Here is a 54,017-nt window from a genome sequence, read left to right on the forward strand (position 1 = left end):
ATTTCTTCTTACCTTCATTTCTGGAATGATGTACCTTCAATGCTTGATCATCATTCTTGATGGGTTTCTATCCAGCATTCTCATCTCATACGCTTCCAAGGAACTTTGAAGTTCCTCAATCTTCAGTTTTTCAAGATCTCTGGACTCCTCAATTGCCACGACAATGTAATTAAATCTTTGAGGTAGTGATCTCATAATCTTCTCAATTACCATGAGATCACTGATGGCTTCACCACACCCTTTAATTTGGTTAGTAATCGATAAAATCTTATTGAAATACTCGCTTACCTTATCATTGTCGTCCATCTGCATGAGTTTGTATTGCCTTCTCAGCGTTCGAAGTTTCACCTTCTTGATCCTTTCACCTCCAGCATGGCATCACACCAATATGTTCCAGGCTTCTCTCGCTGTTCCAACATTTTGAATTTTCTCAAAGTGCATGTCATTCACACACTGATGGATGATGAACAGTGCTTTATTATCCTTCTTTCTGAACGCTGCCTTCTGCTCCTCTGAGTCACCATCATCAGGCTCATATCCCTTTTCTTCAACAATGTCGTTGACATCTTGAAACTGAAACAAGACCCTCATCTGCGTACTCCACCTTCTCTAGTTCTTGTCTGTGAGAACATGTAAACTTGTTGTGGGAATATCAGCCATGACTCAACTCTTCTTTCTCGCTCAAGAACCGAACTCTTGACTGCCTTTCTTGTTGCTTCAATCACTCTGTCCAACCACCGCAATGTTGACGTGATTTCAGAAGCAAGCACCACTAGTCCTCCTTTGAACCTGATGCTCTGGATACCACTGTTAGAAAGTTAGAGAGAAAGATTTGCGAGAGCTGCGCGACCTAGACCAATCGGTGTGAGAGAGCGACCGAGTGGCGTGACCGATCGGTATCAGAGCTCAACCGGATGGTGTGAACAAAATGAAACCAAACAAAATGAGAAAAAACTAAAACAGAATATTATTGCGTTGTATCACCTTAAGTTTACACAAAAGATGTGATGTATTTACACACATCATGTGAAGGTAAAATACAAACAAAATTAACAGAATTTTAAAATCCTAACTAGTGGAGGTTTGAGTTATATTCTTCTAACAATTATGAGATTGTGACATCTCTTTTTGAATCTATTGAGTGTTTATTGGATTTTAAAATCTAGAATGTAAAATTGTATGTGTTTACTAGATTTTAAAATCTGGTTATATTTATGTGTAACAGATTTTAAAATTATTCAATAATGTGAAGTTGTGTACCAAATTTTAAAATTTAATTTTATTTATATATATTGAATTTTGAAATTTGATAATGTGAAGTTGTGTGTGGTCACCGTATTTTTAAATCCAATTTTATTTGTGTATATCAAATTTCAAAATTATATTTATTCAATTATTTAATGTATTATTTGTTGTGGGAACAAAATGAGAAGGCCAGTTGAGGGTACAGGAAGACAATGGGATGCAGAAGAAGAAACCCATTCTTTCATCTTTCCCAACCCCATCCTCTTCTTTTTCAGAGTTGCTGCACGTTCACCTACCTCGCTTCTAGCCGTGCATTTTCTATTACAATATTCACATGAAATATACAATCCAACTAAATTAAATTTTTTCTTCATACAGAATTTGGGTTTCATATGTTCAATTTTCCTCAAATAATGAACTTGTGCTTGTAATTTATAAGAAACTGCAATTAAATACATGCCTAGTAAAATGAAAAACAATATCTTTGAAGCAGTGTATCTGCACCATTTATTTAATCTAATAGTTACTGGAATGCAAAATTGAATACCGAATTACAGAATCTGTAACATAAGTTTTTTTCTTATATCAAAGATTGTATAATCTCAAAATATAAATTTTTTATTTCAAGTTAAACACTACATTTTTTAGTTGACATGGAATATTTTAAAATATTCATTTTATATTTTAAATTATACATTCCAAAATATAATTTTTATTTTGTATTTTAGATTGTATAATTTAAGATTATTTTTTATTTTGTATTCTGAAATATACAATTTAGAATATAACATTTTTCTTTCAAATTATACATTCTAAAATATCTTTAAATTATGTATTCTGAACTCAAAATTAAATAAAAGAAGGTAAAATTAGAATTTTAAGTATATGTAGGTTCGGGAAAAAATTATGGAGGTGTAAGAAGAAGTTGCCCCAACCCAATTACAATGTTAGATAGTGGGCCTGAGATCCGTTGAGATGCTACAACAGTCATGTGTACGGTTACCGCGCGAAAGTTTAAGTGTCCTTCTTCTCACAAACGTTTCTTTGTTCTTTATACTCGGTTTGTCTGATTCACACGTTAATGTTAGTCGAATGCTTCTAAATAGGGCAAAAGAATCCCCACAAACCCTAACTTTATTCATTTCACTAACACACTCACTCCCTAAAGTTCCCAGCTTTATCTCACCAAGCACGCTCTAACGTAAGTTCACTGCAGTTATTCCAATTTACTTTTTTTAATATATTTTTTTTTTCATTTTCCTTTTGGTAAAACGAAAATTGAACCCAGGATGGAAGTCACTGTTTCTTTGTTCAGGTAGCTTACTTTCATATAGTTTTACTATAATACGTGAAGAAAATAGAGGTATTTGCTTTGGTTCATGTCTGTGGTTCGTTTACTAGTATGACTCGATACTAGCATGAACATGAGATGTGTAAAACAAAAAAACAAAAAATGAACTACGAAAAAGTGAAATTGGATTGGAACCCGATTTTTTTTAAAGGAAAATTATGGTTTAACTAGAGAGAAAAGCATTTGATTTGTTTTTGTTCTTGTGTTTTTGGAAGCGCGCTTTGTAGGTTTTAGAAGTTGCATTTTCTCTCTCTTTCTGAGCATGCTATAAAAGGATTTTTCAATTTCTAATTATTATATTTTTTGGATTTTATCATGTTAAAAATTACGAACGCAGGGTTTCTGAGACAGGCATGTAGGTATTCTTTAACGAAAATATTGCAAAACCCTTTTGATGGAGGTTGTTAGAGAGAGACTGAAAGAAGATAAAGAAATGTCAAACCTCAATGTTGTCAGCAGTAACATGTCAGAAAGTTGTAGGTGTGATGAATTGGTAGAGAGAAGCAAGAAAGATGAAATGAGGTGTGCCGAGTTAGAATTTAAGCTTAAGAAGAAAGATGAGCATTGTGAAGCACTTGAGGCTAAACTCAGGGCACTTGAAGGTGAGGTGGAAGTTTTGAGGGTGTCTAGTGAAGGGCGTAAGGAGAAAAAAGTTGGCAATGTAAAAGATGGAGAAGTGAACACGGTTATTGATTTGACAGATGATAGTGAGATTGAACAACTATTGATTGAAAACAGTGTTTTGGAATGTGAGAAGAAAAAGTATAAGAGTGAGGCTGAGGTCTGGAAAGACAGGTACTGGAAACTGGAATCATGGGCCTCACAGTTGAAGCCGGAAAGTGGCTGTTATTACCATGAAGAAAATGGAAAGAAGGAGGAAAGTGGTGTGATTAGGACTGGTGGTAGTTCGCATCTAGAACCAATTATGGATTCTAGAGTGCTAAGTGTTGGGAGAGTTAAAAGGAAAATGACATTTGAGATTGAAGAGAGACCCAGCAAAATGATGGCTCTATCTGCACCCTTTGTTGCAAAATCTGCTTCTGTTTTTGCAACTGATATCCTTGACAGTGATGATGAACCCAATATTCCCCAACACCCTTTCCTAGATAGTGAGGGTAGCGGAGATATTTTTGTAACATCGTGTTTTCCTGGAGAAAATGAGAAGATTTCTAGCAGTTATGCCAAAAACAATGAGGAAGATAGGAATTCTGGTGAAGATTTACCTTTTGTGGTAACACCTAAGAGGAAACGAAATTGTAATGTTGTCTCAAGTGAGTCAGAAAATGACAATGATGATGTGCCGATTAGTAAATTAAAGAGGATGCATATTCAGGAAGTAAGACCTGATGAAGTCAGATGTGACACAAATAACTTTGTAGCTGCTTCTGCTTCAGCAGTCGACAAGGTTATCGGGACTGTAACACCTAGGCAGCGTATAATGCCACTCAGAAAATTGGCCAAAAAAAGTCAAGAAGGTAGAACAGCGTATACATCTAGTAGGGCCAAACATCAACAATGTAATCTGAAAAATGCTGCTGCTGATGATGATGAGTCACAAGAGGATTTGTCTGACTGTGAAGATGAATGCATGAGTGATTTTATTGTTGACGATTTTGATGAGTTGTCTTCTGGTGATGCATCAAGCAAATCACAAGATGCATCTGATGGGGATGTGAACTCTGATTCCTGTAACTCACAAGATGTACCAGATAATCACACGAGTGATACAAGAGATGTATCTGATGAGGACATAGACTTCAGTAAGATATTATCACAAATTCAGAGGAAGAAAGATCACATGGAGTGGGAATTTGAGGCTGATATGCTTGCAGATTTTGGCAAAGATTCTGAATTGTGTATGAAGGCTGTGTGTGCTCTCTATCAACAGCAAACTTCTGAGGAACAGATGAGCAGGGGAACATTGTATACTAACCAGCGAGGATTCAGCAAGTTTGATGCTAACAGGTAGAGGCACAAATAATAACTTTGGCTATGCTGCACTTATTTAACGTGGTATGGTTCCTAAAGGTTCATCCTTTTTCTACGCATGCTAGAGACATCTACAACATAAAAATATTATGTTTGTTTTAGAGTAGGAGTGGAACGGGGTGAATTGATGGAGGATCTTATGTCTCTTAGTTGGAACTCTGTTTTGGAGGGAATTGGCGGTTGAGAAGATAAGATTCTCTATAACAAGAGATTCACATAACCCGAATAACCGCCAACCAGTCCAAGTTTAAAATTCTCCTCAGGTCTTAAAGACTGGACAACACAATTTTAAATACTCTAGTCATAGATTACCATTAGATCTTCATTGGAGATTTTCTGAGTCCGGGAGCACAACTAAAAACTATTATTTTTTAAATAATAAAATGAAAAGAGGTTTAGAATTTAGTTAAAAATTAATTACGTTCTATTGGGACTTGTTTTGAAAATTGCATTGACACACCAAAAACTAAGAACTTGCCACAAAGAAGGCTATTTCAAGTGTGACAAAAACTCAGTTTTTTAGGGTGAGGTCGTTACTTCAGAGTGATTGTTGGTGACGTGGAGAGCTGCAAATAAAAAAAAATCTTAGAGGTTTGTTTACGTTAAAATGTAACGCATCTTAATTTGTATGAGAGTAATATTTCAAGAGAGAATATGTTTGGTGTAATTTAAGAAGCTTTCAATAGAGGAGATTGAAATTTAACCTTTTTATGAATTCAGCATCATAACAGGGTTAAGCCATTTCTTTGAATTGATCTGATAGTAACTGATATTAATGAGAGAAACAATATTGCTTAATGAACACAAAATATGTAGGAAAAGAGAGTGCATCAGAAGGCATACGCAGACTCTGCCCTCCCTCTGCTTTGCAATCTCATCTCAAAGTCAAATAATATATCTGTAGGGAGAAAAAACTAGCAATTTTAGTTAGTGAGCTCAAAGTCAATTTTATATCAGTATCTTTCTCGTGTTTTCTTGCTTTTACAGAGGGAGCACTTTGGCCGAGTACCTCACTCATGGAGATCCTCGTGGTGGTTTGAAGAAGTCTCTCAAGGAATTGCAAGAACATGACCCCAAAGCAGTTGAACTATGCAGAACCTTTGCCATTCGCTACTCAAAGCAGCTATACCATATCTACATAAACAAAGAGAACCCTTTCTTTCCTTAATTACGTTTCAGTCTTAGGTTGAAACAAACACCAACTAGATTATATAATTATGTTTCAATTTAAATATTATGGTGCCTATATGTGTATGCATATGCTGTCCACTGTTACTCTTTTAATTAGTTATAATCGTATTTTTAGTAATTATGGCATTTTTTATTTTCTCTCGATATGAAATCCTACTTTGTCTTCTCTGTTTATTTTAAGGAATTAAGGGCAATAATTTGGTACGCGTAGCAAATAAATGGAACTGCCAACTTTGTGACACCGCTATCTTATTTAAAGGAGAAAACGCAAAAACCAGCTAAACTACTTTGATTTGTTGTTTAAAATTATGAAAATATAGTCCATGCACTCAGAATATATTTTTTTGTCATTTATTAACAATTATAATAAATGATAAAATTATTAAATTTGATAGTAATTATTTTGAAATCCATATTCTAACTAGTTAATATGGCCAATCTTTTTACATTTTCCAATACTTACCAAATCAGTGAAAGGGATTGTTTTAAGGTAAACCAAAGTTATATTAAGTAAATGAGTTGGTTTGGCGAAAGGATGTTAGTAACAATATTGAACGAAAGAAAAGGAAAAGTGAAAATAGTAGGAGTTATCCTGAAAGTGCGGTGCACCCTTCATTGGAGATCTGAAAAGAGGTGGTGAGATTGAAGCATTGGCATTATAAAAGGGAGCTGATAGGGGTTTTGAATCTCACCACCCCAACATCTTTCTTACACAAGCTTAGCTACTTAGCCTTCTCTCTCCTTTCTTTCTCTCTTAAGTTTGAGAGATCAAGAGAAAGGAAGGAGAGAGAGAGAGAGAGAGAGAGAGAAAAAAGGAAATCAATAAGAAGAAAGACATATTAGCTGTAAAGAGAAACATGGCCGTTTCCAGTGCTTCATTCAGGGTGGTTACCTTCCTTATCCTCATCATTGCAGCTCTGATGACTGTGGCTTCTTCACAAGTCACTGCTCCAGCTCCTGCCCCAACAAGCGATGGTATTTCTCTCTATTCTTCTTTCATTGCTTTTTCTATCAACAAATTTCAATACTTAAATAGCTAATTTCTTCTGAAGATTTTTAAAGGGGCACATGCATATAGGTAATAAATTGTTCGTATTTTGCAGGCACCACAATTGACCAAGCAGTTGCATATGTTCTAATGCTTTTGGCCTTGGTGCTGACCTATATCATGCATTGAGCCATCAATGGGCTACTGCTTTATTTTTAAATTGATGGATGGTCATTTGGCAAAGAGAGACAGAGGCATTGGAGGACTGGGGAGGGTTAAATTTTATTCCAATTCGGATCTTATTGTAATATCTTAAGAATTCAATCAGTATCTCCTATTTCTTACTTCTTTCTATCTTAAGTAAAATGTGGATTGCGTAGGAGATCAAAATTGGTTTTAATCCAAAAAGATAATAACAGCATTACATACGCTTTAAGGTTACAGGATAATTTTTTTATATAATATTTTTTAAAATTATATATATATATATATATATATATATATATATATATATATATATATATATATATATATATATTTTATAATTTAAAATTATTTTTTTAATGTTTATTTTTATTTTTTTAATGCTTTCTTCTATTTTTGAAACTGGGAAAATTATATATATCAACTAAAAGATCAATCACATAATTAATAAAATTAATTTTATAATAAATGATAAAGAAAACGTAATAAATATTTCATGTTATTCTTACAAATTCTAAAAAAATTAAAATAACTTACTCATTATTTTTAATGATTTAACATATTTTAATTCTTTTTATCTTAAAACATATTGATTCTAATTATTATAATATATAAATCATTACGAATATTATTATTATCATAATTTTTATCGCCAAAATTCATTCACATTTAATCATTGAAAAAAATCACGGATTTGGAATGTAAAAATAATTTTATATTATTAATGCATCACCGTTAAACATTTTTTATACACAAAACAACTTTTCAAAAATATAATAAAACAATCTATCTTAAGTACAAAATTAAATAAATACTAAATTTATTATTTGTATAATATAAGAAGATATCTTATCTAAGAATAAGTTCTTTTATTTTTGTTATTTTTCTTCTTCTTCGTTGTTCCTTATGATCCTTATTATTCTTTGTAAATTGTTTTTACTCAAATTCTTTCTATTTTAAATTTTGACTCTACAAGTATTTCCAAGTTTTTATAGTTTTATTAGACAAAAACATGTTATTATTTTAACTAATTAGTTCTGGCATTTGTGTCAAGCTTTATTTTGGTAATGTTTTATTAGGTTTTGGTGTATTTTTAACTTTTTTTTAGTATTGTTTAAGATCAAACAATAAAATGAGAAACTATTTTGAATTAAAAATAAATTTAATTTTGATTCACTGAGACAAAAAAAGGGCTATAAAGTCATCAATGCAATGAAGTCAATGTAAAAGATGACACATGACATTTTTTATAAAATAAAATGACAACTTTTGACGTCGATCCCTCTACTAAAAAAACATTTATTGGTTATTTGACGTTAGCCCCTTTATCCAACATCCAAAAATATCGGTCCTTCACTTATCTAACGTCTAAATGGTTTTAAAACATTAAAAAATCTAGCATGAAGACCATTTCTCTACACTGTTTCTTCGCGCTTTATCTTCCTAAGCGAAATCAGCATTTGCTAGGACGCAAGACGATGCCCAAAGTTGAGTTTTGCTTCATTTTACTCAAATGCATATTCCTATGTTGACTCAATTGTGATTTTTAGTTCATTTTAACCAACTGTTTTCATGCATGGAGTGCGTTTTGAACATTTTTGAGTCGTGAGGAGTTATCCATTTCCCATCATCAGCGACTTCTCCTCCTCCACTGTCCAATGTCGGTTTTGAAAACATATCCTCCAATTTTGCGAACCAAAGCTTGGATACACAGTTAGTTTGACTTATAGCTTGCATTTCATTTTGGTTCCCATTATTTTATTTATCTTGATCAAATTGTTTTAGTAATTTGAGAAAAAAAAATTGAAGAAGTTTTTTTAAGTGTTTAGTATTAAATATTTAGTTTTTATCTTAGTTTTAATATGAATATTTAATTTTATTAGTTTTATATTAGTACGTGAGTTTTAATTAATATTATTATATATAGGGTGTTAATTATTAAATTTAATTGTTAGTTTTTATTGTTATCTAATTGATTTTAAATTTATTAGATGTGGAAGGTTTATATAATTTAGATTTATTAGATGTGTTCGAAACTTGATTTGATATTGTTTAAAGGTCATTGTGCATGGTAAGGGTCATTAACAATTAATAATCATCATTCTAAGACAATGCATAGTTGTATGATTTTGTTCCTTGTATAAGAAGATAAAAAATGATTTGAAATTCATGTTACAAACGTGAGTGTTATTTTTTTTCATATCATTTACTTAATTATATTAATACTAACCTATGTTTCGAATTTAACTAGAGTTGTGGATAAGCCCAGAGAACAACAAATTCAAGTATATATCCACAAGTTGGAACTCATTCATAAATTATTAATTTCTACATGTAATTTATGACATTGATTTGTGATTATTTTTTTTGTCATGTTTAATGTAAGAAGCTAAAAGACTCATGAGAATATGGCTATTATGTCATGTTGGATAAAAGTGGACATTGTGATATTTTTATAATAAATAAGAAAACTTGTTATACTCGATCTAATTATAACCACTATAGAAAGTGAACATAGTGGTATGTTTGTAATAAATAAGAAAATTTTTTATACAAGTTCTAATCATAACTGGTATAAGATATAATTTCTTATAGGGTGTTCCCGTGTTCTCATACTCATATAGAGAATAAGGTTTAGATGGTGAAAGTCGAAGGATGTTATCAAAATCTTGTGAGATCATGTGATACGAATATATTATGATTGTGAGAATTTTATTAATATGATCACTCGTAAATAGAAGTGTCATATTCAATAAGGTATGGTTACATTGAGTTTGAATCCAAAGAGTGAAGTTATCTTGATTCTACTAAACTCTCATATTCATATAGAGAATGTGGTTTAGGTGGTGAAAGTTGAAAGAGGTTCTCAGTTTGCAGAATCAATATTAAATAATACCGTGACTTAAAGGATGGAAAAGAATTAACCTTGTCATAGTGGTTTGGGATAAGAATGATGAGTTTTGTATAAGGATAATGTTGTTGTTGATGTTAAATTTAATGTGGAAAAAATTCATGACAAGTGCATGGCTAGAATCAGTATTTAACTAGATCATGTTAAAGTTTTAATAGATGATTACAATTGTATGAATGATATGATGTGATTTATTGACGGATAAAACTCAATTATCCTAAATAATAGTGTTTTGTTGCTCACATGCAATGATTGTATCTATATATGTTCAAATTGTATACGAAAATAGAGAATCAGACAAATGTCTTTGTAGAAGATACTATAGATGATGGTGATGAACATATGTAAAACTTCAAATATGATTATGAGAAATTAAAATATATGTATACTTTACAAAAATTATAATTTTTTTAAGGATTGAATATACATTATTTTTTTGTATTAATCAAAGAATCAAATTAGAAGTCGTTACAAAAAGTATTGTAGACTCTAACAACTTGAAATAATTTATTTTCTGTATATTTAGCTGTGATTTTGATTGAATTTAAAGGTGTTAGGCTTTCAAAATTTTGTTTGAAATTAATGTTATAATATTTGTGTTGCATGATCTAATTTATTAAAAACAATGTTAAATTTCCAAGAATGTGGTTTGTAAAATAATGTGCATTCCACTGCTTTTGCTGGATTTTACATAATTCTCTCAATAGATGATAGTTTTCCTAATGAATGTAAATTCAAGAATAATGAATTTACTTTTACTAAAAAAAAAGTGTTATTGGTTCGTAACTTCCACACTTTAGTATAAGAGAAGTTAAAAAATAAAAAATTGACTAATATATGTCTTTAAATAAAAAAATGGACTAACTTTAGCAAGTAAAAAATAACAAGTTACTAATGTAAACAAGTTAGGGAAACCGATATGTTACTAGAATTGTAAAGTGTGTTAAGACATGTTTGTGATATGATTATCATGGAGTTTGATGAAAGGATTTAACTTAAGTTTGAAATACAGAAAACTACAAAAATAAGTGTGGAGAAAATCACAAATTTATCGATTTAACAAGAGAAAAGATTAAAGACAAAATCACGCTTTTAACAAAAAAATAATTTTGATTTATATACTTGATTAAAGTTTGTAAATTAGGTTCGGGTTAACATTGTAATAAATCTAAGTTTGCATTAAAATTAAGTTTGCACACTTGTTTGTACAAAAACTAAGTTTTCAAGCAAAATTGTAATATTAAAGATATTTTTTTTAAAGACAATCACACACATCATAAAACTGAGTTTTCAAATTTAACACATGTTATTCTTAAACCACAAATATTCTTTTATACAAAGAAAATGTTTTCGAATAAAAACATGTAGAACATGTAAGACACTTTACAAAGGTCTATGCATTTTGAATTCGACATTTTTACTTAAACGAAATTATAAATGCAATATGTGAATCAATCACCACTTGATTTATCAATTACTTTACAAACTAAAATTGAGTGCTTTGGTAGTCATGGTTAAAATGTAAAGAGTTATCATATTGCATTTTATTTATAGAAGTAATTTTTTTCCTTATGCATGACGGGCCTATATGTTTCTCTGAAATAGTATTCCAGTCAATTCTTCAAGCACCCTATAAAAAGGATATTCCAAAGTGTATTTTTTACATTTTATTATAGTAAAGAAGAAAACTATGCTAAGATTTGATTTTTCACATTTGGAGATTTTTGAGAGGAACAAAAAAGTTTCAATCAGTTCATATTGAACTTAAATCAATTTTTTCTTCTAAGTAGAATCTCAACTGAAACAAAACTTCTGCTTGTCAAAATCAATTTACAAGGATAAAAAAAAAACTCAAAAAACCTAAGAGTTTGTCCTATGCCGATCATTTTCCTATTGAATTGTGTTCCAAAATGTTAATATTGCTGAATCTCCAAAACTTTGGATAAAAAAATGGTTTTGCAGCAAGAAAGTTGGGAAAATAAGAAGGATCCAATCATGATGATGTGTTGTAGTGATGAAGACCAAACTTGACAACTTCGTAAAACGAAATCACTAATCCAACAGAAGGCCCTAATCGACAAACTCGTGGACCAAAACCTGCAAACAATCCTTTCAAGCCTCCATCTCTGAAAATTTTGTTTAAATTAAACATATCAGTACGTTATAATTTATATCAAATTCAAACAATGTTCTCAACGCTTGGAATCCAAACTATGGCATACCTCCACACATCCATTAATGTTTGTCTCGTCGTCATTTTCAATGCCTTCATATGATCCTTCTACAATTTTATTTTGAAAATATTACATAAGAATAAAATCAACTTATCAAACATATATATGAAACGTTATCTCATTAATACAAATAGTTGTTTAAGAAAATAGAGCACAAACGAGGTAAACAAACCTCTATCTGTCTTCGAGTCTTTGCAACATCTAAAGGACATGTAACTCCAGCTGCTAAAGTTCCAGCAACAAAGCCAGCTCCGAAATTTGCTCCAAGAACACTAAACACATTAGCCTCATCGTGTCTAACAAAACTAAGAAGTTTCCTTCTAGTCTGCAATGCAAGAGTAATTGGCATTACAAAACAAAGCTAAAGAATAACAGATGATTCATGAAAGAAACTCACTGGTTCAAGTGTGGACCAACAAATGGCAGAGAAGGGTACATCACGAGCAAGTTGAGCTCCCATGCCAGTCCACAAAAGACGATAACCTCTCACTGTCATCATTATCTAATAATTCTCTTAGCATTTTACCTTATTAATTTTTATATTTTTATAGCCTTGTTATCTTTAAGAAAAAATATATTTTAACATAGATTTTTTTGATAATATTTTGATATGGTACATTACATGTGTTATTTTTCTACTAACATGTGTGATGTCTTAAAATCTTGTCAACATCATTGTGTAACTTTGATGAGAGTTTGCCGAGAAAACTTAAGGACTTACAATTACTTTGTGGATTATTTGTGCTTTTGACATGCGACATAACACCAAGCAGGGTCTGAAACACTCCAGGAGGCTTTTTATCAATTTCAGTCACTTTAAATGCCTACATCCAAAATCAATAAATGAAAACCCCATAATTCTCCAAACAAAAACAACGAGAACATATATAACTTGAAGTTCAACATAATAAGCATTATGCATAAGAAAAGATTCGAGAGTCTAAAATAAAACTTATAGAACACTATTAACTTTTTAAAAAATTAAAATATATAATAGAGCATACAAAATGAATTAAATGATGAAACATTTGTTACAATAGAATAATACACAATTTTAGTCCATGTTTGGATTTTTAAAAATATGAAACGTGACATGGTAGAAAGGACTGCAACACAATACAATGAAAGGGACAAGAACATAATAAAACAAAGACATGATTGTATTATTTAGATATTTTATAATAAATTGGAACCAAAATTCCTATTCCATCTTTTGAATGACAATGGAATGACATTAATCGTAAAGTTATTAAAAAGATTTGGCAGAACAAGACAGATTGGATAGTGAAAGCACGTACTGGCCTTCTCAATAGGCCAACCACAACTAAGAAAGTTGAAGGTTGAATGATCACGAAAAAAATTGACAAGCACAAAACAATTATTATTACTAAAACCATAATTTTTTATTAAATTGTAGAGATAATTAAATAACATGAAATCGGTTCCTTTAGGTTTTATATATCCTAATTTTTCAATCCAAACAACATTGAAATAAGTTGTCACTCTAGTCCACTAACTTTTCATCGATCCAAACATTGTAAGACTGTGCATTAGGCCTCCAAATAAACAAATAAATAAATAATTAGACACAATGAAAATTTAGGATAAATGTCATTAGAAATTGGAATTGGGCAATGATAAATCATGACAACATTGACTCAGCATAATGACATTGAAATACATAAAAAGTAAATTCTGCATTATTGACATGTATACCTTCTCACAGACAAATATAGCAGTAACTGTGACTCAAACAAACACTTGACGAATATAAAAACTCAAAAAAGCCACAACCATCCCACATTGGGTGCCAAAATATATGTTGTAAATACCTGCATACGAGTTCTAGCAAGTTCAATAGGATAGCAAGTTGCACAAGCTAGAGAGCGCGCCAATGAACCAGCCGCTAATGGTACATAAGGAACTGTAGTTGGAGCATTTTTTTCTGTGAAATCCTCCAACCAATTGCGTAATATATCATAGCAAGGAAGGTAAATTCCTACCTGATTTGAGCACACAAAAGTTGTCAGTCATTTTCTTTGTATTAACACATCAATAAATCTCCGTTGATTGAAAATGTAAACCTACGTACAGTTGGTACTGCAAGAGCCAGGCCAGCATTTGTGCCTCTCCACAGCTTAGCAACTCCCTCCTGCAATACCAAATTGGCATTGAATAATATGTATCTATATTTTTAAAAATAAATATGGAGTGAACATAACATAAATGAAAACTTCAAGCACACAAGTTCTCAATACACGCATATGATGATGACTTCAACCCATGAAATAAACCACCAACCTGATGTATAATTTTGTAGATGACATCCAATGTTCCTTTGTAGCGAAAGCACTCAGGAGGACAGATGGACACTGTTCCTTGGATTCCAGCCCGGTGGCATGATGGAGAACACCTTAAATCAGCAAACATCTAAGAATAACATTGATGATACCAAATTAATTCTACAAGTCTATTGAGGAAAATGTTATATACATTTTTTATTTTAGCGAGTAAACAACTGAGTTGGATTCAAAACCAAGAAAAATCATTCAACCAGACAACCTCTAAAGAAAATGAAGCATTGCAGTAGTTTGTTTTGTAGATAGACATAACAGCAAAAATTTATGTTCCTTGCGTACCATATTTGGGCCAAAACAAGCCATTCTACTGGTCATATTACTGAGTGGATGAGAATATGGAACCCCTGCTGCTTGTGCTTGCAACCTTGTCTGATACATGGGAAAAACAAATCATAGTACACCAATAATTGGAAGTAATGAAACTTAAACACTACTGTATATCATCAATCATCTGATAGCACCTACAATTTTTCTTTGCTCTCTTCCTATTATATTATATAATTTACCCTATTTTCCCGTTTCTTGGTGTCCATGAATGATTTCCGAATAATTAATCCGAACACACGAAAAGAAAGAAAAAGAAATCATAAAGCTATAAGACACCAGGAAAAACCACCTTACGAAATGACACGTACAAGGTATCGACACAAACCGAACATAACTAAACAATTTTGAAGACTATCAAAACTACAATTCATCAAGGGTTACGAAGAAGAAATGATAGAGAAAAAACTATGCAGGAGAGATTTCGTTTTGTAACAATAAAATTGAAAAGCACCTTGGCAACATCGAGAGGATTGGCAATGATGACTGAAAAGAAGGCGGCGCCTGCAGCAGAGAATGTTCGTTCTGTGATTCCCAAATTTTGAGTTTTGAATGCTTTTTGCGATGGAGGAAGAGAAGAACGTTCCCTCAAATTTGTATCCTCATTGTTCATTTCAATTGCAGTTCGCTCGATTTTCTCCGAAGCCATCCCGACAAATTTTGGATTCGCTTTGAATCCTTATTCTACTACTTTTTTTTTCTCTTTATGATTCAATGGTAAATGATGACTCAAATGGCTATGTATTTTTTTATTAATAGTAATTAGTGAAATTATGCACTCCAAAAATAAACATTGTTTTGTGTGCTATTTTAGTTGGAAGAAAATCAACGTAAAAATATTAAAAAGTTGTTGAATATAGAGCAGAAGAGTGAGAGGGGCTTACGTGAAGGGCCTATATACTTGTTGAAAAGCTTGGATACGTCCTTTTATAGACAGAATAAACCCTAGAAAATGGATGTGCTATGTAAATATTAAAACTGTCTCCACCTTTAGGTTTTGGAGTGTTGTGTTGCCGTGCAACTAACCACAACCAGTACAGTCTGCAATACATTCTTAAACTTCTCCACTGCATCAAGGTGTAACTTTAGGTCTGAATTGTTTTAGGTCTGTACATATTAGGAAGGAGGTGTTTATTTTGCATTTTGAAATTTGTGAATTTGGAAATATTTATTTCCATATTCATTATAAAATAATACAAAATGTTATACATTTAATTTTTGGAAATTATATATATATATATATATATATATATATATATTTATGTTTACACAAATTTTATTTCCATGTTAAGGAATAAAAATAATACATTTTCAAGAAAATGTAAAAACTTGTTTTTTTATCCATATGTAACTTTGATTTTATTTTACTTGTATTTTATAAATTTAAAAAGTAGTTCTGAAAATATAAAAATTAACCTAACTTATTTTTTGGTAAATTTTAGAATAACATTCATTATAATATTTTTAAAATATGTTTAAATATCCAATATAAGTTTCGAAGGCAAAAGTTTAATTCTTGTTCATCAATCTAGGGATTAAAGATATGTGTAACAAATTAGCTGATAAGATAGTTAGTAATAAGTGTTAAATTCCTTAACTTGTTTCAAAATAAGATAACTTTTATTACTTATTAAATTTATAAGTATTTGGTAAATTGGTTGATAAATATAAAATGATATAAAACTAAATTAAACTTTTATTTATTTTTTAAAATTTTAATGTCTTTCTTTATTAACTATTTATTTGTGTGTAAATTATCATATCAAATTGAGGCACGACTAAAATGGAAGTATTCAAAATACAGCATTAAAAGATCTTCTTAATATTTTTCAACTTGATTACAATTATTTTTTAAGCATTTAAGCCATTCATAACGACAATAATTAAATCAACAACCAATATTGCGAAATGAAGAATTTATTTACAACCAATAAAAGTATATATAAATGCAAGAAAAAGCTTCATACCTACTAACAAACCTTTGGATACTCCTTTCAAAGTCTATTGCGAAAATTCATAAAAGAGAATACAATAAACATGGGGTGTAAGGAAGATGTTGCTCCTTTTAACAAATATTCTACGACTGAAAATCAACTTGTATTGATGATTAGGTATCTTAAACTATCCTTCATTAAACACTTTTAACGTTGTACATTATCTAAATGTTTTTTTTCTCATAACTTATCCTTCCATTTCAACGACTTAGCTTCCTTAATAAGCATCTTTGTTTTATATCGCATTAAAGGTAATAACTATTATCAATTTCTTCAATTTAAATTACCAAAAAAAATCAAGAATAATTATTTTTTACATAAATATTGAATAAAAATAATTAAAACATGCCTAACAGCCATTCCAAAAATATCTTGATTCTCTAGTGACCAAATATTTGTTAGTCCTATAATTCATCTAATGACTAAACAAATTGAAATTATATAGTAACAACAATTAGAAGATAACATAAGAATATATCACTAGTATAAGGAAATGGCATCGGTTAATTTTGTTAATAGGATTCGGTTCTGCAACCGAGTCATATTCGGACGATGTAAAAGAGGGTGGCTTTATGCCTTAGTTATGAACCGGGTTAAAAAGAGACAGGATGATGCCTCGGTTCTTCCATAACTGAGGCAATTGCGTGTTTTTTTTCTTTTAAACCAATCTACTTCTCCCTCTTCGTTGCACAGTCCAAGCAAGCAAAGGGTTATTGAATTTTTTTCCCTTTCACAGAACCAAATCTCAGAAGATATCCAGAACCAAATATCAGAATAGCAAAGGGTTATTGAATTTTTTTCCTTTCACAGAACCAAATCTCAGTACATACAAAACCAAATATCAGAATAACACAGAAAAATCAACTACACCAACCTTAACAAAATCGCTCCCAAAATAACAGAGAAAAAAAGTATGGGTTTTGATACAATGAGCATTTAGGGAAGAAGAAAAGATTTGGAAAAGAAGGGAGGTTGCTCGCCACCGCTGCAGGACGCCCTCGCCACGACCTCGCCTGACCTCGCCGCGACCTCGCCTTACCTCGCCGTGACCTCGCCTGACCTCGCCGCAACCTCGCTGCAACCTCGCCACGACCTCGCCACCACCTCATCGCCACCTCGCCAAGGAACTTCGTTCAACTCTTAGATCGGTGAACCTCCCATCATCTCCAAGGCACCATCTTCTCTGCTCGCCAAACGCCTTAGATTGGCGAGCCTCCCATCATCGCCGCCGCGGTACTCGTCTCCACCATCGTGTCTCCCCTCCGCTTTCGACGCCGGCCACCATCGCGCCTCCCCTCCGCTTTCGACGCCGGCCACCATCGCGTCTCGTCCTCGCACCGTGGCTGTCAAGTGGGAGAGGAGAAGAGAGATCGCGCTCTCTCTGTTTCTGCCAGATGAAAATGAAAAAGGGGAGATGAGAGTGAAAGAACCGCTTCGTGTAAAATGAAGAAGCGAATATGAGATGAAAAAGCGAATATGAGAGTAGGTGAGGTGAGATGAAAAAGTGAATATGAGAGTAGGTGAGGTGTGATTGATTTGACCGGGGTAATAGGCCTCGGTTCTACCTTTAACCGAGTCAATACGCTAAAATATAATCTCGGTTCCACTTTTAACCGAGTTAATAGCCCAAAACACAGTTTATATGCTTCGGTCCTTACTAAACCGAGGCATATAAATTCATCAAAAGTACAAAATTGCCACCGCTCTCTCATAGACTTCGGTTTTCCTTAAACCGAAGTATATTGGACGAGTTAAAAAGCATAATTTTTACTAGTATATATATATATATATATATATATATATATATATATATATATATATATATATATATATATATATATATATTCTTTAAAACAAGGACTGAAAAAATGTAAAAAAATCATTTTAATACTTCCAACAAATAATGATCACGAGCAATTATAATTAAATAACATCACTTTATGGAATAAAAGTATTCCAAATATAAAAAAATCTAAAACCATATTTAAATCATTAGTATAATATAATATTAGTTTACAAATTAAAATAAATGTAAAGTGAGAGAAATATAATTTATTGCAACTTAAAACTAAAATGTGCCATACTAATGAAACCAATTATATAAAATACGAGTTGGTTTATTTCAGATTAATCAATTGCGCAAATGTAAAATAAGTTTTAGGAAAATACACAAATTTTATCTAAAAAAATCATATGCAATTATATAATTGAAAAATGTAAATTACATATTTTTTTATAACTAATTTACATCATCTAAATAACAGATAATTTCAAAAAAAATCATGATTTTATCATAATACTCCATGCAGAATAATTAATAAGAAAAAAGTACATCATTGAGTGGGTTTAGGAGTGTCTCTCAGACTAATCAACTTAATTAAGGCTAGGCTGAATTAGGTTAAGAGTCTTAAACGATAACTACTTGAACTTGAATTTTCGGATTCATTCAAATTAGTTAAGTAAATGAAGATGAAGTGAATTGAAAATAAATGACAACAAATTGCTGAAAATTAAGTGGACGTATTAAATGAAATATTTAATTGACAAAGAATTTAAATGTATAAAGTAAATTGTTGAAATGAAATGGATGAATTTAAATTAAGTGGTAAAAAAACATAATAACTTTAAACAAAAACAAGTGATTGAAATCGAAAAATTATAATTGATTTTGTAAACATAACAAAAACTTGCTTCGTACGCAATTAACTCTTTAATATGTGATGAATGTTTGAGATCTTACACAAGTGTGAAGTTTCAACTCTTGTTATACTACATATGTATTTATATACAGTCAATTACTAACTATTAATAATAAGGTTTAATTGCTTCCTTTGTCCCCAGTTTAGTTGAATTGTGTCAAATTCATCCTCATTTTTAAAAAAGTTTCATTGTCGTTCTCACGTGGTGTAAAAGTGTCAATTGAATCCAAACATAGAAAAAATTTGTGTCAATGTAGTCATCTCCGTTAAATACACACTAACGGTGTTAAGTGGCTGATTATTTGGCACTAGAGAATTAAAACGTGGCAAATGAGTCACAGTTTCCCCTTTACTCCCCAAACAACAGAGACAACAAGTTCAGATACTGTTAAGCCCAATCAACTGGTCTTTGGATCAGGCATGGGAAAGAGGCCAACACTTGCACCTCTGGGCGGTGCAAAACCCAAGAACTTCTGCAAATTTGTTCTGATGCTAATGGAACACAAGAAGTACAGAAATGCCATGGAACAATCAGTGGGATCATTACCCTGCAACCCTCGATGGCTCATCTTCATAATAAGCCCAAAAGGTTTGAAGGGCAATTTGGCAACTACCTTGCCTTCGAAGAGTGAATTCAGCAATCCAAAGACTACAAAGAGAACCAAAGCCACCACACCCCCAGACTTGAACTTGAAGAGAGACAGATCACGACTCGATTCTTTGAGGCTTGTCTCAACACGATCAATCTTTTTGGTCTTGGACTTCTTGATGTTGATTTTATTGATGTCTGTCTTCATGGTCTCAAGTTTCTTGGAGGCCTTGTCAATGGAGGACCGAAGATTTTTGTAAGAATTGGTCCAATAGATAAGAACCCATGAGATAGCCTCACAAACAATAGCTGTGCAGAAGGAGATACCAACTACAGTGAGGCCATCAGAGTACTTGAAATCTGAGAAAGGATATGTCATAGGAAGACTTTAACCAAAAATCTACGCCAAAATGAGAAGGCCAACTCGGATCTTGATCAGAAATGTTAAAAAACGTCCATCGCCGACACGACCCTGGTTCATGGTCCGAAAGGTGGCGACTGGGCGCGGAGGCTATGGCAGAAGAGGAGATCGGACAGAGTGGCCCTTGGCGGCCTCGGAGGCTCGCGGCGGCCGACTTCGGTGGAGGTAGTGGCGGTTGCATGGTGCAAGGCGAGTTCTTCCCGCGCGCGAAGAGGAAGGGGGAATGAGTTGGCGACGACTTGGACGGCGACACGCAGCGGCCGGTCTGGCGGAGGCGGCAGTGTGCGCGGAGATGACGCGGTGGCCGGTCTCGGCTGGGAAAGGGAGATTTGAGTTTTGTGCGTGGTTGTCGAGTGAGTAAGAAGAATAAGAGAAAGTGGGGGTTTCTGTTTTGTGTTGGAGAAGAGGAGATGAATTTGGGGAGGAAAGGGGAAACTGTGACTCATTTGCCACGTTTTAATTCTCTAGTGCCAAATAATTAGCCACTTAACACCGTTAGTGTGTATTTAACGGAGATGACTACATTGACACAAATTTTTTCTATGTTTGGATTCAATTGACACTTTTACACCATGTAAGGACGACAATGAAACTTTTTTAAAAATGAGGATGAATTTGACACAATTCAACCAAACTGGGGACAAAGGAAGCAATTAAACCTAATAATAACGTTAAGAAATTTAATATAACTTTCAACAATTATTTCTATTAATAACTTTTATCTGTATGTTTCAAGACCCACCATTCTCCAAATGGTTCAGTCTGAGTCTTATTTTTGACAAAAAAAAAATAGAGAGAAGGTGTAAAATATCCATATTTCGATAAAGTAATTTCAAAATTGCCAAATCCATTTCCATGTAAAAAAGATATTAAAATAAATATGAAAAAGAGAGAATGAAAGCATGCCCAATAATTTAGATTTCAAACCAATTTGGGCCTTCACTATATGAACTTGCATAAATGGATAACTTTTGTACAAATGTTTTTTACACCTCTCACTTTTGCAGAAATTGGGTTCTAACTTTTGGAGAAATTGGGTTTAAATTTGCTTTTCATTCTTATAGTTTCTTGGATGTAATTTGTGTCACTCTAAAAACTCATTGGCACATTTGAATCTCTAGTTTTTAAAACTTAATTCTTTCTAGTTCACCATTAATACACTATCTGATTATTAATAAAAAAAAAAGCAATAACTAATTCCTAAGTTATATTCGTACAGTTATTTATTCACAAAGTATATTACTAAATAAATTATACCGATATTTACTAAAAATAAATTCAAATTATAGATAACTTCTTTTTGTAATTCTACACGAATCTTCATTTTGTTTTAAAAAATATTATAGATAACTTTTACAGTACGTATACACATTTTTCAGTTTTTAAAAGTATTTCGATTATTCTCAAATAATAAGTTTTGCTAAGTGAAATCAATAAAATAATGATAAAAAAAAAGTAGACAATACGACGGGGCCGAAGCAAAAACATAAAGCCCAGTATTTTATATTTGAAGCAGCATTCGGGCCGAAAACAAAACTTTACGGCTGGGCCGAAAGAAAAGGCAGATAGAAATTATTACAGGGTCGCTATCTGAAAAGGTGAAATGAATAGAAAAATAAATATAGTAAATGTTAAATGATAGTGTACCCAAATGGAGCAATTGCCTAGCACATTCCCTCACAAAGATACGTCTGAATAGACAATGACCCCAAATTCTTAATCATCATCGTTTCATCATACATGTCAATTGCAGAACCACGCATAATCTTTCACACATGTAACAAGATCGACTACCTTAAATTGTGCCATAACTTTATGCCCTACTTAACAAATTCCAATCTCCTTATTAACAAAATTGGTGCTACCCTCTCATCAATCAAAATCATTCTAAGTCAACAACAACGGCTTCTTACTAATCACGCGCTCAATGTCTTCTTTCTACACTTAAAATCAACTCCTTTCACCCTAATATATGTTTCATCGTAAATTTATTTTACAAATTAATTTGGCATTTTTCAAAACTATCTACCATTAGTAATATCAAAATTAAGTTTGTTCAATTGAATGTTAGTTTCTCAAGTGGCTGTCAAGTCAAAACTTTAGTGTATTGTTTTAGTGTCACTTTATATTAATTTAAAATATGAATTTTATACGCTAAATTTTGTTTTGGTTTTCTTTATTAATTTTCAGTGACTTTTGTTGATCAATAATTTTGAAGTCAAAATTGTATATTCAAATTAAACATAATTTTTATGCTTACTCTTTATACATCGTCATTAGAATTCATTTTCCACACCTTACAAGACAGTGTGAGTGAACTTTTCTTCCTATTACATTACTTTCACCTTATAAATAAACAAAACATGTAAAATATTTGTACACTCTTTAATCACTAAATAACACCGGCTTATGTTTATTTTTGAAGAAAAAACATTAGAAGTGATATATTCCAATATGAGATTCATCCCTATCAAGATCCGCTTAGTGGTTATGATTTAGGTTAAAACAAAATATTCTATATATAGATAATTCTAATATTAATATATTTATTTTACTGAAATTAAGAGTATGTAAATACCTAGAAATAGACTCTGTTTTCTTTTAAAAAAAATACCCTAAAATATCTAAAAATTGGCATATATGCATGTTTAACGATTGACCAACCGTTAAGAAGATGAGGTAAGGGTGAATATGTGCGATTTCTGTGTCACCCGTGCAACACCTTGATGCAAGGAATGTCGGAAAGTGTTCCACTTTCCTTTTCTCCTTTTCTTTCCAACTTTTTGACTTTCCCTTTTTAATTATTTCATGACCACAAAAGTAAAACAAATAACAATTAAGAAGTAGAATGCAAAACAACCAAGTAATCAAATTCTTCTAACACTAATTAGACTCCTCATATATATTCACGTACATATAAACACACTTTTTTGATTTCTCATTGAAAGGATAAGTTTGATTAGAACACAATCAAACTGGATGCATTAATTAAAGAAATTCTCATAACTGAATCCAGCATTAAGATATGATTGACATTAGACACCAACAAACATTCTTCCTTTGTCCAACTCTTTTTCAACATTCTCTTCTTGCTCTCGTTTTTATTCCATTGTCTCACGCTTTTAATTTCTTATAGACTTTTATTTGTCATCTAATGCTTTACGATCTCTAAAGTCGTGTGAAAGATTGTGTTTTCGGCAGCTAAAGCAAGATAATTGGAGATTACACAAACTCTCGCCAAAACTCTTTTCACTTTTAGTCGTTATTAATGTTTGTGTATAAAGTGATACCTTTTCTTAACAAAAATTACTAGTCTAAAGTAATGATAGTGTAAACACTAAAATGTTGTTCGTACTCACTAATTGGGTTGAATAATTAGATTATTCAGAGAGGGCATTTTATAATATATTTTGTAAGAAAAAGAGGAAAAGGAGAAGGAAGGAACAGAGTTATCACTATTCCACGTGTTTGCTGAAGATGATGCTGACAAATCCTCATGATTGCCACGTAGACAACTGGGATAATAATAAAAGGTAATAAATTTGGAAGACAAAATGAGTTTGGGTGCACAGAAACGCCATATGCATTTCACATGCTTCCCTGGCCGCTTTGTCTTCCCCTACCTCGTTTTATCATCATCTAACATTTCAAATTTAAATCACCATTTTCTTCCATCGACAACTTCTCAAAACAAAGACATACAAAGAAACTGAGTAACAAAAACAAACAATTCTGATTCGGAACATGTGAGCCTCATCGAAGGAGCTGATTTTGTGGGTCCAAGACGCAGCACAAGTCAGAGATCGCATAGATAACCGTACAGCGGACACGTGGTTGAGACAGTATTAATGTTTCAAATTGAGTTTAGGAACAATCATGCATGCATCCATCCATCCATCACCCATCGTATTCCTTAATCCTATACTATACTGTCTTCGTATATGTCTTCCCGCTGTCGACATTCCTTCATTTTGTTCACCGGATCGACATTATCAACGGTCAGATTTTCTCCGTCCTCAACTTTCTCAAAATATAAATTACTTTTGAATAATTAGTTATACATGGTGTCTAACATTACTTTTTAAAAATATTTTTAACTATGTCACCCAGAGGAAGGAAAATGGGCACTGGGCACAAGTGATATTTGCGTGCTAATAATATGTGCCCTCTTTGAAGGTGCAAGCTGGGATTTGTGGGCCTTCACTTCACCAACCGCAATATCAACCAAAGATATTTATATAGTCTTTAAATATTTATCACCTCTTGCTTAGGTTTTATGAGTTAAGAAACATAAGTATAGATGATTATTTGATTTATGTGGAGGAAGAAATATTTGATAGGAGAGCTAAGTGAAAAGTGATAATGAATAAGGAGGTGTGCGTGAGAGGTGGAAACTTGAAGATGAGGAGCAAATGTAACAGGGGGGACCAACCATTGTGAAATACGCTAACCGGGTGAAATGAAAGCTGCTGAATGCTTTTGTTCATTAAATTGAAGTAGCCCACAGCTAAACAAATCAGAGAAAGTGTGTCGCATAGCATGCAAGTTGGAGAGATTGCCAACCCTTTCTTTAGTAAATTTACTAAAAGCCTGCAACATTACCACTCACTTGTCTTCCACCCATCTCCACTCAAACAAAACCATTTTATTTTCTCTCACAAACCTACATTTCTAAACCCTAATAAATACCTTTTCAATACTATAACCACCCTTTCTGATTTCTTCACTGCTTTGCCTCTTCTTTCAATTTCTTCTCAATGTCACACAATTTTTTTTCTTTTCACACGCAACTCACCTACAACTTGTACATATTAATCAAAAATTTATTCCTCAGTCCAAACGAAAATCATTTACGGGGATCAAGTTAACATAAAATTCCTTGTTCTTGTCTGAGATATATAGTTAATCGATATCAACAATGTTGTCCCGGTATTGCAAATAAAACAGCACAAAGTTCAAATTCAACACTGTGCCCTGGTCGTCACTCTTGTGACTCTGTGTTTGTTCAATACTGTCGCAAATTGTAGCACTGCCAAAAGAGTTAATGTAGCCTTTGGATTTTGTGTGACGTTGTTGCCTAACCCTAAGTCTCTGATGGCTTACAACTTACTACTATCTTCTCCTCAATGCGACATGTACTCTGCTAGCTGTTAAATGACCGACAATAAGTGGTTGCTTTCCTTCATATACTGTATTTTTGTTGTAACCTTTCCCAAATTCCAAACACTCATTATTGCTGCCGCAAACGGAACCCAACAAGGAAGATAATAATGCTGCTTCTCAAATTAAACCAAATTTAATCTTTTCATCTGGTTTCAGATGAGTCAAAAGCATGATCCACCAGTCAATCAAATTACATTGAAAAACCATTACGTGAACTTCACACAAAACTGTCACGTGTTTATTAACAGAGTGTCAGGATCCATATATATATATATATATATATATTTGTTGATATACATTCTTACTACAATGAATTACTTTTAACTATATATTACTGGACAGTGGGGTGTGAATGTACTTACAAAAAAAGGTTGTCACAAAGTTAATGTAAACCTACGTGGTCAGGGTTCTTTTACTGCTCTGTAAACCTGGTGGACAAAACGTAATAATTGCCCCCAACCTGGTAAATTTAAAGTAAGTTGTAAAGACATTTAAATGGCATGTGAAATAAGATACCAAGAATCTTTGCGAAGTAAAAATGGCAACAATAATATTGCATTGAATACTTAAATAAGCAGAGTGGCTGAAAAAATTGTAGTATTTAAACTTGCGATAAGGTGTTGCAATGATGAAGCAATAATATGAAGGAGGTCCTTTTCCCCAACCATGGGTGAAGCTAATTAATAGAAGGGTAGTAGTAATATGATGAGTGGGTGACATGCTTTCAACAAGCATAGTATAGTGTCTCTCATCTATTCCTACCTATATATCTGCCTCCATCACTCCTATGTAAGCCTTGCTCCTTCTCACCACACCCTTGCATTTTTCCCTATTTTTTAACTCTAATATTTTTAGTCATGTCTATAAAGTTCTCACCAGTTTAGCCGACAGCCATCAATCACAATAAAAACAAACTATCATTTCTAACTTATTTTATTTAAACCTTCTAAATTCTAATCAGACAAGATTTTACCGATTCATAGGTTTCGTTTCAAGAACTAAAATTATGTTTAGTCACACAAATGTAATTTAACATCTAATAAGTTTATTCTTATCTACAATTTACGTTCCTTTCTAGCTACATCAGAAGATATTTTGTTACGATGATAATGAATGTTATAAAAGTTGATCTGGTGAAAGATTCAATACGAGACATTTATAAAACATGGGAAGAAGCCTATATATAGAGTCATTCATTTACTCAAATAATATATACACTGAATAGTTTTAATTTTTTCCATATGATTGTAATTTTAGTTTTTGTCATGTGTTGTATTAATTGTATGTTAATGTCTAACAAGTTAATCTAATAATTACCGTGGTTTCATTGTTTGATGTTATCTATATAATTGTAATTAGATTTTAAACCATGATTATGATAATATGTTAAGTGGTGAAGTTTAAATCTAATTTAATCATACAAAATCAACTTATAAAATAATATTTGCATCCTCTTATATATACTCTAAATTGTCTTATTACAAGTTTAAATGAGACTTCCAACAAAAAATATATTACTAATTTCTTCATCATTATTCCTAACCATTTCTATTTAAACCACCTTTTTTATTATTAAGATAATTTATAAGAAAAAAAAACTACATAAAATTTAATAAGGTAAGGGATACAGTTCTTATACATAATAAGTTCTAAACATTAATTATATTATTGTGCCTGAGAAAAGCATTAGTTAATAAATATATAAAGAGTAGTTATTAGTAAAAGTTTGAATACATTGGTGAAGCATGAAGTTATGACTAACTTATACTTTAAGAAAATGAAACAGGTAACAGTGCAGGATGCGCTTTATCACAAAAGCCTTCAAAAATGAACATTACGTAGGTAATTAATGGAATAACTATTTGGAATCTCGTCAGAATTTAAATTTTTATATAAAAACCAGAAAGATAAAAAAGGAAATTAAAACAAAAAATGAGAAGGGCAATTAATTTCTTTCCAAAAAAATTGTTTAATATACACCACATGCCACGTTATTAGAATGCACGAACATTAAAATACATGAATATTTTCATGGAATTTGTGTTTTTGGAGCCATTTGTAAGTATGTCACTTTACGATTCCTTTGAAATATTGTCATAATATTTTTATACATAAAAAAATAATGATAATGATTTTATAGAAATTGTAAAAATATGTATACACAACGTGTACAAAAAATATAAGAATTTATTTTTCGAACTCCTCCATTTATTTTTCTTCTTTTCTGTGACATCTCACATTTCTTATATTTGTCTCTGTCATCTTCCTATATCTCTTGTTACTAAGATGGATACATCTTTTTATGAAAAATTAAAATTATATATATATATATATATATATATATATATATATATATATATATATATATATATTACAATGTCGATCGTCTACTAATTTTTAAGGTTATTCTATTTTTTTTTCTAAACGTTTCGTACGTGCAGACAAGCAAAATTGTTTGTAAAGATTGAATTAATGGTATCCAATCTTACTAGTTTTAGAAATGAATTGAATAACTAGTTTAGAAATTTATTCAATGAAAATATAACAGGAAATACAAATAAACAATTGACAATTTTTTAAATAAATTTATATAATAATTACTTTCTTTTCTTGAAAACAGTTTTTATTTAATGAATTTTTTTGTAGTAATATATATTTCTCTAATTAAAAACTTTATTTTAAAATTTTTTTAAATGTCACTTATGTTTTAAAATTTCAAACATAATATCTTAATATAGTAAGAGTTTTCCTGATTATGTTGGAAGTCACACATCGACTAGAGATAAGAACAATTTTTAATTTATAACCCTATAAGCCAGTTTTATAGGGTTGAATAGGTTTAAAGTTCACTTCTAACATGGTATCAAAGCTGGTTTTATGGACTTGATAGAAAATAAGTCTGTTTCATCATGTTATATTTTATTTGTAGAAACTATGTCTTGATTTGTATATTTTCTTTGAGAAAAGTTTATACACTTTTGGTTTCTGTATTGTATTGTATTGTTAATTATTATAATGTTTCAGTTATTAATTAAATTTGTTAATTTCAATATTATAATTTCATTGTTATATTTGACCCGTTCAAAAATCATTTAGTTTTCTCCTTATTTGAGAGTATCATCATTTTAGAGTAAAAGTTTACAAATTTTGTTCCTTATTAATACATTAACTTATAGTTTTAATTTATTTAAGTATGTATTATTTTTTCTTTTATCTTTAAAAAAAACACCTTTTCTTGTTAGCTTATATTCATTACATGTTAACATCTATTTACATGAATTTCATTTAACAAAGATTAATAAATATATGTTAGAAAAAATATATTTTCTAGTAACTGAAATTCTGTTTTACCAATAGATTTTATTAAATTTAATTACCAACGGATTTATTAATAAATTATATCATAAATTTATCAAAGCTGAAAATAAAAAATATTACATTAATTTACCGACAGATTTTACTAATAAAAAATTTATAAGTAATAATAATTATAAATTATCTATCGATTTTACCAACTGAATTTATAATAGATTTACAAATATTTTTATTAATAATTCAAATTTTAATTTATGAACAACTTTTATTGATAATTTATTTTTATTTATAAATTCTGTTTTATTAACTATTTACGTAGATAATTAAAGAATTTATTTTAGTGTCAATTAATAAAGTAATATCTTCAGTAAATGGATAAACAGATAAAAATAATCATAGAATATTTATCAGATAAAATAATTAACTACTCTTCGAAATTACAAGTTGCCAATTTGTCAATGACACCAAATAATTATTACTTCCTCCTGAAATAATTGATTGTGAGTTTTGTTCTTTTGAAGGTCTCTATGCAGACAAACGTATCCACATCATTTCTAATAATTTTTTTACTGTCAAATAGTGTTTTTATATCTTATCAAAATTTTGAGCAAAATAATTATTCTTTTGAGTGATGTTAGAGTTCTCATGGAAGGAAAAACACAAAAAGAGCAGTTTTGTTAATAATGAGAAGTAGCAAAATAAATGAAGAATAACTATTTTAATTGTTTGAAGTTATAAGGTTATATATATAATATAATTTAGTTTCTTTTTCTAAAAATTGATTTTTTATAAGTATTCAAATAATTTATTTTTTATTAAGCTTTTGATGTGAACAAATTTTATTATATTTCAGAAACTACTGACTTGAAGATACTTATTAATTTTTCACAATTGTATTTTATATTTGAATAAGTTTTCTACGCATATATTAACCATTTTGTATATATAGCTCATGTTAATCGTTTTATGGGTTATAAAAAGATGAAACTCTATTGGCTTAAGTGCGTAACAATGTGTTTAGTTTTTTATAATCATTTAAAAAAAAGTTATACCATCTCTTTCTCTTCTTTCTTCAAATTGAAAGCAAGTAATTTTTTAATATGGTAAGAGTTTTCTTGATTAAAAGGGACACCGGTAATTGTAAAAACTTAGTCTGTTTCATCACGTTACATAGTCTTTGTGTTTTTTCTTTCAGAAAATTTTATATATTTTTGGTTTCTGTATTATGTTGTTAATTATTATAATGTTTCAGTTATTAATTAAATTTGTTAATTTTAATATCATAATTTCATTGGTATTGACCGTTCAAAAATTATTTAGTTTTCTCCTTATTTGAGAGTATAATCATTTTAGAGTAAAAGTTTACAAATTGTGTTCCTTATTAATACATTAACTTATAGTTTTAATTTTTTTTTAGTATTATTAGTTTTTCTTTTAAAAAAACACCTTTTTCTTGTTAGCATATATTCATTACATGTTAACATCTAGTTACATGAATTTCATTTAACAAAGATTAATAAATATATCACGTTAGAAAAAATATGTTTTCTCTCATTACATGTAATATGTGAATTTCAATAAAAAGAGACATATACAATAATTTGAATCCAGTACATTCATATTGTAATTTTCAATATTTTATAGCCGTTTTTAAGTTTTAACTAAGTGTACATACTAGTGCAGTAAAGAGAAACGACAGTGGTTATTTTCGTCTATAGGTAGCGGTTTCGCAACTGAGACATATACAGACAAAGCAAAAAAATGTACGTTTTTTGCCTGGGTTAAGAACCAAGGCCAAAAGCAGTCGGATTTTGCATCGGTTCTTAGGTAACCGAGGCAGTAGGGTGTTTTTTTTTTAGACTTTAGGCTTTAGTTCGTACTAAATCGAAGGGTTCTCGTCCTCGTCGAACGGTGCTCGCCCTCGCCGAACGGTTCTCGCCCTCGCTGAGCCCACGTCACGTCATCTCCTCCATTAACGCATCAACCATGGAACTCGCTTCGCACCAAAGCGCCTCTCCCAGCAGGTTCGCGAACCCAAGTACGACCTCACCATCGCCACCATGAAGCATCACCACCGCTGCCGCGCTGCAAAGCCTACTTCAGGCTGTCTTCGCCGTAAGAATCGCGTCACTCAACGCGAGAACTTGCAACCACCACATCTCCATCCGGGACGCCATCAAACCTGCAAACCACAAGAACTAGAAATATGTAGAAGGACCACGAGCTTAAATCGCAAACCCACAAGCTTCGTGCCGCCATGAGTATTCTCCACCCAATACGCACCTGCGAAAAGAAATCAGAAATCCTAAAGAACCTCCAAATAGGGTTTGTTGAGCGAAACCAACAATAGGGAAAAAAATTTGGTGTTTCCCCTCTCTACAATACCAACCTAGAACTAGTGAGAAAGGGGGAAGAAGATAAATGGCAGAGAGAAGAGATTGGAAATAGAATCAAACCTCCTTTGTCGCGAATTAGAACAGTCCTATTGCCTCTGTCCCAATCAACCAAGACATATTAGTGGACAAAATTAACTTGGAACGTTCGGTTACTACCTCGGTTCATAGCATAACCGAAACCGAACGGTCCTATTGCCTCTGTCCCAGATAACCGAGGCATATTAGTGGACAAAATTTACTTGGAATGTTCGATTACTGCCTCGGTTCATAGCAGAACCGAAACCGAACGGTTATATTGCCTTTGTCCCTAGACAACCGAGATATATTGGTGGACAAAATGCATGGAACATTCGGTTACTGCCTCGGTTGATATCATAACCGAAGCCGAACGGTCGTATTGCCTCGGTCCCGAGTTAACCAAAGCCTATAAGTTTGTCATAACTACGAAAATACCACCGCATATTTATAAGCTTCGGTTTTTACAAAACCAAAATATATGGTGCGAGTTAAAAAACCATTTTTTTAATAGTGACGAGTTTATTTTTCTCTTGGGTGATTTTGTTAAAGCTTGAACATAAAGTTATTTTAGAAATTTTCTAATATTTAGAGACATTTTACAAACTACATTTAAAAATTTGTTTATATAGTGATGATATGAGCTATATATAACTTCTCAATTAATATAGAAATACTAGAATAATTCACACAACAACAAAAAAATTAATATTATTAACTGCTAAAATCTATAGACATTCATAATTCGTCAATAAATTAAAATTGCTATGACCTACAAAAAAATAAAACTTTCATTAATAAAATATCATTAATAAATTTAATTAATAAAATTATCAAAGTTAAAAATAAAATATTAGATCATTTTACTTTATTGATCGATTTTACTGATAAAAAAAGTTATAAGTAATAATAATTATAAATTATCTATCGATTAATTGAGAGATTTACAAATATTTTTATTAATAATTTAAATTCTAATTTATAAATAGATTTTATTGATAATTTATTTCTATTTATATTATTAACTATTTGTGTAGATAATTAAAGAATCTATTGAAGTGTCAATTAATAAAGTAATATCTTCAGTTAATTGAATAATCATAGAATATTTATCAGATAAAATAGTTAACTACTCTTCGAAATTACAAGTTGCCAATTTGTCAATGACACCAGGTAATTATTACTTCGTCCTGAAATAATTGATTCTGAGTTTTGTTCTTTTAAAAGTCTATATGGAGACAAACTTATTCACATCATTGCTTACAATTTTCTACTCTCAAATAGTGTTATTATATCTTGTCAAAATTTTGAGCAAAATAATTATTGTAATTAAATGAAATCTTAAGTTTGTCTTTTTAACGACGATTAAATGACAAATGGTCGTCATTGGGTATCAAATCAATGTTGGAGGTTGTTTTTGTAGATTAAAAATGTAAAACAAGTTGAATTATTTCTTACAAGTAAAATTGATCAATAAATGGTTTAGATGGATACGTTTTAGTTTTGGTTCACCTATATTAAGTTCTTGTATTATTCATACTCGCATTCTTTGTTCAAATGATGGTTTTGTTATGTAAGTAAGGATAAGAAGTGGTAATTAGTGTTGTTGTAAAATCTCTTTACTTGAACACGTAACTAGTTGTTCAAGCGTCATGTAAACATTTCAATAGCAAGTTATATCACCGAAATTACAAATTTAACATTAGAGCCAAGAGAGGCTAAAGAAATTCTCTTTCCTCGTAAATAATATAAGTGAGGAAAATTGGTTAAAAAATAAAAAATTTTGTTTGAATGCATTTTAAAAAAGTAATTAAAATGATTATTTTGATAAGAAATGGGGAAGCTGCAGCACTTTAGGGACGAAAATGTGTTGATATAGAAGATACATATGGGGAAGATGCAGGTTGTGATGACCACACCAAAGCAACAACATAAACAGAAGCTCATTTTCTCTTTTACCAACCGGCAATCACCACAAACGTAGCCCATGATCTTAATTTCACCAACTCATCTGAGACCATGCCTTTTAACTCTACTACTTCTCTCTGTATGGCATATGGAGCCCATTCCCAATTTCATCAAATGCCAATCAATGCCCATCAATTATCAAACTCAAACTCTCCCTATCACTTTTCCCAAAACATTAAACCTCTCACTTTCCTATTTTATCTTCTCATAAACTTTCACATACGCATAACCGCTCTCTGTCGTCAAACAGAAACATACTCGAATGTTACATCACCATGTAGGTGGGTGCGTGCGTGCGTGCGAGAGATAGCAATTAGTAGGTCTGATTATAGCAGTTTATAATTAAGCACGTTAAATGAATTAAGAAATGAAGGTTTATGATGTTATTAAAAGTTGAAAACACAATTATGAGAAAGGATTATCTCGCGCGTAGGGATGAGAAGAGAAGAAGCGTAATTGTAATAAGGGTTGGGAGTTGCGACATAATGATTGAGTGGAGCTTATCCCTTATTCCCTTTTAGTGTTGATTCTGTTCTCTCCCCTTACACACATGTGATATGGAGTAATAGTGAAGCAATTAAATAGTTTTTCTCTGATGCTCACACTCTCACCACCCACATACATACATACATACATACATGTAAAAGAGATACTGCTTCATCTCACTTGCGTAAATTAATTCTAGTTGATATATAGTGTTCAAATTATTTATACGAATCAAATTTATTTCTTCATTGATGTTTATCGGAATTTTCTCAACGATACTATTTTGTTTATGTTAATCAAACATTTTTAGTTAAATTTTATTGCATTTTTTAATCATTATGTTAAATGGTGTATTAAGTTTCTTTTTAATCAATTTGGTCTTGTCTCCTTAATTTCCACCTGTAATATAAGGGTTTGACAAAAATGGAGTGGTTTTATAAATTATTAAAATGGATCAAATTTTACAAATTACGAAATTAGATAAATCATATTTTAAAATACGATTTTCAAATATATCCTTGCAAGGATTTTTTTTTCTTAAAAAGAAGTGTGAAAAAAACAACACGACTTCAATATTGAAGTCTTGATTTCTGTTTAATTATTATAATAATATTAGTCATAGTTAAATAACGGTAAAGTAATAATTACATTAATATAAAAAGTTATTCATTATAACAGTAATATAAATAAATATTAATTGTTAATATCATTATTCTAATATTAATCACTGTTATATTAATATTAATAATATTACTATAAGCAATACTAATAATTAATATCACTATTTATATTAATCAGTATTAATATTAATAATTAAAAATATTAATTTTCATTCATATTAATCATTAATAGTATTAATATTGTTATTAATTTTATTAATATGGATATTTTTATTATTAATTATAATATAACATTATTAATCATTATTAATTATAATTATAATTTAATAAGTTTAATATTTTTGTTATAATTAATATTAATATTATTATAAAACCGAAGCTGTCAATTCAAACGAAAATTACCTATTTTCATAGTTTTTAAAAATTTATTCATTTGGTAATTTATAAAACATATACTACTTTAGTAAAAATACAGAAAAAATAATGCTTTAATGGGATCACAGCGAAAAGTAGAATTTGATCAACCTCCCTTCAAATGAGAATAATTCTTTCCACTCTATTTAATGTATATTAATTAAGAACTGTTAATTGGTTTTAATTTTTAAATACAGTCACTTTTAAATAAATTGAACTTTAATAAAAATAAATAAATTTGTATTGTTTTTCCAAAATTTCCTTGTTTCATTTAGTTAAATTTTTAATACATTGTAAAAAATCAGTTAAGGAAATATAATTAAATGAGTCAAATAGAATGTGTGAATTATTATAAGTTTCACTATAACTAATTCCGACTAATAAACAAATTAACAATTAATAAATGTTATCAGTATTTTGAAGAAAGCTTGTCTAATATATTTTTCTCTCAGGCCTTTATATGGTCTCTTTACACTAGCGAGGTGTCATCCTTTACACCAAAATATCCATAAAATATATAGATGCAATTTTAGTAAATAAAATCCAATTAATAGTATTTTTGTTTAATGAAGTGAATGCAGACGAAATAATTCAACCACTGAAAGCAACAGTAGAGTGATACTAGGAATCTTCAATTGTGTCAATTTTAAGCTTCCTCTTTTGTCTGGCACACAGGCTGTGCACAAGTTTTTTTTTTTCATTCTTCGCGTGTGCAAATAATTTATCACCACAAAAATACTCTATCTTTCGTAATCTAAATATTAATGCATTATAATATTAATTTTTAGAAATGACTACCATTAAGATGATTTTTAAGTATTAGATATTATTACTTTTGTTTCTCTAGTAATAATTAATATCTTAAAACCAAAGATACAGGAACAAAATTCACCTTGCTTTCATGTTTTGGCCAGTATGATATTAATGATGTTGTGTCATATCAGTTAAACTCGTATTTCATTTTTGTGTCATATCAATCGGATAAAATTTCAAAAAGAAGAAAATTATACATAGGATACATCTCTCCTTCATCCTTCGGCCAGCTTGTTGAACCTGACATTTCAGCCCCACCTTTGCATATTTTATGGGTTGACCGAAAGAATATAATCTAGCAAGGACTTTTCAAACCTAATGCTTCTGTTAGAATTAAAAACGAACTAAACAAACGTTTTAAAAACATTTAAATGCAATAATTTGTCATTATAATGGAGAATGTAAGTTAATTTGTAGGGGAAGGTAAAAGAATTGGGGAAATAAATGGTAATGAAGCGGATTTGATTGGAAGGTGTAGAATTTGAAGAGCTTTAACATAAGATAGTGTTTTTGGTTTGGGTGAGGTAAAATTGAACAGGTTTTGTGAAGTGAAAAAGTCTAATGGCGACAATTGATACAGTCCTATTGAGTTCCGCCTTTTGATGTACACACACACGCACTCGTTTCTCTTTGGACCTTTTTCTTTGCGGCAGCATGGCATGGCGCTTGCACCTAAAGGCTCCAAAGATTTTATGTTCGCCCCGCGTGCGCTCGGTAACGTTCTAAACATTGTTTTTTCTTTCTTTCAAAAACATTAAGACCAAAACAGAACCACTTAACTAAAGTCAAGTCTCAAATTCACATTATCGCATATTAACAAACAAAAAACGACCAACAACCCCTACTCTTCTCTGCCCCTCACCGCACCCCACCCACCGACTGACCGGCCACGACCGCAATCAGCGCCTCATCGCCGTTCACATACAATCGTCAATGCCATGTTTCCTTATTTTCTTCGAAAAACGCAACAATACGGAAAGAAAATAACTCCATTACACTTGGATTCACATCTTACTGGACAAATATACATTACAACATTCTCGCTTCTCAACCATCCTACTTATTAAGCAGAGGAACAAGTATTACAAATTAAAATTTAAACAAAACTTCACTCTCAACTCAACTCAACTCAACTAATCTCCGTTCGTTGTTTGTAACGGAGTACCTAAAACAACTGAATAAATAAAATACGAAAATAAAGCTTCTTTTTTTTTTTGGCTTTGAAAAAGAAAAACAAAAGATGAAGTAATTTATTTAATATTTTTACCACCGGGAGCAAAATCTGCCGTGAATAGGCAGGGCGGAAAGGGAAGGATTAAGGATTAAGGATTAACGATTGACGTATGGTGAGTGAAAAGAGAAATCTCAGAGCAGAACGAGAGGATCAGAAGCTAGCAAAATGTCTTGGAAGTAATCGTCCACTTGGCAGAAGGTGGATGGAGAGCACGCTTTGTCGAAATCTATGAGGGAATCCGCAAGCAAAATACTACTTGTGTCGCTGAAAGCTTCGCCCGGGGAAAACGCCATGGTTTCGCCCAACATCTGGGACTCGTCTACTACGCGCTCTTCTTCAAACACAAGAGGGTACTCCGGGGCTTCGAAATTAAACACGTCGTTCCACTCCGGCAAGTTCTCCAGCGACATAAACTCCCCCTTTTCGTCGAACCAACTCGTTTCGGTCTCACCCTGGCACTCTCTCAACCCTTCCTCGGCTTTCTCTGAATTCTCTTCGTTCGAGTTCGTTCGGAAGTGGAGCACCGAAGTGGGGGAGGAGAGGTTGTGGTGGCAATGATCGTCGCCGGAGTCGTACCCGGACCCAGAGGCCTCTTCGGCCACGCCGACCTTCAATTCGGGAACCTCCGCAGCTGCAGCCGGCGGAGGTTCTTTTTGCGGCGGCGTTACGAAGTTTGTCAAGGCGTCCGGGCCGCGAAGCCTGATAGCGGCATTGTCGTAGACCATGGCCGCTTCTTCGGCAGTGTCGTAAGTTCCCAACCAGAGACGCACCCTTCTGGCCGGATCTCGAATCTCGGCGGCCCATTTCCCCCACGGTCTCTGGCGGACGCCGCGGAACTTCTTGCCGGAGTGGAGCTTGACTTGGCGGCGGCATGGGTCGGCGGCGGGCCTCTTGCGAGCATTGGAAAGGACGTTGGGGGCGGCGGCGGTGGCGGTTTGTATCTCAATGTGGTTGACATAGCGCTTGATTCTCTGGCGGGCGAAGGGGAAGGATTCGTCGTCGCTGGAAGAGTCGGTGGCATCCGGATCAGTGTATGATATCCGGACTACTCTGCGGTCTGTGTTTGAATTGGTTTGGGATTTTTTGGTTGAGAGGAGCTTCTTGGTGAGGGTGTGATGGAGTGTGTGTTTACATAGGATACTGTCTTCCATTAGTAATAGTATTATGAGTAGTAGTGTTAGTATTGTGTGTGTGTGTGTGTGTGTGTGGTGGTAGTGTAATGACTGTAGCGGGAAACAGAAATAGGCGTGGTTTGGGAATAAAAGAGAAGGAATCGTGAAGGAGAAGGGTTGGGGGTTTTTATGTGGGGAGAAATGTTAGAAAAGGTAAGGGAAGGTTAAAAGGAAAAAAGAGGAAAGCAAGAAATATTAAAAACGGAAGGGAGTCGACATGGTCGGGAGTGATAGGAATAAAGAGAAAAGAAGAACTTTTGACATCATGGGGGTTGAGAGAAAGAGAAAGGGAATTATTGAGAGGATGGTGATTCCAATAGTCGCTGAGATTAGATGAGATGAGATGGTGCCGGAGACTTTCGTTGAAACTTCTTCTTCCTCTAGTGGCGCCCTTCAATGGAAAAAGGATATCTTGTGATTCAAAGTGAGGATAATAGAAAGGCAAGACAAGTGCAGATTGTGCAGGTTCTAGGGTACTACTTCTGCGACCTCTAGTTCAATCGGTAAACAAGAACCAAGACTCTCCACTCCTTAACACTCAATTCCTCTTTTATAGTATCCATCCCCCACCCCAAACCCCAACGATTACAATTCACTCTCTATTAAATTAAATCAAAAATTAAATTAAATGAATAACACACGTACTACTGTTTACTACTATACTACTGTATATACGGTCTTTTTTATTTATTCAAAAATAAATAAATTATGGGGTGAAGTAGAGGGAGTTGTGTAGGTGGTGTGAGAAGGCGGAAGAATACGGGTCGCCGCATCCGTGCGATTGAAACGCGTTGCATATACGGTTCCACATGAGCCCTGACCAATGAGACAACATCTAACGGTGATGATTAATCATATGGCACATGGTTGGGTATGGTGTGATGTGAGTCACGTGAGGCCCAAGATACCCGCCCCTTTGCCATTCTTGAGTCAAAACGCTTTGACTAATGAACCCCTATTTTTCCTAATTCAACCTTTTCCCCTGCCACTGGTGGGTGAGTCATGTGTGTGTGGGTCATTAGCTTTTTTTAAGCACTCTCACTCACAATGTTTTTTATTTTTCTTGTTAAATGTTAAATCATTATTATATTTTACTTTTTACAGCTAGAGATACAAGTTAACGTGGCGGGCAACCTAGAATTTGCGGCCATTTACAATTCCACTCTGTACGTCTCTGGGTTTTTTCTGCTCTCTGTTATTTCGAGATAATCCAACTCTACGCGCTATACACCACGTCCTAACTACACTCCACTCTCCGCCTTGTACAAAATACTACATCAATTTTTCTTTTACCACTGCTCCCCCCACCCCACCTATTCACATCCCAAATTTAATATCTCTTTTTCTTTCTTTTACTTTTTATTAAAAAACCAAACTTTAAATTTTACATAAATTAAAATATCTATTTCTTCAGTTACGGAGCCGTCTACACCCTCCACTCGATGATGTTCGACGCGCTGACTAACATTTCTTAATCACTCACCCATCACCGTTTCACAGTATGTACTGTTTAGATCAAAACTTGCAAAAGAACGTTAAAAATATTTGTGCATTATTTAAAATTATTTTCACAGATACAAAGGTTATTCATATTCTACTAATCAGAATTGCTTTTTAATGTATAATTGTCGTATTAAATCATTACGAGTTAAGTACTATATAAAAGAAAAAAAAATCATTCATCGAATAGATTTGATTGTGGTATTAAATCAATGGACCACTCGTGAAAATATCTACGCACCGGTTAAACCCTAAGTGTATGTAAAGCTTAAATTTAATGAATTTTACAATAAAGTTATAGGCGTATGGAAATTATTTACCTGTATGATTTAAGTCCTTTGACTTATTAGGTTAGGAGCATAGTTCCTTTATAATCTTATGATTTAGACGAAGGGGAATAACTGACTAGCGTTGTAAAGAATGGGGAATAAGGAAAGCTACGTGTGACACTAAATGAGAAAATTCCATTATTATTGAATGAAATATGGATGTTCACAAAAATGGAGTGTGATCGTGCTAAAACAGTAAAAGGATCAATTGATGTTAAAAATAATAATTTTCTTTAAAAATATAAAAAAGTATCAAATGTCTAATCTCGTATAAAATTGTTAGAATCATAGAAAGGTACATCGGTTACAAAAACATTTAAACCAATAGATGTTTTGCTTAAGATAAACGTTAAAGTATGTGATTTGAGTATGATCTGTTCTAAAGGGATGAAGACATGCATGCAACAGAGAAGATACGTAACGTAAAATTGAGAGTTTGTGGGATTAGGATAACAACATACAATAGTCAACTTCAAAATAACACATGAAGATGTGATCAAAGAATGTGTTTTCAGTACGAAGTAATACCCAAATGATGGAAGCTATTTTAGAAAAACAAGAGCTGTTTTATTTTTTCAAAGACACAGGTACGAATCTTTTTAGATAGTCATCATTAATTTCCAATAAATAAGGTTGCTGTATTGTTTAATCATGGCTTCTTCAATATTCAAAATTTCCAATAGAAATGTGTACGTGTTTGCTTGTGTTTAATTTCCTTTTCAAGTAACGTGATAGAGTTGAAGGTTTTCGACGAAAGTATTTGAAAGGAGACCAAGTCATGTGGTGGATAGTAACAGTTATTTAAATTCTCTTGATATAGTTAGATTTTAACAATAAAAGATCTATGAATAGGGACAGTGATGTGCGATCTTTGTTTCGTTGAAACACACTACATTAATCTGCAGAATCACAACATCGCACATCCAACATTGTTATTGGTTCAGATAGCAATATTTAAGTTTTTACCTAATTTTAGATACTAGCTTTACATCTGTCATTTCATCTTCTCCTATGACTTAATGTTTTAGTCTTCACGTTTTCAACATTTAATTCCTGCTCTTCTTCATTTTCTTATCTTTTCTCTTCTTTTCAATTTACCATTCACTTGCTTTTATATTTCATGTTTATTTATTTTCCTTCACAACTTATTTCTTTGCCATTTTACAATTCCGTACATTTACAGTTTTACATTCTTGTATTTATGTTTCAAAGTGGTTTCAAGTTGTATGAATGTCTTTAAGTTTGAACCGTTTAACATTTCCAAGTTATTTTCTTTCTTCCACGTCCATGATTTCAATTTAAAAGTGTTATCTTTTCGTATTCGTTGCATTTTATGTCTCGAAGTTCTTGTCTATTAACAATAAACTGTTTTAAGTAAGATTTCAAATTCTATCAAGTTTACGTTTATAAATAGAAACAAAAAACATAATTAGAATAAAATACTAATTATATTTTTTAACAAATATCAATCGTTGATAAAAGCAAGGTTTAATATCATAACCAAAAAGATATTTCACTTTAATTTCATTTAACTAGTGGTGACAAAACAAAATTTGACGCTTATTTTGGGTATTAAATTTAGCTAAACCATAGTTTTTTTGAGTATATATTTAATCATCTACTCAAAAACAGAAAATCAGAAAAATCTTAATTTTATTTCCGAATTTCAATTTTAATAAATTGGGTACATTGAATATGTATGAGAAAATTTCGCAATTCAAGTATTTTAATAATAAATGATCTTCATAATAATTATCTTTATAATTGATTAAAACCGTTGTCTTTCTTCATTTGGATAAAATTACAAAAAAAAATTATTTCAAGAAAAATAATTTTAGCTTTTATATGTTATAAACAGAGTAGGAAAGAAGTTGAAAAACAAAAACTATTGAAAGATAATTATTTTTAGATTCTCATTATTTTAATAATATCTATGTGATGATGCCTTCTTCTCTTTCTTTCATTATCACAAGGCAACAGAGTGTTTTCCTTCTTTTTCCCAACTTTATAAGGAAAAGACTCCACCAGAACTCTTCAATTCATTATGCAAATAAGTGGTAAAATTAGATGTACCAAATGATCTCTTTTCATTTTTATCAATAATAATATCTCGTTGACTATGCTCCAACAACTCATCCAGTTAGAGGGTAAACCTTTCTCATAAGTAAAAATTTTATATAATTTTACTTGAGATTTTAACTAAAAACTACAAATTGATAGCAAGACTACACATATTTTTTAACGATAAAAATGGTATGCAGAGGCATTACAGTTGAGCCAACAATCCCAGCTAGATTGACGTGGATGTACCGAAAAATCTCAAATAAATATAATTTTTTTAAAATTCATCAAACAATTCTTAAAATGATCAACTTGTTTATTTTTTGCTGTTTTTCTAAAGCCGAAATAAAGAATTGTTGAAATTATAAATCAGTAATACTGAGCATAATTCAAGTGGCATACTTGATTGTGTTTGGTTTACTTGCTGTTTTTGAGAAAAATCCAACTTGGAACTAACTGCTAGAAAGATACAAAATTAAGTTTAGCAACATATTGAAATTTTGACCTGTAAAAGATGACAACCGGTGCCAAGAATGAAATTTTGACCTTCATTTTTCCAAATTTTCTAGTTAAAAACAAGTAGAAATAAAATAGAAAAATGAGCTAAAAAATTGGAAGGTAAATTTATGGGCGTAGCTAGAAGCCAAGACCGGCTCCATGGAAGAGACATGGAAGTACGTGAAAGGCAAACAGTACATAAAACAAAATTGCCGACAATTTGGTTTTATTTCGAGGAAGTGACCAAACCGAAATAAAAGAAAAACAGAACAAAGAAATTATAGTTTGTAGAGTTTAGTGAAACACGAGTGATCTGGCTTCTCATAAGGCAACTAAGCATACGTCTTTATGTGTCACGTAGGAACCTGTTGGTGGATATGCTTTCTCAATAAGAATTCGACAAATATTTAATAATAAAAATAAATGCAACAATATTTAATTTATTTTAAATATTTCTGTTAAAAATAAAGGGACTGCCTTGCCGTTTTCGACTCGAAAGCCAGTTTTGGTTTTTGCGGCATCCTTTGTGGTTAGATAGATGTCGTATCATACACTAATGCTATTTTTGTTAACATTACTCCTCATTTTAAACATATTCAACTTAATCATATTTACATGCATATGCATTACGTACTAAAATCACTTTTCTTTTTCTTCTAAAAACATCAAAGATCAGACTTAATACCGGAATCTAGTATCATCACAAATATGATGTTTAATTTTTCTTTAACGTCGTGTTGCTTTACTGTTCTCTAATATAAACTCTTACAATTTTTTTTTTAATTCATCTAGGTAAAATCCTTGAATAAATAGGTACAAGACGAAAATCATATGCGTATTTTCCTTAATTTAAAAAAAAAATAAGGTAGTACTTTTATAATTTTTTAGACAATAAGTTAAACGAAACGTGTCCTGTATTGCATTAATTGATAATAAATATAGATTGGACGTGCATGTTGGTGTAGTGGGAATGCAAGTGTACCTCTGTAAGGGAAAAACTGAAGGGTACGTTTGGCTAATTTTGGGAGGTTGGTTTTCTCTTGATTGTGTGTATATTAGTTCTTGGATTTATTCATAAAACATATATATTTATCATTCTAAATTACTAGTCCATAATGTATGTGCATGGTTTATTTTTGTTTTTGTGGGTTTGTTCTGTGTATAAATTCACGCGGTTCAATTCATGCACGAATAATTTGGCTAAAACAAGTGACCATTAAGAGTGAAACGTCCATTCACTATACCTTTAGATATTTCACACTTTGTTTACTTATTATAAGTTCATATACACCGATAAGTCTCATGTGTATCTATATATCATTTAATAAATCATAAAGGTGTACATTGTTTTTACATTATGAGAAAACAAAAATCCTTTTGAGTAGAAAAATTGCAGAATGATAATAAAATCATTTATAAAGGTGGTGAAAATGACAGCTTCACATATAAACCAATTTAATGACTATATATCCGAATTCTGTTTTATAAACTATAGTAGTTGAATAGGGAGGTGGAATATTATTGATTTCATTGATAGAAGCAAACAAAAATCGAGTGTTATAAAGACAAGAGACGCTATGGGTATATATACTTGGCATCAATGAATGGGATAAGGAGGTATCCAACGCAACTTGGTTTGGACAAGTGGACACATTTGACATTTCCCAAAATATAAAATCATACGTTGCTAATTTCGTAGCCAAGTTCGTAAATTTTTAGTGAATAAAAGATTTTAATGGTATTAATGGAATAAAAAATAATAAAAATGTTGACCTTGGGTTTTTGGTGTTTGTGAATGACCTTTTATGTTGAGATAAAATTAAAAGATGAAAGTTGAAACAATGTTGTGTGTGTTTGAAAGATCCCATGATATAGGAGAGGTAACCGAAGGCAGCAATAGAAATATGGATATATGGATCTTCAAAGACAGAAGGAGAGTTAAGAGTAATGAATCCTTGGAAAGTGGTCCTATGATGAGTCTGTAGCTGCTGCTGCATTGACATTGAGCCAAGTGAAACAAAAAGTTTAAGCCAAGGCAGACACACAGCCAAGAACACCGAATTCGACAAATTGCTCGGTGGCTTCCGTCCCACTTTTTCATTTATATTAAAATTCAAACAACCGACTCTTCAATTAACTCAACATAATCTCTTATAATTTCATGGCTAGTAAAAAGATATATATGGATGGAAAGATGGTGAATATTTATTTGAAAATTGAAGTGAAAATGATGAGTGATGAATTTAAGTATTTCGTTGTTTGTGTGTCCGTACGAGATTCGATGCCCTTGAATTGAGTGTGACCGGCACATCACACTCCTTTGGGTTCAGTGAATTCAACGCTAGCTAAGCTACCTTATGTTGTGCAACTTGAATACTGAGCTGCCATCCATCATGCACTCTTCCCTTCATTTCTTTTTTAACTCTTCTCCTCTCTCTATATACCAATATTTTTTTTTTTTAATTTTCTCTATCTTCTTCTCTTCTCAACCATGCTTCTGTTCCATTTCTCCAAGGATACCAACTTAATTCAATCACTTAATTTAATAATGCTCATTGCATTTCGTTTTCAATTTCATTCCTTTGCTACATAATATTCGCTCACTTTTTTAATTTTCCTGTGAGATGTATCTTCACTTCAGGTACAAAAGTTTAACCAATTAATTTTCAGACGTAATGTAATAATAGTAATTATTTATATATATAATGATTAAATTATGTAAAGTTTGATATACATGGTAGTTAAGATAATATCATGAAATTTAATGTGGAGTTGATTAAATTTTTAATTTATAAAAGTATTGATTGTGTAATTTAAATATTTTGTACTTGGTAAAAACGGATCGATCTCTTTTCTCACATATATATAACCTTTTTAGTTATAAAAAGTATAAAAACAGTTATATTGTGTTTTTTATATTAATTGCAACTAGTAATATGGTAGTATATTTTTCGAATAACATTACCTCTATACTTTGTGTAACAATAGATTTAGTTTAGGTTATTAAATTCAATAATAACAGTTTATATTGAGGTAGTTGTTTGTTTAGTTTTTTTTTATTAGGTTTAACTACTTGATAGATTTCTATCCATCATGTATTTTCAATGTTTTACCATTGTAATTTTGGTTTCATGAACAAATTAAACTTTTAATAAAAACAACTAATTTATTTTGACAGCATTATGTGTTATATTAATAAAATGTTTTGATAGTATTTAAAAATACATATAGATTATCAATAATATAATACTGCGTATTAGTATTGTAGTAGAGCAATCATTAAATATATTGACAGTTTAATTTTCATTAGACAATTTCTTTTATCAAGAGAAATAATTTTAACACTTTATTTTTTTGTGTTAGTGTATGGTATTTTTATATGAATTATTTTAACACGATGATTAATGAAATAAATAATATTAGATTTCTAAAGAGGAAACAGAAGTATGTGTTAGTCTTTTTTTGTACGAATACTTTTAATAAAAAAAAATGAATTTCTTAAATCTTATTTGATTTAATGTACTAAATGCATTTTTACCTTAGCCAATGCATTTTTTCAAACATAATCTAAAACTGATAGATATTATAAAAATAAAAAAAATGTTAAATAAACATAAGTAGAGTTTTGAATTAATTTGGAAATAGTTAATTTTTGGTTGAGCAGGTCACGTTACTGTAATAACTCCCAAAACATAAATTAGTGAATTATAAGAGGTATTCTAAAAAGATGGGCCAATTGCCGCATAATTTGAAGCTTTAATTAGTATGTTGTCGGTATTAATTTTTGTTTTTGTGTTTGAGATCGAACAACGTAGCTCGTACTTCCATGTAAGGAAAAAAGAAAAAAAAAAAAGACAGTAACGGTGGGAAGGCTTCAGAGGTGTGAATTTTAAATGATATCGGTAATAATATTATTACAGAATGGAATGATATTAAATGTTATCTTCACTAAGAACGCGGTCATAAGCTTCTCCCCGAAGCAAGAGATGTTGGTTTTGTGTGTGTCATAATTTTCAACCATATCACAAGAAATCACATAACAGACAAACAAAACGCAATACCTTCCTTTTTTACCAACCAAACACACTTCTACGCATCATTCATTTTCTTTACTTACCAACCTAATTTCTGTCACGTGACTCTTTCCACGTTTCACAACTATAGCTAAATTGGAGAACAATCAGATCAAACACTTTGTTTTTGAAAAAATTACTTTTAAAATAAATAAATAAAAACTCCCTTCAAGGAAAGTAAGTTTTTGCTCTCCGAATCAAAAGATGCTGCCTTGATGACATATTGCAATGAATATAATTCCCAAAAGTAAACCAAACCAAAAGAAGAGCAAAAAAGTAAAAGACCTACATTATGCAGTTTTCTCTAGGAGATAAAAGAAGAATCAGATTTGCCTTGCTAAGCTTTTTCTTTCTCATATAAAGTTGTTCTCGAACTGCAAACGTGAGGGAAAGCGAACTAAATTTATAAATTTCACTAGGATTTTTTTTTTGTTCTTAAAATACTATTTGGAAGAGTTTCTACTGCAATTTTTTATGAGCAGAAAGTTTTGTTAATAATAAAGAGTACGGGAGGTACTCTAACTTACAAAGCAAAAGAGTTAGAAAAGGTCGAAACTCATTACACACACAATTTTAAACACGAAAAAGGATTGTGAATCCGCAGAGAGAACAAAAAACAACTTTAAAGAAAACCATGACCAAGATCTAATGTGTATTAAATTCCAACACTTACTCAGCATTCCGCTGCTGTCCCTACAAAATAATCTCATTCAACTCAAATGTAATTCAGTGGGGGAATACAAATACACTAGTTTCTTAAAAATAAGAAAGAAAAATAACAGATTAAGGGCTTTTCACTTTTGAAATCTTAGCTGTCCATCACATTCTCTCTTTCCTTGCTATTCACCGTGCATGACATGTTCAACGGCTTAACCGTTTTAATTAAAAATGGTAAAAATCACACTTTACTTTTAAAAGTATACTTTACCCTTTAGAGGAGTAAGAAAATCACAATTTATGAGTTTAAATACACCAAAAGAATTACTTTTCTTAGAGGTATTTCTCAATTATAACATCGTTTATGTTTCCACTCACAAACACAAATGGGGTATTCTACTTATTTCTCGTAAGCTAACGATTCATCATCCCAAAACACTGTTATATTGCTTATTTGACTTGTGATTTATAGAACTACCCAGATTTAAGGCCCAATGTTTTTACTAGAAAAATGTCTTTTAGTTTTCATAGACAAATATGGTAAATTACCATTAGTAAAGCTTACTTTTTAAATGGATAAATTTAGTGTTTAAACATAACAAAATATAATTTAATACTTGATTAAAAAAATTACTTTTTTTATTTAAGTTTTTCATTCTGTTAAATAAATTAGTCGCAGTTCAAAAGTAAAATTTTGCATCATTAAAACGACATATGGGTTAAGAGAAAACAATATAATTTTTTTTCTGACAATTAATTAATTATCAGAGTGTGGAGTGTTTCAACTTACATTAATTAATTACAAAAGTAAAAATGTAAAAAAAAAAAACAAACAAAAAAATAGAGGTTAACTCAACAATATGTATTGGTGGTGTTTTACAGACGGCAACAGCTGGTTGTTTTATAGGTTGGGTTTGAATATACATTTTTTTTAATATTTTGACTGAGGATGAAGATTAGGTAATATTCAAGCAGATCACGTGCCCTCTATCGAATTTGAGTTACTTAAATAAAAATATCTTGCAGGATTATTCCAAAATCCAAATTTACTATTGCAAAAGAGACGTGTATCGGACGTGCGCATGAATGTGTCCAGACCAAGTTATCAGACTTTCTTTCAGTCCCACATAATTAGCCTCACACACACACACACACAAATATATATTTATATATATATATATATATATATATATATATATATATATATATATATATGTATATTTCAGTATAATTTTTTTTACTTTTTTGGATTCAAACTCTAATGCATATACAATGTTTATTGTATTGTTAAAAAATGAAGAAAATGGGCTCGAGAAAGCACTGATATTTTTTTTGTCTGATCTAGAAAAGATCGCGTCTGGTTTATTTTATCGAAGGATCGTTAATAGTAATTCGTTCCCATAAAAAAATGGTAGAGCGACTTTGACATGCACGTATGACATGTAAGTGATCTCAGGAAGATTTCATTCACTCAGTAAATATATTTAAAACAAAAACAAGGGTCGCAATTAATATGTAACATGCAGTGCATTGCATAGTAATAGGTTTGCAATAACAATATCTTGTTTTAAACAGTGTAGACACAAAGGAGTGATGTGAAGTATGGAGTACAGTAAAGGCTGCAAGTGCAAAGTGTGGAAGTAGAGAAACATGGTCGCATGGGGAATTTGTCTCGAGATTACAAGACACGGAGGGGTGAACGTTGAGCCTGTTTGGTCCCACTCTTTATTACCGGTTATCGGCACCGTTTTCTGAGTGGCACCTGTACAGTGGTGAAAGTGGATACTATTTGTTTTCTCTAATAATCAATGATTAATTATTATAGTGTAAAGAACCTAAATTCCAAGAAAGACTGGAAGAGAAAGGATTGAATAAGTTTTTTTTTTTTTTTTTTTTTTTTATCTGGGGCGTTGATTAGCACTATGTTCTGATTGGTTTGGAATTTGGAATCCCAATCTGCTCTGAAAAATATGCAGAATGGCGAGGATTTGGTGGCAAACAAAAATTTTGTGCCTCAAAATGGGGGTGGTGGAAGGAACATGCTTTTGTTGTCATTAAACTTTAATCCCATAATGATTGAATAATAAGAACAAGAGATATGAGCGAAGCTGGGTTGGGTTAGAGACACATAGAATATTGTAATATGTTTATTTGGTTAATTAGGAAAAATTGAAATGAAAAAAAGAGAAAGGTAGGACTAAAAAAGAAGAAAAGGAAAGAAAGACAAAGTGAAATGAGAGAATAAGGGGATTTGGTAGAGCGGGAGGAGAAGTCCAAAAACGGTGTCCTGCAAAAGCATAACTGCTCGTGCTTTCCTTCACGGTTTCTGGTTTTATGTTTGGGAATTAATTGCGAAACTGAAGCAAGCTTTATTCGCTTATGATAGCATATTGTATGCCGTTTATAAACTGCAAGACATGTGATTTTCCTTTTCTTGTCTAGTCTGGGCAAAAAAGTTGGCTCCCACTTCAAACTTCACACAGCCCATTTAATAAGTGAGCATTATTATTAGGATTTTTGAGTGCGCTGCATGAGATTTCATTGTTTTCATGAATAATCTGTTGCCATGGTAATAAGAAGGATCATATTATTAGATTATGTAAGTGCATTGATATTATTATATAATTGTCGACAGCTCCAGCGAAGGAACTGCATGCATTGACTCAAAGTGGTGAGTTGAAATGACAAGTAAAAATTCCACTGATTAGAGATATTTTTGGCACCAAAATTCAACCCTGCATTGTGGGCCTGTCCTCAGAAACAGACAAGGCCATGAGCAGTACATGGAACTAAGATTAGGTATTTGGGTTTTCTAATTAATCATCCGGGTTTTCAGGGGCCTTGCTCTCTCCAAACCCACTCGTGGGCACGACCCATTTGCAACACCTTTTTTAATATTCTTTTCTTCTTAATTAATGCCCCTCTATTTTAAAACTACACCTTCATCTTGGGCACTTATACTTGTTAATATAAAACTCACATTCAAGTACCACTCTCCTTAAACTAACTATTAAAACACACACGACATGGGTCACGATGTCCCTGCATATTTAAACACTCAAATTCTTCATACATCATATATTATGTCTTTGCTTTTTCTCAACCTTATAAAATATAACACACAAATTCCACTTTCAATTCCTGCCTCTCCCATACCAATCTTACATTCTTAAGCACTCTTCGTTCTCACTTTAAACAAGTATTTCAAACTAAATAATGGTAAAAGACTCGTATAAGATCAATTTATAACATATAAAATATGATTAAAAATAATCTTATAAATTGATTATGTAAAATTAAATTAGTTTCAAAATTTATTTCTTAAAAAATGTAATTAGTGTTAAAGTTAATCCACATATTCAAAAGTTAATCCACATATATGAAAGTTAATCCACATATATGAAAGTTTTCTAAAACACTAAAGATACATCATATACAAAAATACAACACTAAGAATATGATGTACTTACATATCAACGAACATGGATCGACCAATATCATGCTTGTTTTAGTAAACATTGCCATGACTCGTAAATCATGGTAAAATTAATTCAAATGCAACTATTTATTACCTTTTGGAGAATCATATGTATCCAAATATACAGTCCCTTTAAATATTAAAATAACATCCACTAGTTTTTAATCTCATATTAAATATAACAAAATAACCCCTACATATTTTTACACAATACCTCAATTTATAAATTGTTTATATACAAGTATATGGATTTCAACAAATTAATAGATGATTTAAATATTTAAATAGTACCCTCTACTTTTAATTACTCATAAACGCATGAATATAACACAACAGCCCATACATATTCTCATTTAAGAATGAAATTTAGCATTTATATATGGTTCAACAAAGAAATTTCGAAAAGAACATATGTGGAATAGTTAATGATTTTATTCGAGCAATTGCAACTTTTTTTTTTGTTTTGTTTTAAAGTATATATGACTTTAACTGTGTATGTTTTTTAAGTTGGTTTTTCAAGGGTGTACGTGTGTCTCAAGATCTTTTTATGTGTAGTTAAGTATTTTAAAACATGTTCACAAGATTTCACTATACACTATAAAAAGGGTAAGTTATCTACTTAAGGAAACAATTATTATTTCGTAATCACTTTACTTTGTTTAAAGAATATTATTTAGTAAAAAAATTGTAGTTATTGTCTTTTATCATCTGTGCAAACTATATGTATTCACGCAAAGCTTCGAGTGGCAGGCTAATACAGACAAAGACGATGGGGTTGATATTAAAGCTAAAATAATCAAGCTGAGAGACCTATAAGCTAAATATGCCAGAAGATCAATGGTAATCATGCACACTATTATACTCATATATATATATATTTTCAAATAAATGGCGAAAAACTTTATTTAGTTTTTAGTTTCATATTTCTAATTTCTGGTTTTACTATTAGGCATACTAACTCAGTTTACACATTATTTCAATACCAAACCAGTCATTGGGTAGACCAGATTGGGTTAGGTTAATCTCTAAAAAGTTAATTAAAACTTTTTTCTTGAAAAAGACTAAACTACAAGTTTACTACACAGGAGCAGAAACTGAAATAAATATAGCTCAGTACGTAGTAATTAATATTAAATAATAATATCAAAGTTGAGTTTCATATATTTTTAGAATTTATAAGATATGGAAAGGAAACATGAAAGATATGATGTTTTTTGATTAACAGAAACTCTATGTATCTCAATGCAGAAGTTTAGTTAATGCATGAGTGGTTGGAGGGATTCCGGCTAATATAACGGTTGTCGTTTGATGTGGCCGCCAGAATGAATGTAGCTATATATATATATATATATATATATATATATATATATATATATATATATATATATATATATATATATATTCATATTTCTGATTATTTTCTACTACTACTTGTACTATTACATGATTATGTCTCTTATTAATTATGTTCTTAGTCCTTTCAAACTTTAAATAAGCTTCATTCTCCCTATTTCTTCTTTCACCATTTAAATCACATGCATTCCACTTGCCTGCTGTTAGTCAACAATCTTTGAGAAACAAAATTAATCAGTTAAATTAAAATAGAATTTTCTTATTTGCATGTGAAAAAAATAATTTTGTTAGAATTAGTATCTTTATCTCACTGATTAATGTCACCTTTTAAGTAAATACTTGCACATATATTTTCTGAATGTCTATTTTTTTACGAATAAGATATATATTTAAATGGTCTGTCTAATTCTCGTAGATTTTTTTAGACGTGTTTTGGTTAAGTTTACATACACGTACAAACAACCGTCCTTATAAACTATGATAAATTTCGCATATAGATTAAATTTTATTTGCTTGGAAATGTATTTTTCGACATTATATCTTAAAAAATTGTTTGAAAATTTTAACTACTCAGAATTAGATGAGTTTAGTTTAGCAAGAGTGATATGAAGATTGAATAAATAAGAGCGAAAAGAGGTATTTAATGTTATAGCAGAAGTTTATAATTGTTGAGTGGTGGTTCAGTTTTCATAATAACTCACCCGACATTGACAGTAATGCAGCTGAGGGAGTAATTGAACTGTTTCACAAATCTCTAATAAGCAGAAAAATTCAAAGGAAACTTTTCAATTTTCTTCCAAAATTCAAATCATCTTCACTATTGGATTAGGATCCAAAGTTCGTTTTATACCAACTAGTCAAACCCAGGCATTTACTGTTTGCACCTCCTCAAATTTTTTAATATGAACATTTTATCTTTCGTAAAAGTCATTTTCTGGAATAAGATTTCCAAAATGTGATTTTGGTAACAAAATTTCCAAAAGAGGATTTTTTAAATAAAATTTTCAGGAAAGAATATGATTTTCGGAATAATACAAGGAAAATTAGAGCTTCATTCTTAATACAAGGAATGATTTTTTAATTAGAGCTTCATTCTTTTAAGTCCTTATGGACAATTGCTTCTTGCACCCTATAATACAAGGAAAATACTTAAACATCATTCACTATTGCACAACACCACCTTTACCGCCGTTGCCAGTCACCGAATCCCTAATGCAGAAGAAGAGAGAAAATGATAAAATAACTCATTTCATGTAGAAATATTCTGCAGAAAACTCATTCCCGAAGACATTATATGAAAAGTTTGCTTCAGAAATATAATCCAAAAGATATGTTAAAAAATATATTTTACACGTTTTGGAAATTTTATTCTAAAACTTTCATTCTGGAAATGATGTTCCGTGAAATTTTGCTGCAGGAATGTTATTCCTAAAATTTCAGAAATTCCTTTTTTTTCTGCTGCGGATGTAAATGTTCAGCCGGAACAAACAAAATATAAAATGTCCAGAGTTCAATATGGGCGCTGTGCACCAGGTTGTCCCCATACGTTCTTTCGATATAGTTTCAGTTTTTCACAATAATAAAAATACCTTCTGTGCTCTTTATTTTTTTTTATTTTAGTTCATGCATGATTTCAAATTTCCTAATTTTAATCGTCTACTTTTAACTTTTTAACTATTTAAATTAAGTTTATAGTAAGATCCAAAATAGAGTATTAGAGAGGTGTTTTCAAATAATGAGACAAATTATTTTATTTTAAAATAATCGAATGATACAAAATAAAAATTTTTAAACTCGTTTCATTACTTAAAACATTGTCTATTTCTATAAAATTCTCTATCTTTGTTTCATTTAACTTTTCTTTAAGAGTTCTAAAACTTTTGAGTCATCTTTTTAATGATTAAGAAGTACTTAATCGACAACAACAACAAAGTTTACATTTTTATCTGATGAGATTATATTATAGAGCAAG

General features: G+C 31.2%; 4 protein-coding genes across 5 annotated transcripts; 1 reads left to right on the forward strand and 3 right to left on the reverse strand.

Annotated features, from left to right (window-relative positions):
* The first annotated feature begins 2,289 nt into the window (after nucleotides 1–2,289).
* On the forward strand, nucleotides 2,290–5,895 carry LOC108330802 (uncharacterized). 2 transcript variants are annotated; one of them, XM_017565358.2, is made up of 3 exons: nucleotides 2,290–2,446; nucleotides 2,934–4,561; nucleotides 5,573–5,895. In XM_017565358.2, the coding sequence occupies exons 2-3, from the start codon at nucleotides 2,991–2,993 to the stop codon at nucleotides 5,751–5,753; spliced, it is 1,752 nt and encodes a 583-aa protein (XP_017420847.1). In that variant the 5' UTR covers nucleotides 2,290–2,446; nucleotides 2,934–2,990; the 3' UTR covers nucleotides 5,754–5,895. The 2 variants fall into 2 exon arrangements, with proteins under 2 accessions (XP_017420847.1, XP_017420848.1); XM_017565359.2 differs by having other exon boundaries at nucleotides 2,948–4,561.
* A 5,684-nt stretch (nucleotides 5,896–11,579) lies between these two features.
* On the reverse strand, nucleotides 11,580–15,581 carry LOC108331310 (mitochondrial carrier protein MTM1). Its single transcript, XM_017565965.2, has 10 exons — nucleotides 15,252–15,581; nucleotides 14,753–14,842; nucleotides 14,415–14,543; nucleotides 14,206–14,265; nucleotides 13,946–14,116; nucleotides 12,835–12,937; nucleotides 12,511–12,602; nucleotides 12,286–12,438; nucleotides 12,102–12,160; nucleotides 11,580–12,005 (listed from the first exon to the last, which is right to left on the reverse strand). The coding sequence occupies exons 1-10, from the start codon at nucleotides 15,444–15,446 to the stop codon at nucleotides 11,873–11,875; spliced, it is 1,185 nt and encodes a 394-aa protein (XP_017421454.1). The 5' UTR covers nucleotides 15,447–15,581; the 3' UTR covers nucleotides 11,580–11,872.
* A 4,273-nt stretch (nucleotides 15,582–19,854) lies between these two features.
* Nucleotides 19,855–20,531, reverse strand: LOC108331235 (uncharacterized). Its single transcript, XM_052876666.1, has one exon. It carries the CDS (start codon nucleotides 20,456–20,458, stop codon nucleotides 19,889–19,891), a length of 570 nt encoding a protein of 189 aa, XP_052732626.1. The 5' UTR covers nucleotides 20,459–20,531; the 3' UTR covers nucleotides 19,855–19,888.
* A 16,134-nt stretch (nucleotides 20,532–36,665) lies between these two features.
* LOC108330792 (ethylene-responsive transcription factor CRF4) lies at nucleotides 36,666–38,664 on the reverse strand. The gene has a single exon (XM_017565343.2). The coding sequence runs from the start codon at nucleotides 38,073–38,075 to the stop codon at nucleotides 37,056–37,058; it is 1,020 nt and encodes a 339-aa protein (XP_017420832.1). The 5' UTR covers nucleotides 38,076–38,664; the 3' UTR covers nucleotides 36,666–37,055.
* Between the last annotated feature and the right edge of the window lie 15,353 nt (nucleotides 38,665–54,017).

This window comes from Vigna angularis, chromosome 4 (genome assembly GCF_016808095.1).
Source record: "Vigna angularis cultivar LongXiaoDou No.4 chromosome 4, ASM1680809v1, whole genome shotgun sequence".
Taxonomy (NCBI): domain Eukaryota; kingdom Viridiplantae; phylum Streptophyta; class Magnoliopsida; order Fabales; family Fabaceae; genus Vigna; species Vigna angularis.

What these genes read in the sequence shown, in the direction of transcription:
- LOC108330802 (XM_017565358.2), top strand. Translation starts at nt 2,991, where the DNA reads ATGGAGGTTGTTAGAGAGAGACTGAAAGAAGATAAAGAAATGTCAAAC. An exon ending in AGCAAGTTTGATGCTAACAG is followed by an intron (nt 4,562 to 5,572) that starts GTAGAGGCACAA and finishes TTGCTTTTACAG; the next exon opens with AGGGAGCACTTTGGCCGAGT.
- LOC108330792 (XM_017565343.2), bottom strand. Translation starts at nt 38,075, where the DNA reads ATGGAAGACAGTATCCTATGTAAACACACACTCCATCACACCCTCACC.
- LOC108331235 (XM_052876666.1), bottom strand. Translation starts at nt 20,458, where the DNA reads ATGACATATCCTTTCTCAGATTTCAAGTACTCTGATGGCCTCACTGTA.
- LOC108331310 (XM_017565965.2), bottom strand. Translation starts at nt 15,446, where the DNA reads ATGGCTTCGGAGAAAATCGAGCGAACTGCAATTGAAATGAACAATGAG. An exon ending in TCTACAAAATTATACATCAG is followed by an intron (nt 14,266 to 14,414) that starts GTTGGTGGTTTA and finishes TTGGTATTGCAG; the next exon opens with GAGGGAGTTGCTAAGCTGTG. An exon ending in TTGCTAGAACTCGTATGCAG is followed by an intron (nt 12,938 to 13,945) that starts GTATTTACAACA and finishes TTTTGGATGTAG; the next exon opens with GCATTTAAAGTGACTGAAAT.